This window comes from Papaver somniferum, chromosome 9, assembly GCF_003573695.1.
Source record: "Papaver somniferum cultivar HN1 chromosome 9, ASM357369v1, whole genome shotgun sequence".
Lineage (NCBI taxonomy): Eukaryota > Viridiplantae > Streptophyta > Magnoliopsida > Ranunculales > Papaveraceae > Papaver > Papaver somniferum.
In genome coordinates, this window is record NC_039366.1 from 72,472,201 (window position 1) to 72,544,289 (window position 72,089).

At 37.7% G+C, this 72,089-nt stretch overlaps 3 protein-coding genes across 3 annotated transcripts; 2 read left to right on the top strand and 1 right to left on the bottom strand.

Annotated features, from left to right (window-relative positions):
- Positions 1 to 29,404: 29,404 nt before the first annotated feature.
- On the top strand, positions 29,405 to 30,098 carry LOC113307639 (protein ORAOV1 homolog). Its single transcript, XM_026556088.1, has one exon. The coding sequence runs from the start codon at positions 29,436 to 29,438 to the stop codon at positions 29,859 to 29,861; it is 426 nt and encodes a 141-aa protein (XP_026411873.1). The 5' UTR covers positions 29,405 to 29,435; the 3' UTR covers positions 29,862 to 30,098.
- On the top strand, positions 29,751 to 31,894 carry LOC113307638. The gene is made up of 3 exons (XM_026556087.1): positions 29,751 to 29,889; positions 30,222 to 30,699; positions 31,451 to 31,894. Exons 1-3 carry the CDS (start codon positions 29,887 to 29,889, stop codon positions 31,630 to 31,632), a joined length of 663 nt encoding a protein of 220 aa, XP_026411872.1. The 5' UTR covers positions 29,751 to 29,886; the 3' UTR covers positions 31,633 to 31,894.
- Positions 31,895 to 32,313: 419 nt separating this feature from the next.
- On the bottom strand, positions 32,314 to 38,540 carry LOC113309545 (alpha-L-arabinofuranosidase 1-like). The gene is made up of 18 exons (XM_026557983.1): positions 38,329 to 38,540; positions 37,443 to 37,649; positions 36,995 to 37,049; positions 36,396 to 36,598; positions 36,115 to 36,236; positions 35,831 to 35,984; positions 35,611 to 35,680; positions 35,302 to 35,447; positions 35,149 to 35,194; positions 34,997 to 35,049; positions 34,596 to 34,740; positions 34,337 to 34,455; positions 34,176 to 34,247; positions 33,994 to 34,097; positions 33,710 to 33,766; positions 33,398 to 33,596; positions 33,152 to 33,295; positions 32,314 to 32,808 (listed from the first exon to the last, which is right to left on the bottom strand). Exons 2-18 carry the CDS (start codon positions 37,602 to 37,604, stop codon positions 32,650 to 32,652), a joined length of 2,010 nt encoding a protein of 669 aa, XP_026413768.1. The 5' UTR covers positions 37,605 to 37,649; positions 38,329 to 38,540; the 3' UTR covers positions 32,314 to 32,649.
- Positions 38,541 to 72,089: the final 33,549 nt, after the last annotated feature.

Below are 72,089 nucleotides of genomic sequence, written 5' to 3' on the forward strand. Positions count from 1 at the left end.
CTCCCTTGAGAAGGAGAATCTAACCACTTCACAGAGTTCTTGCTCCAACATTTCCAAACTAAGAGATCATTGCACTGCTGAATTTTAGTCTCCTGCAACAACACAGTGGCTGGCTTCCAATCACTAATCTTATTCTTTACAATATCCCTTCGGTTTAAATCATTAAGACCCCTAATATTCCAACATATGATTTTGAAATCCATAAAAACTGTGTCCTGAATACCAAAACCAAGAAATTTTATGAGACATTTCTATGCTCCAGATTGAAATTATGAAGATGCACTCTCAAAGTATCCATCATAGCATCATCGATTTCTTCCTGTAACCCCTTGAAATGAATCCCAATCATTGGGAAATTAGTATCATCTGCATTAGAAATTTTTCAAAATCTCTTCTAAGAATTGGATCAACCTTCAATTTTAATTTACTCCATTTTTCCAATGTGTTTAGAAAGAAATCAAACCTCTTTACATTTCGCTTAGAAGTGATTTTCTTTGAAGACAAAATAAGTTCCTTAGAAGGTTTCGATACCTCAGATGAATCTGTGACGACCTAAATCATAAACCTGCTTAACCTAATATTGGATTACAACCTAATTGAAGAATCCAATCCAAACTGACGATTTCAAGAATCATAAATACATATTGTGAACTAAAAGAAAACCTAACCCAACACTCTGATATTTTTAAGTTAAGAACTCTCAAATGATATTAATATATTAGTGTGTTGTTATACAATGAATAAAGAATACACATATACAAAAGATACATAAATGTAACACAGTTCGTTATTGCTTTAAACTACGAAAACGGATATCTTCGCGTGCACCATTTCTTCAAGTAACTGAAACTGAAGCGGGAACGAGTGAGCACATCATCCCAAAAGGGTGCTCAATGAAAACATGTAACTCACAAGTAATCACTAACATGCTTCACAGTTCTAAAGAATATAAATCGAAAGAAACAAGAAGAAACTAAACATTCATCTATTTATGCATCATGAAGCAAGTGTCACTCTAACCTCACCAAACTCATTGGAGAAGACGACGCGAGAGCAACCCTAATCAATAATATTAACATCGTCCACACAGAGTGCCCATACAAACCATGATTCAGAATATTACTATCAGATCAGAAAGTTGGACAAACAAGTATAATATGCACACGAGTGATTTCCCCAAAATAAAATAGTATATATAATAACGAAACGGGGAAGAAGCCGCCCTACTAGGTAATATTACAACGGGGAAGAAGCCGCCCTACTATATATTATTTATATACTATCGAAACGGGGAAGAAGCCGCCCTACTAATATATTGAAATGGGGAAGAAGCCGCCCTACTAAGTAATATTAAGACGGGGAAGAAGCTTCCATACTTAACTTAGCAAAGAGCCGTGGGGAATCACAGACACTCCTTGCAGGGAAATCATACAACGCATATTACAAGCACATCAAGACACATACAAGCATTTACACAAATAGTAAAACACACAAACATGCCAAAAGTAATAAAGACTCATCATGCTCGCAATAGAAAGAATTTTCAATGATTACAAGAAGGTTACAGAGTTCCCACCTGATTTGATGACAAGTCACGCCTACCTCAAGATCCTCAATTCGTTGGTTCATCCTTTGAATCGATCGTTGTTAATAAAGACTAACTGTTAATCACACAATCAGTCTACGAGTTTAGCCAATAGGCTTATACAAGGTTCATAATATAATATCATACAAGTCTCTAGTTATAGGCTAAGTGAAATAACTAATGGCTCCAATTTCTATTAATAGTTCTATAACCTGGTAATAAGTAATTTTGGGATAGAACAATATCTACATATCCAAATAGGGTCAAATTGGGTATCATCGGAAAGCTCTTGAAAAACCCTACAACTTTGCAGAGAAACCGAAAGCTAATTCAGACCATAAGTGGTCCAAAAATACAAAATAAGGTTTCTGGCCCTAAGCTCAAGCCCATTGGGCCTGACCCGGACCGGCCCACTAAACCGGTCATCTACCCATTTACTGACCCATCGGGTCAAACCACAACCCGACCCGTTAACCCGTTTTACTAACCCATGACCCGACTGACTCGGATAACTCACTGACTTGACTGAGTCAGATTACTAACTGGGTCATCTTCTCCCCATCTGTTGATATTTTTCCAAGTGTTGGTCCTCACAAACAGTTCAAGATAACAAATTCTAAGGTCTCTAAATTATTCATAATAAATCGAAAAGATTCATTTAAGGTCTCTATGGAATCTCGGGATGACTCTCTACAAATTATGCGTACTGAACATCTTCCAAATCACACTAGAACCTATCTAATAAGTCTCCTACTTATGACTACTCGTGACTGCTAATACAGAAATACAGTTGCGACGACTACTTTACTATCAATGATATCTCACTCGCTACTAAACGGATTGGGACAAACTTTATACCCACTGAAAGAACACAAAACGAACTATAACTTACGTTCATAGAGCCAAATCTAGTTCTCAATTTAAGGTACCTAAAGACGTATCCAAAGACAGGCCAGAGAGACACAATAACCTACATAAAATCATGATTTCATAGATATTGCTATAATGTTCAAAACTATATTTTCATGGTTTCTTCTAACCTATATCAGTACTAAAAAAATACCCAATTCATAAACCAAGCTAGGATTAATTAGAGATGTTACCTTTGTGTTTTCTAAGATTGTTCTAATATCACCAACACCATGATTATCCATTAAAATGATCAACTCCACCAAGAACATGGTTCACCTTCTCCTAATTCTTTCATTCTTTGAATTCTTGTAGCTTCCAAAACTCTAGTTAAACTTTTCCTGCCATAAGAATACTCCTCTTCTATTCTAATCTCTATGTATGTATTATCATCATCATCACTAACCTTTCTCTCATCTCCTATTAACTTTCACTCATAATTTTCATTTGAATTCTTTCTCTTTCTCACCTAAGCTATTTCTCTCTCGACTCATCTCTCTTTTAAATCTAATGGAATGGCACACCTATCAACTTCTCCTCCTACTCTCTGTTTTCTCAAACAAACAACAACACCACCTTAACTAAACAACCCACGTGAAGAGAAGATATGCTTAAAACTTAACTTTTGAATTTTGAATTATATAAAATCTTACTCTTTTTACACTCGTTGCTATCACCACTTTGACCTAATTACTAAGGGGTGGCCAAATACTAATTAGAGGTCCAGTTTAATATAGGTACGGTCAACGGGGTCAACAGTCAACGGGTCAATGTGACTAACTTCTATTTCGATTTTCCGAGTGTGATAACCTTCTCGTCCGATGTCCGATTTACGCGTTCCAATAGTCCATTTCGCATAGCTTTTCGAGATTTATCTAGTGGTACTAATTTCATTTCCAAATTATTATTAGATTGTTTTTAGTAATGATAGTTCATATTTAATTAATAGAATCATTAACGGCTACATCGTCTCTTGACTAGTCTAATAACGTTGACGAATTTGCGAATCCTTACAGAATCAATCATCTGTAAATAAGGAATAGAAACAGCAATTTTCAGATATTCATTTACTTCATCCTCATTTTGAAAATTGGGCAAAAGATCCGTTGAAGAATGCGAATTTGAATTGGTTTGAGTAGCACGTGTAAAAAACATCCCATTATCCGAGTCAGCTGAAGAATTATCAGAAGTTGAGGCACCTGAATCCAAATCCATATCTGTACCCGATACCCTTGTTCTTTTACCATTTTGAATTGGAGTTAAATTCAAAATTTGAATTAACTGTAACAGACTTTCCTTTTTCAGCGAAATAAAATTTCCTGAACATATTCTTCCTGCGTGAATCATGGGGTCTCAGAATATTACGCGGGATATTCGGCCATTCCACATTTAATTTCAGATTTGTTAGCGTATCTACAGCTGGAGTTGCAGAAACTATCTCCAAGTTCTGAACTGTAATTTTATGGTGAGATTTATCAAAAAATCCATCAATAATATTGAATTGAGAGATCTGCACTGGAAAAGAATAAGCCTCAAATCGAAGTATGAAAGAAGTATTAAGACCATTATAATTCTTGACTTTTAATCTAATAGCAGATGCATCATTCCAGGTTAAAGTGGTTGCATGTACCACCAAAGAGTAACCCCAGATCCTTAAAAATATCATTGCCCCAAAGATCAAAAGAAAATCCCTTCACTTCCATCCATGTACCTTCTGACGAAAGAACTGGAAATACAACTGAATTTGTTGTATTCCACCAAGGCATTTATCTTATGAACAAACCATCAAAATCCCAATGTCCATTACTCAATAATCGATTCTTTTCTTCTTGAGAAGTAAAAAAGAAAGCTTTCTTATTCGCAAATGGAAAAATATCAAAACCAATCTCTAACGAGAAGCGTTTGGCAATTTTAATACCAGTAGAATTCCAAGAAGAAACTTCAATGGAAGTCTCTATAATGATGGCATGATTCCAATTTTTAGTTGAAGAATCCTGAGCCACAGATTGCGACTCAACCTGAAAATCTAAAGATGTCTCTTTCCGAGTGATAGAATGTGATTCAATTTGTAAGACTGGTGAGACTGTCTCAACCTGAGTAGATGATGCCTTCTTCTGCAAGATAATATCTGAGAAACCTTGAACAAAGGGTAACCATCTTGTAGATACATCTTCCACTGGAAAACACATAAAGTGTTTAACCTTTTCACATGAATAAGAAACACGAAAAAACTCACCATACTTATTCTGATCACGACAAAAGAGAATATGTTCATTGCCTTTATGAAACACCCAATACCACTTGCCGTAAAAATTCTTTTTTGATTCTCTTTTCATTATGTTCTTCATCCAAATGACACTTTCAAAGCTGATTTGTACTTGTAAAACCTTTTTTGTGTTTATGGTTTGTTCAACAAATAAAATACCATTAGATCTGGAAGTAAGAAAAAATGATCTGTAATTACAATCTATGATAACCTCTTTGCCTGAAAGGTTTTGAGATCTTTTATATTTATTTTTCCTTGATATTGTTTCCCAATTATCGTCAATATCTTCTGAAACTTCTGAAACCCCTGTCCTGCTACCTTGATGATCACGATGAACCTTATCTTCCCATGTTGTAGATTTGTTGAAACCCTTCTTCTTACCCTGCTTGCCCTGCTAATATGTATCCAAAACCCTAGAACTGTGTAGATGAGAAGATGAGCTTCTCGCCATTTTTGCCCCGAGAAATCCGTACATTCTCTTTCGGTAGAGTACTTTGCTTGAAGAGAGATTCATGTAAGATGTTGATAGGCACATTTTTGTGTCTTATATAATCTCAATTGTATGTATTATTAGTGCTCGATTTTATATTTATTATGGCTTTTTATGTCCCTGTAGGTATTTTGGAGAAATAAGCTTTTGCGGCGAAATTGGCTCGAAAAGCGGTTTTTGTGCTCGTGGGAGAAAATTACTATACGGACTCTCATTTTGGATAAGGGGTAACCTAATTACTAAGGGGTGGCCTATTTCCAGGCAGCTGCTAAAGGGAGAACAGCACAGGATAGGGGGACACCCACCTTCACGTTTCAAATTAGAAATATTGGCGGGAAAAGAGACTTCACGTCTGCAGATTTTGGACGTGAAGCTTTGGGAAGTTTTAAAGAGATTCAACACCGGAAATTGATTGGGCTGGACTTCTCATGGCTATACAAGTTTACTAGAAGCAATTGGATCGATCGAATTGGGCTGAAATGGCCGGAAAAGGGAAACAGAGGTGAATACGGAAATACGGCTATGTCGATTTGTTTTAGGAAATTCAAAGAGAATAAAGACCTAAAATTCGTTACAAAGGTACATATTCTATCTAAGGAAGAGTTTGATATAAGTGGGAGAGCTCAGAAACGCGTAAAACAATTTCTGGAAGGAATTATTGCCGTGACTGCCAAGGAAGGAAAGAAGAGATTTTGATGCGATTTGGGAAAGATTCAGTGACCCTTTTATGTATAAATAGGATGCTTAGGTCCCCTAGAAGAAGGAAGGGAGAGGTTTGGGGTCGAGAGGAGAGCTCAGAAGTCGAGAATCAGAGTTGCAGGAAGTTACGTCTCTGCTGCTGCTGCTGCCATTGAAGAGCACGAAGAACACGAAGAACAGACTTCCAAAGACAGTAGTTCTTCTACCGTGAAAAGACAGACGCTTGGCATTCTTAAACAACAGAAACAACACTTCAGTTTTATCGTTCTTTTCTGGACGCCTTCTGTGGGTCGCAGATTCACTGATTTTATTCTTTTCACTCTTTTAATCAACTTTTGGGCTATAAACATGTATTTTGAGCAAGTGATTAATATGAGGAGCTAAACCCCAACACTGGGATGACGGAGGAATCCCTATTTCACGCATGTGATAATTCTAATAATTCTTTTATGACTATTTGCATTGATTTTTAATCGATTTATGATTTTTATTGAATGGGTGTGATTCCGTTTGATGGTGTATGCTTGGTATATGTATTTTTGATACATCATGCTTTTGATCTACAATCATTACTTTTCAAAAATCTACTTTTTGGCAAAGAATAAGAGTCCATATTTTTAATATTTGATCTATAATTGATTGGAATTATTATTTGAATTACATGAATGGAATTTGGTGGAATCCTGAGTCTCAGTCTCTCTCGATATTCGTGACAACCTTGTGAATATATTTTTAGTATTTTTATTCTTAGTTCTTAAAACAAACCTTTACACAATCCGAGTTGAACGAACTTTACTACCACTTTCAAAACTACATCAATTTTTGGCGCCGCCGACGCGGATTTGTATTAGGTTTTAGGTTTTAGATTTATTTTATTTCTTTTAGAATTTTTGTTCTCTTTTACGCCTTTGGTATTTTTCGATTCTTTTCAGATTTGGAGCGAAGCTACAAGGGAAGAAAAAGTGTTATAAAAGGAAAGCATCGCCAAAGAAGGAAAGAAAAGAGGAATCCGAAAGGAATGAAGAAGAAGATTTTGTATATAGTTTTTTTGTTTTATTTTTAGAAACTGTAAATAGGGTATTATTTTTGAAATTTTTCTTTTCCTTTTTGGACATTTTTATTTTTGGACTTTTTGGACATTCTTGGACATTATTTTTAAACCCTACGGAAGGGTTAAGATTAAATATAAATTGTTTGCAGGGAAGGAGACAGTTACGATACTGTCTCGGCCCCTCGGGTTCGTACACTGACATCGGAGTCGGTGGCCTGAGTCGACTTCAACGGTTCATCGCCCGTCTGGTACGGGAGGTAAGACTCTATCCACCCACGAATCCCCTGTCAGTGGGTTTTATTTTGTGTGACAACTCACACCCCTGCAATAGAATGTCGAACTGGTATCACAATAGCCAATACAACGAATATCTGATTGAGTTTCAAAATGGACGTTACAATTTTAACCATAGTGTGAATAGTGATTGGGAACATCAACCTTTTCAAGGTTACGGCTCATACCATGGTGAGCCCAATTACTATACACACACACACCGGTCATACGAGCAAGAAAATAAGGATTATTATAGTACTAGTTCCTCGTCTTTGGACAATATAATGAAAATGTTGAAAACTAGTCCCTATTATGATCCTTCTGAACCTGTTCTTCCTCTAGAAGAGTCTCTTAAACAATTAACTGAGAATACAAATAGGTTTGTGTTAGAAATGAATAAAAAAAATGCACCTTCTATACACGATACCATAAGGAAGTTATGTGAGTCGACTCAGAAAATGTTGTTAGACGCCCAGAACAGAACTGCTCAAGATAGTCTTAATTTCCAATATAGTGTTTCCAATAGTACCCTTGAAAATGAGGATAGTTATTTGCATAATCAAGATGCCGAGGTTAGAATTGGTAACACTACTTTTTTAGATGAGGTTCAACCATTTTCATGCTATTATGATGATTATGACGAGGAAAGTGTTGAGGAAGAATTTGAAATATGTAGGCATAGTGATCAGGAATTTGTTACTCCAAATGAACTTTATGATGATAGTGTTATTTCTGGTTCAGACCCCGATAATTTTAATGATTATTCACCTATTCAAAAGGACGCGTATTTGACTAGAGATACCCCCGTTTTAGACGATGTAGTATTTCCTTTTGATTACGAAGCCGATAATGGTATGGAGGAACGAGTTTTTCTGAGAATATTGTTTTAGAGTCTAGCGATTAAGAAACATTAGTCTTAGACAAAGAAAGTGAACTCGTAGAGATGAGTGAGGATGAACCATACTTAGAAGAATCAATTGACCATTTTCAGGAATCTAATGACCTTGAAATTAGGGACGTTGTGACTAGTCTTTCTAGAGACACTGAAAACTCTAAGTTTGGGGATGATTATCATTATCCATGTGCTTTAACTATTAGAAAGGTCTCTCACTTGGGACTTGACATATGTGCCTCAACCATTTTACAAGATTATCTTCATACACGTTTCCTGAACCTAGTGATGTCCATAAGGAAGTTCAGTTGTTAGAAACCCATCCTATGGTTGATGTGGTTTACCCAGGCTATGATATCCAGATTGACTTTGTTTTCCCACCAAATATTTTTCAACCAATTGTGGGAACGTATAAATTTCAGATGTGTCAATTATTTAGTTTTGAGACTAAACATAATTACTTTAAGAGATTAGGGTCGATACATTTGCTTAAGATTGACCACCAGTTTCATCATGGTCGATTGTGTGAGTCAAAACTGATTGACTTTAAGGATCCTCAATTATTCAGGTTATTATTATGTGTTTTTAAATTTTTACTTGATTTTCTTCAGACTCTAATACCTGAACCGGATCTTAGCTTTGAGGAATTCCAACCCATGAAAATATTTTATTTGGACCCAGTTATAGAACCTGAACCTGAACCACAGCTAGATGTAGTTGTCTTAAACAGGAAACTAGACAAGGGTGCACTTTATTTGTTAATTTTCTTGGCAGGTTGCATATTCCTTTTATTTGTGATAGCTCTATTTGGTTTTGATGACCCACAGAAATTTCGGCTATTACTTTATGATTTTATGAGGTGACTAATCCTTTCTTAGTCTGGCTGAAGACTTTAAACTTAGCACTTCTTGGGAGGTAACCCAACATTCATGCGACACGGTAATATCTTTCCTTATCTCTTTTGCTTCAAATGGTAACAGTTTCTCCTTGTTCATGCTTTTAATTTCATCTTTAGAACATTGAGGACAATGTTAGATTTAAGTTTGGGGGTATGGGAGAAACTTTTTAGTTGCAGTATGAATAAATAAACTCCAGAACCTAGAAATTTATGCCTATTGAGGATTGCACTAACTAATCTAAGTGGATGGAAGCATTTTGGTTGTAGGAGTTGAGGAACCAATCTGATTAGATGGAAACATCTAAACAGTCTATTCATAAAAGCACAGAGCTCAGGTGTTAGAAATAACATGATAGTTTCACCATATCTCGTTGAGTCCTTTTCACTTCTATTTTTATTTTATTTTGTTTTTAAACTATGTTTCTCTAAGTGATAGGTGGGGCCCGCGATTCAAGTTGTTACCAATGCTAGGGTGAATTAGAGTGATTGAGATACCATGAAAGAGAAAAAAAAAATGGTAGTTACCAAAAAGTTGAAAAAAATAAAAATAAATAAATTTAGACCAGACCATTTGACCAAAAGGAATAAATTCAATAAAGTCAACCACTGGTACCCTTGTATATGCCAGTTGTGTTGACCTAGAGTTAGGTTATCGACCACTGGTTCCCTTGTATATGCCAGTGTGTTGATATTAGTCAGACTAATATCTCAATCCATTAGGATAGGTTCATTTTGGCGGAGGCCTTCAGACAGATATGGGAAACGCCGTTCACTTAGTAAACATCAAAACCATCTATGTTTTTCTATATCCATCTTCTTGATCTATCCATGTGATTAGTTTTGACTCCGGATATTGATGTCCATAGTGCAACTATTTGAGTAGAGCTCTGTCACTTTATATGAATTTTAGTATGCTTGAGTGCAAACTCGTGTACAACAATTGGAATTTCGCATCAGGGTACTTCTTCCTGTAGTCAATAAGTATGCCAACCAAGGGGATTCTTTAGTGCCTTCCAAGGTTCTGCGTAGATAGCTAAGGTCTGGAGTAAAGGTTTTGTGGGTATATCTTTAGTAATCCCTCCCAAGATTATAACTCGGCCACTAGGGACACCTAGGGATTTAAAGGCTTATTGCATACGCTAAATGCAATCGACGATGCCTGCGACAGTGAGTTAGGATTTTATTTTCTATTTAATTTGCTCGAGGACTAGCAAATAATAAGTTTGGGGGTATTTGATAGGCACATTTTTGTGTCTTATATAATCTCAATTGTATATATTATTAGCGCTCGATTTTTATATTTATTATGGCTTTTTATGTCCCTGTAGGTATTTTGGAGAAATAAGCTTTTGCGGCGAAATTGGCTCGAAAAGCGGTTTTTGTGCTCGTGGGAGAAAATTACTATACGGACTCTCATTTTGGATAAGAGGTAACCTAACTACTAAGGGGTGACCTATTTCCAGGCAGCTGCTAAAGGGAGAACAGCACAGGATAGGGGGACACCCACCTTCACGTTTCAAATTAGAAATATTGGCGGGAAAAGAGACTTCACGTCTGCAGATTTTGGACGTGAAGCTTTGGGCAGTTTTAAAGAGATTCAACACCGAGAATTGATTGGGCTGGACTTCTCATGGCTATACAAGTTTACTAGAAGCAATTGGATCGATCGAATTGGGCTGGAATGGCCGGAAAATGGAAAAAGAGGTGAATAAGGAAATACGGCTATGTCGATTTGTTTTAGGAAATTCAGAGAGAATAAAGACCTAAAATTCGTTACAAAGGTACATATTCTATCTAAGGAAGAGTTTGATATAAGTGGGAGAGCTCAGAAACGCGTAAAACAATTTCTGGAAGGAATTATTGTCGTGACTGCCAAGGAAGGAAAGAAGAGATTTTGATGAGATTTGGGAAAGATTCAATGACCCTTTTATGTATAAATAGGATGCTTAGGTCCCCTAGAAGAAGGAAGGGAGAGGTTTGGGGTCGAGAGGAGATCTCAGGAGGCGAGAATCAGAGTTGCAGGAAGTTACGTCTCTGCTGCTGCTGCCATTGAAGAGCACGAAGAACAGACTTCCAAAGACAGTCGTTCTTCTACAGTGAAAAGACAGACGCTTGGCAGTCTTAAAACAACATAAACAGCACTTCAGTTTTATCGTTCTTTTCTGGACGCCTTCTGTGGGTCGCAGATTCACTGATTTTATTCTTTTCACTCTTTTAATCAACTTTTGGGCTATAAACATGTATTTTGAGCAAGTGATTAATATGAGGAGCTAAACCCCAACACTGGGATGACGGAGGAAGCCATATTTCACGCATGTGGTAATTCTAATAATTCTTTTATGACTATTTGCATTGATTTTTAATCGATTTATGATTTTTATTGAATGGGTGTGATTTCGTTTGATGGTGTATGCTTGGTCTATGTATTTTTGATACATCATTCTTTTGATTTACAATCATTACTTTTCAAAACTCTACTTTTTGGCAAAGAATAAGAGTCCATATTTTTAATATTTAATCTATAATTGATTGGATTTATTATTTGAATCACATGAATGGAATTTGGTGGAATCCTGAGTCTCAGTCTCTCTCGATATTCGTGACAACCATGTGAATATATTTTTATTATTTTCATTCTTAGTTCTTAAAACAAACCTTTACACAATCCGAGTTGAACGAACTTTACTACCACTTTCAAAACTACATCAGATGTTACCAGGCGATTTTCACATGATCATCTTTTGACTTTCGTCAAGAATATAAGATGAACTTGGTCGAAGCGAAAGCTTACCAACACATATTTCGAGAAATATGTAAGTGATAGGTGTCTAAAACACCTTAACATTTATCTATTATTTATGCTTTCTTTGCTAAGTTTTCTTGTAAATTATGTATCTTATGTTTGTTTTTAAGTATTTAGGTACTTTGGAGTCATTTGGAACAAAAGAAGAAGAAACAGCGCAAAAGTGTCATCTCATGTGCAACTGTTGTTGGTGGCGGATTATTTCTCATTATTTGCTTCTATTTCTTAATTTTTGTCTGAAAAGCATGTCGGCTTTAGTGACGCAAATTTATGTCTGAAAAATACGACTGCTTTAGTGATGAAGAGAAATTGTAGAGAAGAAGTGGATATGAGAAGTAAGAGGCGACTGTTGTTGGTGGAGGAACTCGAAAGAAGGAAAGGAGCGTTCATTTGGAGCAACCGGGCGGACTTCGCCGGTCACCTGAACTACTATTCCGACCACTTTGCCGACGGCGGTGAACCCAATTTTCCGGCGACATGTTTTTGGTATAAATTCTACATGGGTTTTTCTCACTTTTGGGCCACATGGATTTTTATCTAATGGACTTTGAAGACTTGGACCTAATTTTGGAACAAGAGGAGCTATAAAAGAGAAGACTTATACAACTTTTAAGAGGACGTATTCTACTTGGAACTAAGGAGAGACCCGCTTTTGTTTACGCTACTAGGGTTTGCTTTGCTTTCATCTTCTTTATTTGACTATTGATTATGATGAACTCCATAGCTATGAGTAGCTAATTTATTCATTATTGGTTAAGTATGTAGTCCTATATCTACAACTTGTGCTTGATTAATGCATTAGTTTTCTCTCTTGATTATCGTTCAAATCTTTATTGTTTTAATAATCACATGATTGATGTATTGTGATAGGACTTAGATGTTTGGTTAGTTAAGTGGCCAATTCATTGAACTTGCATCCTTGTCCATAGCTATTTTATGGTTTTTCATCAAGCGATAACCCCGAATACAAGAGCATGATATGATTACGGTTTGTAGTGATACACTCTTGTAATCATATGTAGAGTTTGACCTTTGTCCGAAATGTCATGCGCAATGTATGACAATTGCATTGATTAGCCTATTTCCAAAACTTAATGCTCCTGGGAATTGAACTTAATTAGCGCAGGGCGTTAGGTTATTTTTTAGGTAGAATTCACACACACAGCTCTAATGTGTATGTTGATGAACTTAGGAAATTAATAGATTATCTTGCTCTCTTGATTCTCTAGGCTTTTGATAATAAAAGAGATTAAATTGTAATTCTAATCATGAATGCAAACACTTGTTTAAGATAGAAGATGAATTCCTTGACCAATATCTTTCTCTTATTGATTACATTCTACTATTTACTTTGCTTTTAATTTAATTCATATTTCTTTATAAAATCAGAAATCCCCCTAATTGGTTACTTAGGAAATTGAATACGTAATAACTACAATTGCCTCTCTGTGGATCCGAACTCTTTCTTATCATATACTTTAGGAAAGTGAAATTATTTTTGACGCATACGACATCGATCAAATTTTGGCGCCGCTGCCGGGAGGCATACAACTAGTTATTAAGTTTTTAGTTTCTTATCATCATTTCTGCTTCCACATTTGCTTTTCGTTTCCTGTTTCGATTTTCTTACTTGTTTGTGAGAATTGTTTTTTTCAGGTACCTAATCCCTGGCTTCTAAAGATTTGATGAGTGCCAAATATTGTATATATTTGCACCTTTTTATTGGCATTTAACCCATCATTTGTGCACTAACGCTCCATTTTATCCCATATTCTGTGTTTTCGTTGTTTTCAAGAATAAATACTTTTCTCAATTAATTTTGTATTTTTAGGTACTAAATAAATCATGGTTAACTCACGGAGCGTAAAGAGCAAAGAACCTTCAAATACTCCCGCTAGGAAGAAGCGAAGATTGATGTTTGCAAGAGCCGGATCAATTAGAAATGGGCTTGAAGAGGAAGAATTGTTCTTAAAGAAGATATGGGCTTGGCATACCCAAGGCCCAAAACCCTTACCCAAATCCATTTCCAATATCCATACCCATTTCCATGAGAGCCGTCAGATTGGATCCATCACATCATCCAACGTTAGCCTCATCACCGAGCATCAAATCTTGAAGCTCCTGTCAAACATCATAGTACCTAACTCCAATCTTAAGCCGTCAGTTTTGATGTATCACACATCCAACGGTCGCTCCACGCATGTTCCCTTCGTGTCGTTCGATTTAATCCAGATGTGATCATCCAACGCTTTCTCTTCGATGTGCATCAACATTCGATGTCCCCGCCTCACACCCTAGCAACAAATATCTTCTTCCCAACCAAACATTCCCTTCTTCCTCCCATCGAGAACTTCTTCTCTCTTTCTCTGCAGTTTTCTTCCCCCGACAGAAACCCATCACCTGCAGTTTCTTCTTCTCGAGCTTCACCACCACCACCTTCACCCGACCACGACAGCAGACCAAACCATCAGTTCAACCCCCTAGTCTCTCTTTCTCCATCATAGTTTCTTCATACCTAGATGCTACAATTGAGAGAGGCAGACTTAGGGTTTCCCCTCACAGTCGATTAAGGACAATTGGAGCAGGAGATGGAGTGGCAGAAGCAAGACAAGGCATGGGTTGTCGTCAATTAGCAGAGGGGAAAACAAAATCAGAAGATTGGTGAGTTTATTTTACATAAACCCTAATTTTGGGAATTTGGGGGAAATTGTATTAACCCTAATTTTAGGGTATAAATAGAATGTGTGTGTGGGTGTTGGGAGGGTATGCCCGGGCTAGCCGGAGCACCAAGCTCTTAGTGTTCTGTAATTTTACTATTTCATATGTTTCATCCAGTAGTATAATTTGATCATGTTTTAGTTCACTAAGCTAAGGTTGAGATGAAACCATAGCTTTGTACTATGTTATTTATGCTGCTTGTGTGATTCTTGAATGCTTAAAATGTTGTATGATAGATTTAATCTCAGTGCATCAATACTCTGCTCTCACAATGTATGTCAAGCATCCATTATAGTTAGGATAACATTGTGTTGATTGAACTGTAACTCATGCCTTAGAGACTGTTATGAATCCTTTGACTAGTTGTGCTTTAGTTAGACAGTTAATGCTTAGGATTGATATTTTAGTTGTGATTGAATCATCCATTGGTGAAACACCTTAGGTAAGTAATAGACTTGACACCTCTACCTTATCTGTTAAAAGGACAAGAGTATCATAATCAGTTGAATACATAGTATGAGTTAATGGTGGATTCGACAACCTTAGTTCCCTCATTCTCATTGTTTACACCCTTAGTTCATTCATGCTCTTGTTTATTAAACATTGCACATTGCTTCCACTGTCTTATCTTTGCTCCTTTACACACTGATTTGCTGCTGTGCTTTTTGCTTTCAATCACTGCCCAAAATTCTTTGAAATCAGTTAAGCAAAAGCCTAGATTCAACTACACACACCAAGTCCCTGAGGACAAACCCCTTCTTACCTCACTCACTACAACTTACCATGTATACTTGCAGGTCTAAGTTGTAGGTTCTTTTAAAACCACACCAAGTTTTTGGCGCCGCTGCCGGGGACTTGGCGTTGTGTGTTGAAGTTTCTTGGCTTGTATCTTAGCTATTCTTGCACTTTCTTAGCTGTACTTGCATTTATCTTTTAGCATTTTCTCTTGCTGTTCATTTGCATCATCACTACATCTGCATCTTCTCTGCTCTAGTATCATTTGCATTTTGCATTTATCTTTGCATACTGTTCTTGCATTTATCTTTGCATACTGTTCTACATCATAACTTGCATCTTTCAATTAATCTTACTGCCTCCTGCATTCACATAATCTTTTCCTTCTTGCTGTGCATCTCATTGCATTTCACTGAACTTGCAAATTTTGCTGCTGCTGTGGTGTTGTGGAGCTGGTGTTGTTGTTGCTGCTCTTGGTTGTGCTGTTGCTGTTGCTGCTGCTGCTGCTGGTGCTGGTGCTGTTGCTGCTGTGAACCAAAGCCCAACTGGGTTGTGCAACTAGAACAACATAGCAGCTGGGATGTGCTAAAAAGAGTAAGCCTAAACCCAATAACTGTGTGGGCTTGCTTTAAAAACTGAAATTCTGGGCCTTGTAAATTGATTCTGAAACTCTTGAACCCAAGTGCACTTTGTTTCTGAACTCTGGGCTTGAACCCAACTCAGAATTTGTAAAACGTTTTTAAGCCCAAGTGGGCCTCGTATTTTGGCTAACTGAGAGCCCAAAAATCAAATACCCGGCTGGGCCTCGTGCATTTCTGGGCTTGGTTCACTGAACTCGTTAGTTGGGCCGTGTACTCAAATCTCTAGGCCGTTCGCTAGGCTTGTCCCACAGAAAATTTGAACCAGTTAGTTGGGCCTCATCCCATTAAAACCAAAAGGAGTTTTCAAAACCCATAAAAACCAAATGTTTCCCATCAAAAACCAAATGTTTTTCATTCCCATCAAAACCAAAAGTTTCCCATAAAAAACCAAATTTTTGAAAACCCATTAAAACCAAATAGTGGGCTTTGTGTCTTTTCAATATGGGCCAACCTCGTGCTCTCCATGAATACATGTATCCCACAATAAAAATTCCATTATCATGTATTGTCTTACCTAGGGCTGTCAACGGGTCCGGGTCCTCCCGGGTATCAATGGATCCGGACCCGAATCCTATTTATAAAAGTCGGGTCCGGTTACTAGCGGTTCCGGGTCCGGTTCCTAAATTAGTGGACCCAGAACCGGACCCTTTTAAAACCCCGGGTACCCATCGGTTCCGGGTACCCGTTGGGTATTAAGAAAACACACATAAAAGTTCAAAATTTTGATGTCTTTCCCTTTTTTTGCTTGAATCAAACTTATTTCTATAAAAATTTGGTATTATTTCTTTATTAATGTACTAAATAAAGATTAAATGTAAGAAGAAATGAAAAATGAGAAAAAAATTCAAAACCAAACTAGCAAAATACTTGTAATTTTGCTAAAAAGAGGGATAAAAGAATGAATAACCGGGTACCCGTTACCCGCGGGTACCCATCGGGTATTACCCGTTCGGACCCGTTTAGATTCGGGTCCAATCGGGTAATTACCCGTCGGGTCCTAACTTGTTAATGGATCCAATTTTGGGACCCGGAACCGGACCCTATTCGCTCGGGTCCGGTTCCGGTTCCGGGTAACGGGTACCCATTGACAGCCCTAGTTTTACCTCAAACCAATAACCCTTTTAAAATAAATGCAAGCATGATACAAATACTTCCTATATTTCGAGGGTTCGATTCTGAGAACCCCTATACTCATGTAAGAGAGTTTGAACAAATTTGTCGGACTATGCAACCTGATCATATGTCCGAAGACTCTCTGAAATTGCGTTTGTTTACATTTTCTCTAAAGGAAAGGGCCAAAACATGATTTTACGGTTTGAGACCACAATCAATCAACACTTGGGACCAACTCACGGATCTATTTTTCAGAAAATTCTTTCCACATCATAGGACCGTCGCTATTCGTCAAAGTATCAATTGTTTTGTCCAATTGGATGAGGAAACTGTTTTTCACTATTTTGAACGTTTTAATGATTTGTTGAGCGAATGTCTGCACCATGGATTTAAGAAGTGGAGACTTGTCGTCATCCTCTATGAGGGACTAGACTTTAAATCTCGAACCATGGTTGAGTCTATGTGTAATGGTAAATTTCTTGATAAATCTGTGGATGATGCATGGAAATTTTTAGCTGAGATTGCAGAGAAAACCCATCAATGGGAATCTGTTAGGGAAACAGGGACAACGCCACATGGTATGAGTCACCCCCATGAGTTAGAGTCTTATTCTTGTGATAGCTCCGACCTTAGGATTGAAACTTATCCTAGATTGCAAAATACCTATCATGATGATGATGATGAATCAAATTTTGAAAATGGTATTTTCAGTCCAACTCGTACAAACGATGTTGAATATGAGCCTCATCTAGAGGAAAATGAGTTGACTGAGAACACCAGAGCTGTTAATAGGGACGAGTATGCATATTACTCGGATGATGATATGATGTTAGAAGAGCTAGTTCTTCTTGAAGAGTCAATTTCGGAGTCTTGTGACTCCGAAATTCCAGACCATAGTGAAGAAACTTCCATGAATGATGTTTCTTCTAATATTCATATTCATTGCAATTCAGATAATTTGGACACTGATATGAGGCTTGTACAATTGTGCTGTGAAGATAAGCATGACATAGGAAAGGTTGAATCTTTTGTAGACATTAATGTTATTATACATGAAAACGAATTTGATGTGTCTGATTCCCTGCCTAAGTCCCAATATGTTGTTTCTTCCGATGTTGATTTGAATACTACGGACAATCATGATACCGAGCTAGGTCTTGATGTTTTGTTCGATGAATATGAGCATGATTTACCTGTTTCTGATTTAGGGAAAGTATGTACTAGTACTATTGATCATGAAAATAAATTAGAAGTGCCTGCTTTCTTGCCTAAATCACAGATTGAGATTTTTCCACCCAACCTAGATTTGGTTTGTCACAAAAATTTTAAACCAACTAATCTGAGAGTACCTAATCTAGGCCTGGAACTGTGTGCCTCCCAAGTCCTCTTGGACTATTTTGCATCTAAATACAATACCTTTAAGGAGCCACAGTTGGAATATGCATGTTTGCCCGTCCCTAGCAAAGTCCATTTCGAGTTAGACCTTGTGCATGATGAACCCCCAAAACTGCGAGATTTTGTATCCAATAGTATATCTAGTGTAAAATCCAGGTTTAGGGGTAGCTCATTTGGTTTTTCACTCTCACTCGCATTTCAGTCCAACTATAGTTGTTTGAAACTGTCTATGTTTCAACACTTTTTCTTTTGGGTTGATCCTCAACTCTTTAGACTGTATGTATATAGTGAATTGTTTGTATATAATATGATAGGTAATGTTTAGTGGAATCATATGTTTCTTGTATATATTGTGCTAACCTAATGTGAAGTCAGTTGAGTTACTGTTGGGTTTTGCCTTGAATAATGGAGTTCAAAACTTGCTTTCGCCAATATCCGGTAATCTCTTTCCTTTTTCTACACTTAGCATCGTTCTCATGGTATGTGTTATAATCATGTTTATCTTTTGAAACATTGAGGACAATGTTTAGTTTAGGTTTGGGGGTGAAAAGTAGATACTTTGATAACATGTTATAATTGAAAACAGAACTCTTTCTTTTTGAAAAAAAAAAAAAAAATTAAAAAATTCGAAAAAAACATAAAAATGGAGCTCATTTACCTTGAAATGTTGACTCTTGTGCATGTATGTAAACATAAGGATTCTTAGTGTAGATATTTAGGCACCCTGATTCTAGCACAATTCACATAGTGATAAGAAACTTGCACGCGCACGATATACCAATACATGTATAGCCTCATCCTTGAGGTGTTCTATCGGAAGTCATGATTGCCAATCACTTTAGAATACTGAACGAAACTTGACTAGCTTGTTCTTTGGTTGGTTGGGATAGAAGGTGGAGGTTACATTAAGAAAGACAACCATCGAATTTAGCTGGGTGCATCAAAAAGGGCTACCTCTTGCAAAGTGTCATGTAATTTTTTGTTTCTTTTTGCTTATGTATCAAAAGAGTTACCATGTTGTAAATATTTTATTCAGAAAAAAAAAAATCAAGTATTTATCAATTCCATCCTCTCTTGTTCCAAAAATAAAAGAGAGCAGTCAATGTAAATAAGAGTCATGTAAAGAGTCATCTTTTGTGTTTTTGTTTATAAGCAAGGAAGGGTGTATGCCATTGATGTACAACGCGAGTAATTGTGAAATACCTCCAACTCATTCACAATTCTCGTAAAGTCCGGACAGCTAGCTAGATTTCGACCTCGGTTCTTAGCCTGAGAAACTATCTCTTGGTGATTAGTAGTCATAATATCCGATCTTTCTTTACACATGTGTAGATACACTTTATATTATTATCACATGTCTTTATTTGTTATCAGTGCTAGGATTGTGCCTTTGATATCTAGATTGACATCTCCATTTTGCTGTGAGCTTCTAATGTCTTGCACATGTCACATTTCATGGAATCTGAGCTTATATTTTGTCCTAGAACTTTGTAGGTACGTTCTAAGCAAACCTTCACGAGACTTCAACTCGTCCACTAGGGACACTTAGTGGTTTAAAAGGCTTATTGCATTCGCTAAATACAATCGAGAGACCAGAGCTATTGGTATAGGTAGGATTTCCTTAGTTTTGTTTTACTTGAGGACAAGTAAAATTCAGGTTTGGGGGTATTTGATGAGTGCCAAATATTGTATATATTTGCACCTTTTTATTGGCAATTAACTCATCATTTGTGCACTAACGCTCCATTTTATCCCATATTCTGTGTTTTCGTTGTTTTCAAGAATAAATACTTTTCTCAACTAATTTTGTATTTTTAGGTACTAAATAAAGCCTGGTTAACTCACGGAGCGTAAAGAGCAAAGAACCGGCAAAGACTCCCGCTAGGAGGAAGCGAAGATTGATGTTTGCAAGAGCCGGATCAATTAGAAATGGGCTTGAAGAGGAAGAATTTTTCTTAAAGAAGATATGGGCTTGGCATACCCAAGGCCCAAAACCCTTACCCAAATCCATTTCCAATATCCATACCCATTTCCATGAGAGCCGTCAGATTGATTCCATCACATCATCCAACATTCGCCTCATCACCGAGCATCAAATCTTGAAGCTCCTGTCAAACATCATAGTACCTAAATCCAATCTTAAGCCGTCAGTTTTGATGTATCACACATCCAACGGTCGCTCCACGCATGTTCCCTTCGTTCCGTTCGATTTAATCCAGATGTGATCATCCAACGCTTTCTCTTCGCTGTGCATCAACATTCGATGTCCCCGCCTCACACCCTAGCAACAAATATCTTCTTCCCAACCAAACATTCCCTTCTTCCTCCCATCGAGAACTTCTTCTCTATTTCTCTGCAGTTTTCTTCCCCCGACAGAAACCCATCACCTGCAGTTTCTTCTTCTCGAGCTTCACCACCACCACCTTCACCCGACCACCACAGCAGACCAAACCATCAGTTGAACCCCCTAGTCTCTCTTTCTCCATCATAGATTCTTCATACCTAGATGCTAAAATTGAGAGAGGCAGACTTAGGGTTTCCCCTCACAGTCGATTAAGGACAATTGGAGCAGGAGATGGAGTGGCAGAAGCAAGACAAGGCATGGGTTGTCGTCAATTAGCAGAGGAGAAAACAAAATCATAAGATTTGTGAGTTTATTTTACATAAACCCTAATTTTGGGAATTTGGGAATTTGGGGGAAATTGTATGAACCCTAATTTTGGGGTATAAATAGAATGTGTGGGTGGGTGTTGGGAGGGTATGCCCGGGCTAGACGGAGCACCAAGCTCTTAGTGTTCTGTAATTTTACTATTTCATCTTTTTCATCCAGTAGTATAATTTGATCATGTTTTAGTTCACTAAGCTAAGGTTGAGATGAAACCATAGCTTTGTACTATGTTATTTATGTTGTTTGTGTGATTCTTGAATGCTTAAAATGTTGTATGATAGATTTAATCTCAGTGCATCAATACTCTGCTCTCACAATGTATGTCAAGCATCCATTATAGTTAGGATAACATTGTGTTGATTGAACTGCAACTCATGCCTTAGAGACTGTTATGAATCCTCTGACTAGTTGTGCTTTAGTTAGACAGTTAATGCTTAGGATTGATATTTTAGTTGTGATTGAATCATCCATTGGTGAAACACCTTAGGTAAGTAATAGACTTGACACCTCTACCTTATCTGTTAAAAGGACAAGAGTATCATAATCAGTTGAATACATAGTATGAGTTAATGGTGGATTCGACAACCTTAGTTCCTTCATTCTCACTGTTTACACCCTTAGTTCATTCATGCTCTTGTTTATTAAACATTGCACATTGCTTCCACTGTCTTATCTTTGCTCCTTTACACACTGCTTTGCACTGCTGTGCTTTTTGCTTTCAATCACTGCCCAAAATTCTCTGAAATCAGTTAAGCAAAAGCCTAGATTCAACTACACACACCAAGTCCCTGAGGACAAACCCCTTCTTACCTCACTCACTACAACTGACCATGTATACTTGCAGGTCTAAGTTGTAGGTTCTTTTAAAACCACACCAATATTGGAATTATCCAACGTGCGGGATAGCTACTCGAAGAGGCACAATACTCCAACCAAGTCAGGACACAACGGAAGAACAAGAGTTAGAAGTGGAAGAAGAGTTACAACTAGAAGAAGAACAAGAGGTTCCGGTTGAACAAGAACCACCTTTTGAAGAAGAAGAAGAAGCAATGGGTGATGCAAATCGTACACTCAAGGACTTGGCTTCTCACAAGTTGGATACACAATAATGGTGTATTCAAACAAACTCTACTTTCGAGATCAAGACGGGGTTGTTTAGAGAATTACCAAAGTTCCATGGTATGGTGAATGAAGACCCAAACAAGCATCTTATGTACTTCCACACCATTGTGATGGCCATGCTTCCAGCGGATACTGATGCTTATGGTGCAATGTTGAAAGTTTTCCGATTCTCTTTGGCGGATAGTGCTAAGGATTGGTTGTATTACTTGCCCTCCGGAAGTGTCACAACATGGAATGGGTTGAAGAAACTCTTTTTAGAGAGATATTTTCCAGCATCAAAGGCTACTCAAATTCGCAAGGAGATTTGCGGGATGAAGAAAAATGTGGGAGAATCTTTATATGAATGTTGGGAACGATACAAGAGATTGATGGCAAGCTGTTCTCACCACCAATTCAGTGACGTTATGATAATCCAATACTTCTATGAAGGACTCCAAACAAGTGATAGGAATCTTCTTGACGCTGCGGGTGGTGGTTCACTAGTGAACAAAACGGTGGCACAAGCTAGAGAGTTGATTGAGAACATGGCAGCGAACTCGCAACAATTCTTGAGTCGTGGTTCGGATGTGCTTCTTATGAGAGTAAATGAAGTGAGCGAGGTCGAAGAACTTCGTCAACAAATGGTTAGCATGACAGCAATGATGCAACAAGTTGCAGCCGCGGTGATACCAAAGTCTCTTCAAGGGTATGAAGACCCCAATGAACAAGCTAATGTTGTCTTTCCAAATCAACAAAGACGGTATGATCCCTACTCCAACACTTACAATCCGGGATGGAGAGATCACCCAAATTTTAGTTATGCCAACAAGCAAGGAGCGGTTCAGCAACCTACTTTCAACCGTCCGAGTGGATTTCAACCACAACAACAATTTCAGCAACAACAATTTCCACAACAACAACAACAATCTCAAAATCAGGGGTCAAATATGGAAGAGTTGCTGAAATCTTTTATGCAAAGAACGGAGAGCACGGTTAAGGAGCTTCAAACTCAAGTTGGTCCTATGGCTATTGAGTTGAACCAGTTGAAGGCACAAAATGGTGGGAAACTCCCTTCTCAACAACCCAAAGCAGAGTGTCAATGCAATTACGTTGAGAAGCGGTACACAACTTGTGCAACCCGAAGTTACTGATTCAGGCAAGGTGGAAACACCAAAGGAACCTGTTTTGGAGGAGAAAACGAGGATTCTCCCCAAACTTTTGAGGTACCTATTTCTAACTCTAAAACTCCGGTTTCTACTTATGTTCCTCCTATACCTTTTCCTCGTAGATTTGCAAATTCCAAGAAAGCGGAACTAGAAAAGGATACTTTAGACGTTCTCAAGAAGATCCATGTGAACATACCACTCATAGATGCACTCAAGTAAGTTCCAAAGTATGCAAAGGTGTTGAAGGACTTGTGTACCAATAAGCAAAGGCTCAAAGGTAATGAAGTGCTAAGTTTGGGGGAGAATGCTTCGGCAATCTTACAACAAAAATTCCCACTTAAGTGCAAGGATCCCGGTAGCTTTGACATTCCTGTCACAATTGGTAACACCACATTTAACAAAGCTATGTTGGACTTAGGTGCATCCGTTAATGTTATGCCTGCATCTATGTATAACTCACTCGATCTTGGTCCTCTTAATAAGGCTGGAATTGTATTGCAATTAACCGATCGCTCTAATGTTTACCCAATGGGTATTGTTGAGGATATTCTTGTGCAGTTTAATCAACTAGTATTTCCAGCTGACTTTTGCGTGTTAGATATGGATGAAGGTTCACCGGACTCATCTCTTCCATTGCTACTTGGGCGTCCCTTCATGAAAACGGCGAAAACCATTATTGATGTGGACAAGGGAACGCTAACTATGGAGTTTGATGGAGAAACAATACGTTTCAATATTTTCGAGACGATGAGATATCCTAGTGATGTCCACTCTTGTTTCTCCATTGATGTGATGGATACATTGGCGCAACAAATGTTTGAGTTGAATGGTGTTGATACTTTGGAAATCGTGCTCACTACACCCATTGATGATGGTTTGGAGTATGGTGACGAGATTAAAGAAACCATTGGTTCTCTTGACTCATTACCGGAAAAATCATCAATTAAGAATATTTCATTTGCTTCTTTACCTTGCAATGATGAAAATCTTGTGCCTTCTATTGTTAAATCTCCAAAGTTAGAATTGAAACCTCTTCCAAGTCACTTAAAGTACTTGTACTTGGGTGATAACGAAGAATTACCTGTGATTATTTCTAATGAGCTTAATGAATTACAGGAGCAAAAATGTCTAAGGGTGCTAAGGATGTACAAGACGGCCATAGGATGGACAATTGCCGATATCAAGGGTATAAGCCCTGCCGTTTGTACGCATAAGATCCGATTGGAAGACGATGCAAAGCCTACAATGGAAGCGCAACGTCGTTTGAACCCTCCCATGATCGAAGTTGTGAAAAAGGAGATACTCAAGCTTTTGGATGTGGGTGTTATATACCCCCATATCCGATAGCAAGTGGGTAAGCTCGGTACAAGTAGTACCAAAGAAATCAGGTGTGACGGTGGTGGAGAATGATAAGAATGAACTTGTCCCAACTCGTGTGCAAACCGGTTGGAGGGTTTGTATTGATTATAGAAAATTGAATGCCACCACTAGGAAGGATCACTTTCCATTACCTTTTATTGATCAAATGCTTGAATGTTTAGCTGGACACTCTTACTATTGCTTCCTTGATGGCTATTCAGGTTACAATCAGATTGTGATAGTACCGGGGGATCAAGAGAAAACCACTTTCACTTGTCCTTTCGGTACTTTTGCTTATAGAAGGATGCCTTTTGGCTTGTGCAATGCTCCAGCTACCTTTCAAAGGTGTATGGTAAGTATTTTCTCAGAATATGTTGAAAACATAATCGAAGTCTTCATGGATGACTTTAGTGTCTTTGGTGATTCATTTGACCTTTGCTTGCACAATTTATCATTAATCCTTGAACGATGTGTTGAATAAAATCGATCGTTGGTTCCCTTGTATATGCCAGTGAATTGATCAAGAATTAAGTTTGTCGACCGCTGGTTCCCTTGTATATGCCAGCTGTGTTGATATTAGAATTCAGACCAGTAGCTCAATCCAATAGGATTTTTAGGTTTGTTTTGGCAGTGACCTTCAGACAGATATGGGAAACACCGTTCACCTTCGTCAACAGTTCGCCATCATCTACTTTCTATATCCATCTTCTTAATCTTTTCATGTGATTGTGGGTGATTAGATTCCGAGTATTGTGGTTGTGTTCAACTTTCCGAATGAAGCTTTATTACTAATTTATGAATGAATTGGATTTGAAAGTGGGTACTTCCTCCTGTAATCATTGATAGTATGCCAATTACAAAAAATTTAGTGTCATTTTTAGACTTTTCACAAGTAGTTGGATTTTGGAAGTAAAGGTTTCGTAGGTACACCTCTTGTTAACCTTCACGAGACTATAACTCGTCCACTAGGGACACCTAGGGGTTCAAAGGTCTGTTATTCATGCTAAGAGTAATTGTATCCTCAGCAACACGGAGTTGTATTTATGTTTTAGAATTTGTCTTGTTTGCTCGAGGACTAGCAAAGTCTAAGTGTGGGGAAATTTGATAGGTGTCTAAAACACCTTAATATTTATATATTATTTATGCTTTCTTTGCTAAGTTTTCTTGTAAATTATGTATCTTATGTTTGTTTTTGAGTATTTAGGTACTTTGGAGTCATTTGGAACAAAAGAAGAAGAAACAGCGCAAAAGTGTCATCTCATGTGCAACTGTTGTTGGTGGCGGATTATTTCTCATTATTTGCTTCTATTTCTTAATTTGTGTCTGAAAAGCATGTCGGCTTTAGTGATGCAAATTTATGTCTGAAAAGTACGACTGTTTTAGTGATGAAGAGAAATTGTAGAGAAGAAGTGGATATGAGAAGTAAGAGACGACTGCTGTTGGTGGAGGAACTCGAAAGAAGGAAAGGAGAGTTCATTTGGAGCAACCGGGCGGACTTCGTCGGTCACCTGAACTACTATTCCGACCACTTTGCCGGCGGCGGTGAACCTAGTTTTCCGGCGACATGTTTTTGGTATAATTTCTACATGGTTTTTTCTCACTTTTGGGCCACGTGGATTTTTATCTAATGGACTTTGAAGACTTGGACCTAATTTTGTAACAAGAGGATTTATAAAAAAGAAGACTTCTACAACTTTTAAGAGGACGTATTCTACTTGGAGCTAAGGAGAGAGCCGCTTTTGTTTACGCTACTAGGGTTTGCTTTGCTTTCATCTTCTTTATTTGACTATTGATTATGATGAACTCCATAGCTATGAGTAGCTAATTTATTCATTATTGGTTAAGGATGTAGTCCTATATCTACAACTTGTGCTTGATTAATGCATTAGTTTTCTCTCTTGATTATCGTTCAAATCTCTGTTGTTTTAATAATCACATGATTGATGTATTGTGATAGGACGTAGATGTTTGGTTAGTTAAGTGGCCAATTAATTGAACTTGCATCCTTTTCCATAGCTATTTTAGGGTTTTCCATCAAGAGATAACCCCGAATACAAGAGCATGATATGATTACGGTTTGTAGTGATACACTCTTGTAATCATATGTAGAGTTTGACCTTTGTCCGAATTGTCATGCGCAATGTATGACAATTGCATTGATTAGCCTATTTCCAAAACTTAATGCTCCTGGGAACTGAACTTAATTAGCGCAAGGTGTTAGGTTATTCTTTAGGTAGAATTCACATACGCAGCTCTAATGTGTATGTTGATGAACTTAGGAAATTAATAGATTATCTTGCTCTCTTGATTCTCTAGGCTTTTGATAATAAAAGAGATTAAATTGTAATTTTAATCATGAATGCAAACACTTGTTTAAGATAGAAGATGAATTCCTTGACCAATATCTTTCTCTTATTGATTACATTCTACTATTTACTTTTCTTTTAATTTAATTCATATTGCTTTATAAAATCAGAAATCCCCCTAATTGGTTACTTAGGAAATTGAATACGTAATAACTACAATTGCCTCTCTATGGAAACGAACTCTTTCTTATCATATACTTTAGGAAAGTGAAATTATTTTTGACGCATACGACAACGATTAGTAAGCGAGTTAAACTCAGCTCGAAATATCAAATGTGTATAATCAAATACTATATAGCAATACGACTTTTGTCTCAATATAGGAGATAGTGTAGAAATAGACTTTCCGAGTAATAGATGAGTTTCAGTCTCCACATACCTTTTGTCGATGAAGTTCCACAAGCTCTTCTTAGTAGTTCTTCGTCTTCAATTGATGAACGCCATGAAGTCTAAAGCTCAATTACACAATCTATCCTAGTCCGAGACATAGCTATAAGTAGACTAGAAATCAAGATTTATAGTTTTGATCACTAACATTGACAAACAAGCTTGAGATAGCAACGCTTGCACGAGCAGTGCTCTAACAGGTCATATTCAATATCCCAACTGAACTCAACAAAACCTCCATTACAAGGGGAGTTCGCTTACCTACGTCTGTGGAAAAAGTAATCTAAACTAGACTTCCATCAGTGTTCGGCTACCTGTTCTTCATGTAAAGTAACCGAACAGTGTTGACCTAGCCGAAATATACTTCAAAAATTTACATTTTTATGAAAGTTTGGACCAATTCAACCAACATTATCTAAGTTTGAAGCATAGCTGGGTACCCAAATACTCTTTCTCCGGTTGTGGTTGGTAAAATCCATCATTTTCATCTTGAGATTGAGTTCGGGGAAGAATACATTCACCATCTAACAAATAACTCATATCCGGATCGTTATGAAGATTAATGAATACTCTAGGAGAGGAAGGAGATGAAGATGAAGACTCAGATGAGCTATCATCACTTGAATCATTGAATTTAAAATGAGTGAACTCAAAAAAAAATTTATTTTCCATGTTCTTCTTCTTCTTCATCTTCTTCTTCATCTTCTTCCACTACTTTACTTTACTCTGTTTTTGCTTCTTAAAAACAAAACCCATATATTAATCCATCTGATTTAGTTAACTTAACTAATCATAACACTAACTAATTATTAGACAAAACTAATCAGAAGGGTGATTTTGGTATTTATATAAATATTTGCACAAAGGGTTACTCAATTTTAATTCAAATATCTTTCCGAAAAATAAAAATGGTCCCCAAAAAAGCAGTGGTGCCCAGAAAATCGTTCATGTTTTAAAGGAACTGATACGCCTCATTCCTTTAGAAACCTATTATAGGGGCACCAAACTTTGATTTCTAGGGGCTCACAAGATGACAAAATAGAGAGTCATGAAATAGTAATCAACAAAACCTCTTAACCTATTAATTTTGTTAATGGTAATATCTTACATTAGTTAATGCTAATAATTAGATTAACTAAATTAAGTATGATTAGTAATTAAGTTAGACTAATTTATAGTTAGGGTTTGAAAATCAAAATCAAAATCTAACTTCTTTATTAAATTTAACATACGGTTGAGAGTCTTTAATTTTCCCAACCGTAACTACCATATACGGTTGGGACTCCCAACCGTAAAAAAAAAACGCAAACCCAGCTTAAAATACGGTTGGGAATTCATAATTTCCCAACCGTATAATTGTTTTACGGTTTGGAAAACCAATATTTCCCAACCGTAAGTTATCCTGAAACTATTTAAAATCCCTAATTTGATCAAATCTAACCTATTTATGCGATCAAAAGCAACAAAATTGGGTGGGTTTTCGATTCGTACCTAATTGAAGTAATTACTTACGGAGAATCGATGAAGTAATTGCCTAACTGAAATAATCACTTGCGGAGAATCGTGGAAAAAAAAAAGACAATAAAAAAATAGAAGAGGATTAGGTTTAGGTTTAGTGTTTGGCTTTAGGTTAATTATTTAAAAAAAAAAAATTTCTATTGTGGTAAAAATATCCCCTTATCCACATTTGGAGTACTTGAATTTATAGCCCTCAAAACCAAAAGCTTGGAGCTCCTAGGTTTCGTACTTTAGTACCTCCCAGGAAAGCAAAACCTGCTCAAAGTTGAACCCGGCGGCTAGAAGAGTTACTCTTCTCCTCCCTTTCTGCGAGTTGCAACACTTTGATACTATTTAGATTTTAGTCGACGTAGGTTAAATCATTCCTCTTCCCTTCACTCTTTCCATCTCCACCACAAAATCATGGAATCTCTATCTATTAACTCTCCAAAAAACGATGATTTGGATCCATGGGATGCAATAAACTCTTTAGATGATACGCATCGCCAGGAAGGAATTGATGCAGGATATAAAGATGGTCTGATTTCAGGAAAAGAAGATGGGAAACAAGTAGGCTTAAAATTAGGGTTCGAAGTTGGAGCAGAATTAGGGTATTATCAAGGTTGTTTAGATGTTTGGAACTCAGCTATTAAAATTGAACCCAATTGTTTTTCATCTAGGATTCAAAACAATATCAAACAGATGACTGAATTAATCAAAACATATCCAGTTTTTGATCCTGAGAATGAGAAGGTTCAAGAGATTATGAATGCTTTGAGATTGAAAATTAAAGTTATTTCAGCTACATTGTCAATGAAATTGGAGCACGGAAAGAGCCTTGATTTTTGACGAGGAGATTATCGCTTTCTCATATATGGTATAATTTGGCTTCCTAGCTTTATTTGATAATTTGGTATTACTTTATGAATTTGTGTGTTCACGGATTAGTCCTTATGTGATCAAGAGTTATGAATTTAATATACCAGTTTATGTTGTTTGTAGTAATTGATGTCAATACAATACTATGAAGTGATAATATTGTTGTTTTTAACTTACACAATATATTTTTCGTTATTTATTGTGGTCTGTATTGTAACTTTTACTTTGACTGAAAGGATTGGTATGTGATGTAATCTATTTTTAAAGAATTATTATCCTCGATTTTTCTTGTTAATACGGTTGTGTTACTGCGTAATCTATTTTCTATAGTTCGTGGAGTTCGAAACAAGAGAAATGTTCAAGTTGATGAGCCGGAGGACCTTGCCTCGATGCTTTCGAAATAGGGATTCGAAGAATGGCATGAAAAAGACCAACAACAAGCGAAGGAGGCAAAAGGCTGAAAGTCGTAATAGGACAGCACTAGAGTCAACTGCGAAAGCTACCAAGCTATACCAAGGGGTGGCTGTTGTTAACAAGTTTGAAGATGAAGCTTATAATCGGGTTGGGTACACCATTGTTTCTAAGTTTACTCCAAATGCGGTCGATGGATCTGGTGCCTTTAGAAAAGCTGTGGTGGCAGTGGTTAAAGCTGCTTTTGATTCTATAGACCTTGAGTTACATTGTGGGACTCATCCTCGGCTCAGAGTTGTGGACCATATTTCCTTCCACCCTCTAGCTCAAACTTCTCTGAACGGAACAGCTAGGCTTGCAAAGTTGGTGGCAACTGACATCGGCTCCAGTCATCAAGGTTTGTCATTTAATACTTGAGTAGTTATAATCAGATTATACAGTCGCTCTTTTTGTTGCAAAATAGTTCTGGATCCCATATAGTTTATTAGTTCAAGTTATCATTTTGGCAAAACTACTATACATATTATTTTCTTACTAAGGTTCAAGGAGCTTTTTAAAAATTACGTACTGAACAGAAAATCTTTATTATTACTTGTTCCTCCAAGAATCTGTTCCATTTGAAGGTCTCATCTTCTGATCCACCTTCATATGCGTAGCAGCGTAGGTACTCTTAGCTTTTATGTATCCTTCCTGTATATCCCCATCTCTAATTAAGTAATGAGAACACACACCCTTATGTTCTTGCTATGTTCTGTAATAAACTCCTGTTTATTCAATCAGTGAATAGCCGCTTTTTGCATATAGAATCATTTAATTATGGATTGAATAAAAGGCTATGACTATCCTAAGTTGAAGTCTTCTTAACATCTAGTGTATTTGGATCATGATCATTGGCCTATACTTAACATCTCAATGTTACAAACACTTCTACATTCTTTTGCTCCCAAGTTTGGAGTCTTTTCTTCATCTCGTAGATGGAAGTTGTTCTCCTTAAATTAATCCCCATGTAATTCATTCTTTAGTTTCCAGGAGGATGGATCAGAAACATATTAGTATTATTTGTTTTGTGTTTAAAAAACTTGTACTTCTCTGTTCTTAATACCTTGTTATCGTTGAAGTACTAATGATTTTTCACATAAAATCTGCAGTTCAAGCAACGCCAACTGAAGGGGTTGTGGTAGTCGGAGCAACTCAGTGGGTTGATAACTATAACGTGCCCATCTTTAGTAATAAAATAATTGCTGTTCGTAGGATTTCAAGAAGGGTAAGTGGGCGAGGAGGAGGGATTTCGTCTGTTCAAGCAATGGCACTTGCACATGGTGAGGACTGAGGACATCATTGAGGTGGCGTGCAATCTGTTGGAGCCAAGTAAATTCATTGCTGATCAGGTTTAACATGAAGTCGAACGACTCGCAGTTGAAGAGGGATAAATGTAGGGAAGGGTATTAGACAGATTTTTCTCAGGAGAAGGTCGTTGAAAGTTGCTTGAAACTAAATTCGATCATGTGATAAAATTTTGAAAACAGCAAGTTTTTCCATCTGAATTGATTGTTCAAATGCCATTACTATCAAAGTAGCTTCTGTTTTGTTTTTGATTGTTCAAATGCCATTATAATCGAAGTAGCTTCTGTATTGTTTTTAATAGTTGGAACCCTGCTGTTTTGCTTTTGCTTCTATTATCTGTAGAGTCAAAATAGCCTACTTTGGGGATTTGGGTAATCTCTGTGTTTTGCTTTTCTTGTCTCTCTTTTGGAAATATACATTTGGTTGAGAAAAACGGCACACCTTAAATCATTCAGCGGCGTACCTGCAGCTGCAGTGCGCATAATCTGTTGCCAACAGCATGTACTTTACTCGCCAGATGTAAGCAAGCGTTTGGACCAGGTTGCGTTCAAGTATGGGAAAGGTTATTTCACTGTTTATTGCGTTCAAGTTCAAGGAACTTCAGTTACCTCAATGCAAATAAGGATGCATAATTGTAACTAAATAATATTTGATAGAATTCCAACAATTTGCAATGATACTCCAAAGCAGAGCCCTCAGCAAAAGAGAAGGCTACTGGGTTTATTTCCAACAGAATGGACATAATCCTTTTTCTTCTAAACAACACACTAGGAAGTAGGAACTGTAACAGTTTCAAAATAACCTTTCTTCCTCTAAACAACACGCTATGAACTGTAATAGTTTCAGCTAGCGTCTGTTGATAGTAATGCAACTAAGAAACCCAGATCCTTAACGATTTTGATATTATTTAATCGACCCTAAACGAGTGGCCTCTTTTCATTATGTGGTAAAAGATAATATACATAATATTTCTCCATTTTTTCTTATAACTTGATTATTTATTTCAAGCAGTAGCAGCAGAATTATAAACAGGATCAACGACACTCGAAATGAGGAGATCGTTCGATTTTGTTAACAAATCAAAAGAAGAGAAGGAATGTGGGGGAAGCATTACATCCATCTCTTCTCCTGCATTTTCAAATAGACTCTGAACTGGTACCACCTGTATAAGAACAAACGCCGAACAAATTCAATCAGTAATTAATCATTAAATCTATTACTAATCAACTTTAGTGGTTGACGGAAAAGTCCCATCGTCCGTAATGTCTTGCTCCATAATAACATGTTAGATGGACTTCTTGCCCACTTTTTTTTATTGCTGTTACTGTTGATAAATGAAAACCCCGGTATCTACATTTTGGTCTTAACTATGGGGCATGTAAAGGTAGCCATTGCTAAAGAAATTCCTGGCGATCTTGAGGGGATTTAAATGAATGGCCTATGGAAAGCAAACCCATGGTTGAACCACCATACCATGAATAATAGGAAAAAACATGAAAGCAGACCTTGTTTGGTTCAGTAAATGAATTCTCATCCATTAGATTCTTGGATGTCAGTATAGTTTTTGTTGATCCAGTAAAATCTTTTGAGTTTGTTAATCCATCTAGCGAGATCTTAAGATTCACTGCGTCGCCTCCAAAGTTGACAATCTGTTTTGGTTTTTAAGAATCAAGGATAGACTCGTGTCAGAACAGAAAATGATAGTAAGAACCGCATGGTAATTTTAGCCTCGAAGGAGTAATGTTGAAGACCTTTATTCTAATGTAGTCGGTGTTATCCTCTGAACTTCTCCACTTAATAGTAGAAGCAACCAAAGATGATGATAAATTCGACTGAAGTACATGATTGAGAAGAGTTGCACCACTGGACTCTGCAAAGAATTGTTGCATCCAATAGCTAGGTGTTCCATATTGCTTCCACGAATTGAAGACAATCGCATCTGGTCTCCACCTATATCATTCAAAAATTACCCAATTCTTAAGAGGGTAAACAGTGAAAGCTACTTAAACTACATTGATATAAGGAAATCAAAGGTAAGGTCAACATATAGAGAGATAGAATACCTTCTGTCATTGTCATTGACAAAAAGTGGTGCATAACTTGCCATCTCAATAACATCACTGTATAGGAAAAGAAGAAATATTTTTCAGCGAAAACCGTGATGGTTAAGGAGAAGATAAACAAGAGGAAATTTAAAGGTGGAGTTCATGATATTGAAAAATTGTAAACTCAGATATCTCAAGTTTTTCGAACTGCTGATGGAAATCATTAAACGGTAGTTATTCATCATTCGCTATTAAATGATTCTGAAGAATATATGCTGTAACGTAAAGCATGTGAACGAGACCTGTTTTTTTCAAGCCCAATGAGGAAACCAGCTTCGCCCAATGCTGCTAAGAAACTACCCATTCCAGCATCGGTTCCAGTCACAGCATATTCGCTCACAAAAGCCTAAATTTGTGTTGAAGTGAGACGAGTAACAGTATACTTCAATCAACTAGATGTTATAAAGTCGAGGATAGATTATACCTTTGGACCAGTACGCGATGTATGATCGAACTGGTGGTTCATAGAAAAAATTCTGCTAGCAGATGTGTAAATCTACACGAAGACAATGAGAAGTCAAGAAAAAATATAAAGAAAAAGGAAACAGTACTAATAAACCGAATAATGCTTACACTTTTCCTTACATGAAAATCATACATATCGGCCGGGTGATCCAGCTTTTGAGAAGATCCATCACAATTTGAGATTATTCTGATGTCCGGGTAAGATCTTTTTAGAGCATCATAGAACTTGAGATAATTTCCTAAACAAGAAACAAGGTCAGAGTCAGTCGATCTAAGATCACTCAGTTGCTCTCAATCTGTCCTTCTAAGCTCTCATATACTGGAAATTTTCTGTCAAAGGAAAAGAATAGGAGTGTATGCCGGGATAAAATATGCATACCGCGATAGTTTTTTTTTCCACAATCCTCATTTCCAATTGCAACATATTTTAAGTTGAAAGGTTCTGGGTGCCCCATTGCTGCACGAACAGAACCCCATTTTGTATTTGCATCACCTCTGGCAAACTCTATGCTTTCAAGCATTTCCTGCATTGCGAAATACACATGATATACTTATCTTTATAAAAAAGATCAAAGAATGCTATATAAAAGTTCCATGAAGTGACTTTAGACAGTGAAATAGTGAATTAAGAACTTGACACTAATTTTAAACTGGAAGTCTTGAACTCCCATCAAACAAACAAAAAAAAAAAAACAAATCAGAAATTGTGCTATTTTACGACAATCATTTACAGTTTTCGGCAAGAGATCTAAGTGAAGATCCCTGCAGCTGAAGACTTACCTGGACAAAAGGTAAGATGGAGGAAGTAGATACTTGGTCCTGATGACTAATTCCTGTAAAGAGACGCAAGATAAGCACACATCAAAATTCCTAAGAGTTCTCAGCAAAAGAGCAATTAGTCTAAAAAAGATGTTGGAGCAAACGAGAGGTACCATTGTTGATTACCCAAACCGGCAAGGATCCAAGGTCCTCCGCCAACTAAAGTGAGAAACAGTAATTTACACTGTGTTAAAGGTCATCCGAAATTGAGAAAGATCCCACAATGATAAACTGACTCTTCTCAAGGAATATTATATGATGCTTACTTGAAGAAACTCGAAATATCCTAACCCATCGTCAGTCCAATACATCCAAACATCGCCAAAATGTCCGGGTCGCTCCTCCCATGGACCAACGCTTTCTTTCCAGCGAAATGCATTTCTTAACCATTCACCTTCAACGAAGCAGCCACCTAATGGAAAATTAACACCAAATTTAGGTTGTGCTTAAGCTTACATGAGGAACCACTCGTTTCACCACCATTGAGTAACCAGACTATTTACACGAGGAACCACTCGTAATACACATCAATATTAACTCAACTACGGCTTTAAAGGGCCGAATCCACCGTTTACCTGGAAATCTGATAAAACGAGGTTTCAGAATTGCAAGCATCTGAACAAGTTCTTTACGAAAACCAAGTCCCTGTATTTAAGAAATTTTGGAAAAAAGTTATAGAGTTCATACTATTGAAAAATCCATGTGCATACATTGTGAACATTCTGGCAAAATGCAATACTGTAAGTGTGAAACAGAAAAAAGAAAACTTTAGTACAAAACTGCCGCCAAGTGCACCTTATAAGTGTCCACGGGGATGGCCGACACCTGGTCAAACCAAATTACTCCTTTCTTGGTTGTTGTCAACTGAAGTCTTGCATAATGATCTGTTCCCTTGGCTTCCAACTGAAGCTCTACTTTTTTCCAGTTTGAAACTTCAGAAGAGGAAGCCCTAAAAGAATAAATAGGCAGTTCAGAATTCAACAGTAAAGTATACCAAGAGATCTTGTGTTTCAAGGGAAGTCAATATTAACACTCATGAAAGTGTTTATATTTTGAAGCAAGAAAAAGAAAATGCTCACACGATGTTGGAGGTACCCAGGATTTGTGATCCATTTGTGCTGGCCAACGAAACTGAGATGTCAACTGAATCAAGTGACTTAACATAAAAATTCACTTTATAGGACTTTCCGTTTTCAATATTCTGCCATGAAAAGGGATGAACAAAAATCAAACATCGATAAACAACAAATGGCATAGCCATTTCTCTGAGATCAGGAAATGTTGACTGCGATGCTGGTGGTGCATAACGATGTGGAAAAGCTAAAATACTTCCTGAAATATGTTTAACTTTTTTCCTTACCATGCCCCAGTACCCAGGATTATAGATTCCAACTCCTCCAGTAGGGCAGCCTTTGTTATCACAGAGTACATCCATTCGAAGAGCAATCTTATTGCGTTCGAAAAGTGAAGAACGGTCAGTTGATATGATAACTGATGACTCATCCCCGATAATAGACCATGGATCAATATTGGAAGGAATATTTTGGCCACCAGCTTCAAATCCTGAAAGCAAACTTAGTTAGCACCTCTATAGCTAAACCTAAATGAAATCATGCAAGGAAGCTAACACCTCTATAGCTACACCAAAATGAAATCATGCAATGAAGCTAACACCATTGGATATGTTTATGGTTCCGGGGGATTTGCAGATGAAAGAGAGATCACAAAAACATGGCAGAGTCGTTAATCTGTTTAAACTAATTTCATTGCGATGCAAGACAGGTATGATGCCCGTTCCAAAGTTTCCACATATGTAGTACATTAAGTCAACAGAATATCTGTTTATTGACAATATGTTTTGAATTTCAACATACTCCCCTTAGTTATATAGTTCATCAATCTAATCAAATATTTTCTTCTTTAGAACTGGCAGAAAAATGAAGAGAGTTGAGAGTTAACCTCTGTTGCTGACAAGCTCAGCCCATAACCCGCCAGCTCCAGCATGGTTGATTTCCTACAAAAGCAATTACAGTTCATCTTCGATAACCAAAAAGAAAAGAAAAAAAACACAACTCGACCACCAAACCCCAATAAGGTCAGCGCCTTTGGCAGCTAATACCTTGGGACCCTATATATTCATTCTTCTGGGGTATGGTTTCTGGGCTGCCATTGTTGACCATCCGCAAAGGCAGTAGGCATAATATCTTTGTATCCAAAATGAAGATGCGAAAAACCAAATGGCAAAGTGTCTTTAAGAGATATATGGAGTCGACTTGTATTTGCCAATACAAGAAATGCAGAATGCAGGACTTTGAAATTAAGAACATAGAGGAAACAAACACTACTCAAATTGTAGTCGATGCAAACGAAACAACTGAGCTTTAATAATCAGAAGTCAGTAAATTACCTCAAAGAAAATACCAAAAAGAGTCTCAGGAATCTTCGAACCACCTTGTGATGCATTTACAATCAGGTGAGCAGGTTGAGCATTTGTTTCTCCTATGACAAAACTCGGGTACAACGAACATAGCCCAATGAAGGCATAAAAGAGTAAATTACAAGAATCCATTGTGTCTTCAAGACTTCACTGCATTTAATAAAAATCCTTTCGACGCTGAAGCAATATAAATACACAGAAAAAATAGTCAGTTAGACTGATAATTGAGAGTAGGACAGGGTATGATAAAAATCCTAAGCTAAGAGATAAGAACTTTAAATCAAATAATTCATATTTTGTGACACTGTCCAAACCAAATTTGTATATGTTGTATAACAACCATAATGTCATAGTGCAGATTCATAACAACTTACTGACAAACTGACATTTCACTGATTAGCTATCAGATTCAATGAGAATTGAAATGTTTACTTCATTAATCACATTTGAACACTATAACTTATTGTGTTCATAATTTAGTGCAAGAGAAACAGATTTCTTTGGATTTTCCATTTTTTTTAGTAAAAGAAACAAAAGCAAGTAGTCCAATGAAGTGATTAACCATTAATGAATAACGTTAGCATAATCTTGTAGGCTACTGTGAAATTGTACACGTTTATCAGAACCTGATGGAAATGACACGTGCCTCAACAATGACTAGGAAATCTACAACACTTGAGTTGAGTGAAGTGATTTCAATTGCGAAACCAGAAAACAGCAACACTTCAGAACATGCGATCAGAATCACAAGGAAGTAAACCAGAGTATGATACTGAGAAAAAGTCAAAAGACGAGTGATTGTTGCATGGAACACTGAAGAAATTAAATGATCAATCTTAAAAACAAAAATTGTTACCTCAAAATGATCTGCAGATTCTCGATCAAAAGAAAATGGACCGGAGATTAACAAATTTTAGGGTTCGGGTAGGTTTGGATTAAAAGACCAATGGAGGGATACTGAGAAGCTGATGGAATTTATAGGAAGAAGAAGAAGACTTAATCGAGCTGGCCTTAGATTTCCTTGTTGGTTTATCCAAATATCGCTTTCCCGCAACTACCAAGTTTAAGTTAAGAGACGAAGCTAATTGTTTAATTAAAAGTTTCAATTTTCTATGTTTGGGGGACAGTGACGTGGAACTGTGGAAGTGTGGATTAAGTCTTATCTTTGCCATGCGTGTTGGAAAGTGTAGATTTCCTTGCTGGTTTATGGAATACCGTACGAGGAGTGTATGAAGAGGATGGTATCATTTTTCTGTACCGGCAATGCAGAAATCCTCGCCGCACTTGTATAACTGGAGATTCAAACGTGGAAACTAGAGACTGAATAAAAATAGTTATATGGGTCCCACAAATAGTTATACGGAGCAATGTAGTTGATTTCAGACGAGATGGCCGAGATACCGCGGATAATACCGGTTTCGGTGCTTCATCGAGATGACGATATTGCCGGTGTTGACCGATATTTCGCCGGTATTGGACGATATTTCACCGAGATTCACCAAAATATCGTGTTTCGGTACTTGACCGATATTCACCAAAATCCGATATTGACTACATTGATATGGAGTATATTGGATAATTTCGTATATTTGTACGTGATTATGGAGTAGTTTTGTAAGATGGTATGTCTTGTTTGCGTACTTTACAACAAGGTTGGCAGATGATGGGCAAATGCCCAATGAGTCAAGAGTAATGCTACGAATACCGCCACTATCACGGTGAAAAATTCCGTGGATCAGATCCAGTGACTGAGAGGGAGCCTTGGAAAGATTTGCAGGGGTGGGTATAAGGTGGGAGCCACTTTTTTTTTTCTCTCACACGATGGTGGATGCGGGATTCACTCGCGGTACACCAAGCATTATTGATGAGTCAATGACAAAGAGTTCTTTTACTTCTATCGTACTGTTGTTTGGTATTTCGGTAACTTGTGACCAACAGTCCAATACAGGTTCATTCAAGTTGCCTAGTAAAGCCGGTAAGATACATATTTATTCCAAATGCCTCGTAAAAAAATCCTGACATTTTCGGGGTGACTAATAAAACAAAATACGGTCATCCAAACCTAAACGAAACCACCCTTTATCATAAATTTTTCGAAATGGCAAATATGTCTTCCATAATTTATAGTTCAGTTTACAATCAGGAGAAATTTATTATATAGAAAAAATTTCATTTTCACATGATTGAGAAAAACCCAGAATCGGTTGATAATGGAGTATCATATCTACAGATTGTAAACTATTGAGCCAAAATATATCTATATTCAGTACAAAATGATATTTAATTGGCTCCCGATTACAATGTAGTCACAAAATTGGATTATGCCAAAATCCTTAAATTTTCGAATTCTCTACACAAACGTAATCTGTAGTAAATTTTCGAATTTTCGTGATGTTCATTATCTAACGATTGTGGTAATATCCCCAAATTCAAAATTTTCAAAAACCGATGGGAACTTTGGATTTCTCTATTTTCACAATCGGTAGTTTCGTGATGTTTATTGCCTACCGATTGTACAATTGGTAGTTTTATGATGTTCGTTATCTACCGAATATGGTAGTCGCCTCATATTCAAATTTTCAAAAACCAATGGAATTTTGAATATCTCTATTTTCACAATCGGTAGTTTCGTGATGTTTATTATCTACCGTTTGTGATAGAAGCCCCAAATTTATTTATTTTCAAAACAAAGCGAAAAAAAGAAGAATACAGTCATATTCGGTTAATAAAATCAATACTAAATTACCGATTGTAATTATAGGTATTTTCGAATCATTAGGGCATCCCATAACCATACCTATGGGGTGGGAATAAAAAAAAACTCTTCCCTAATTTTTTTCGGGATCGCCCCTAAAATTGTCGGGAAAAAAATAATCTTTTTGCCTTGGCGACTTGCGAGCCTTGATATGGTAACTGCGGAACAAGAGATCAGATAAGGATATTTCCTTGATAATTTTACCTGATCTAACACTCATTGTAGAACCAGAAGTATGATTGAAGCGTGAAGATTTCATTTCAATCACATCATTAAAGACATTGCCTTGCGTTTACTCCAAGGATGAGTGCCATTTTTATATATGATTTTTGTTCCTTTCTTCTTTTTATCCGAAACAAAGTTGTGTGTTGGCATAATGTAACTAACTCAAAACCGAATGTCCTTTCAGTTTGCCGCTGCCCCACTATACTTGCGCTTATAATCTAAAGCAAGCTAGCTGCATTGTCACAAACTCGACGTTTACAGCGTAACTCCTGATATCTAAAAGAAGTAGGATGAAATAGCCTACCAACACATGACCACTACAGCTATCAGGATATTTTTGGACTTTAATTTACTTGCTGAAGACAAAAATGAAAGTTTAGAACGTAAACCCGAACTACATCAGATACACCGCTTCCCTTGGTGTTTTCTTTTATTTTGAAGACTATTATTGGGGCGTAACCTTCCAATACAGGGATTTCATTTGAATATTTAGTGACCAAAAATCTGGTTATGGGATACTTTTGATTCATTAACAATTGTCCGAATTACTCTTCAATTAAAATTAAAACAAAAACAGAATAAAAACCTAATCTTCACACTTTCAACCATTTTGACTCCTGCTCTTCTTCTTCTCCTCTTTCTCTTCTTCTTCACAGTAAATTTTGATTCTCATTTCAACTCATTTCATCGTTTTCGATTAATCGGCGATCCGAAAAATTGAACCTCGTAGGATTGAAATCTCTATGAAAGATGAGGAAGAAGCAAACTGATTGCAGTGATGGTAATCAACATCTCAATCAACCCCCTGACCAACAACTTCATCCTCAATAGCCACCGATTAAAGCAACTGATTCTTCGGAATTTCGAACTCCTCAACAACAACCCATGGTGTATGTAAGGTATTAATCGACAAACCCATCTTTTCTTACTCGTTTTGTGCTTAAAATAGGTTAGATTGAGTGAAATCGAAGTAAAATTAGGGTTTCAAATACGTTTCTGCTAGTGTTACGTCTAGGTTCGCGAACCGTAAATTTAGTTTCTGAAGAACTTATGTCCAGGTTTGGATGAATTCAAACCGTAGAACTGATTTGCATGTTGGTTTACATCCAGTTTGATTGACTGATTTTCCAACCGTAGCTACTTACGTCTTGTTTATCTGTGGAATAACCCAGACGCAAATGTTCCTGGATGTTTTGAAGAAATTTCAAATTTTTTATTACGTCTAGGTTTTTGCACTACAGTTTCCAACCGTATTTTTTTTATGTCTAGGTTAGATGACCTAATTTTCCAACCGTATTATTTTACGTCTAGGTTCGATTCTGTTTTTAGCCTGAGCATTTTTTTTAATAGATTGGCTTGTGTTACTAATCCATCAATACTGATTGTATAAGTGGAATTTCTTGTAACTTGCAAGAATCCTGATAGAGTAAAGGCTAAAAAGAAGAGAGGAAATGGTTTGACGCCAAAAAAAAACTCCTACACCTCGCCATGAAATTAATTGTGGGTTTGATTATAGAGGTCTCCACAAGGATGCTAAGAAGAAGAATGATATGATTCAAGGAAGTATCTCAACATGTCCTGAAGCACCTCAAGAGGAAGATAATATTTTCCAAGATCTAGAAATTGAAGGGGATCAATTTGAACTACCGGTGATATCGGAAGGTACACTTGTGATTAGGGATACACCAAATCAACAAGAATCTGATGATGAAGAAGAAGATGAATTTGTTGTTGAAGGGAAAGGGAAACAAGTTGTTGTTGCTTCACCTGAAGCTACACCTAAACCTCAAGTGAAGGAAAATAAGCCGAGGAAGAAACCTTCACCAAAAGGCAAGCATATTCCTAAAGGAAGTAATTTGTTGCCTAAGAAGAAGAATGGTGCACTTTGGGGTGAGGCGCCCGATAAATCTGAGGTCTTATTTGGTTATCCACATTCATGGGCTGCTAAGGTTTGCGAAAGCAGTGTAATAATCTCAAACTTTCTCTTATTTTGCATGATTTTGTTCAACTTGATATATTGTTTATTTGGTATAATTTAGAAATTTAACAAATTTGTTGTTTATACATTCTTTGTAGGATCATGAAATTGCGGTAAAGAAAATGAAACATCAAAAGGCTGCTCATTGGTCGTTAGGTGAAGAATGTGAAACGGTTCGTGATATTGTATTAGATTCAGGTTTAGGTCGTGGAATTTTATACCATCAACATGAGTTTGATTCTATTATTGCAAGTGCCTTAAGAGAGCGATATTGGCTAGAAACCGATACTTTTCATCTCCCATTCGGCGAGATGACAATAACGTCAGATGATGTGAAGCAAATCTTGGACTTAAACATTGAAGTAAAAGCTGTTTCTGAAGGTTTTGACAACAACATGAGTTGGACAAATCTTTATGCTCTTGTCAAAGACACACTTGGATGGGAGCCAGCTGAGACGGAGAAACAGTTTAAGTGGGCTGGTGGAGATAAACCAAATGAACCAAGAGAAGGTCCAGCTATACCTGTCAAAAAGATATTGTTGAAGAATCTGAAAGATATGTTTGGAGGAACACATGACGCTGTAGTAAAACGTAAGGAAGTGATAGATGAAACAAGAGCTCTTCATACAGCCAACGCGTACCTATTGCATGCCCTTGGTACCATATTCTTTCCTGATAACTCGGGGAATCGAGTTAATGCTCACTATCTACAATGGTTAAAAGATATCCATGAGACCAAAAAGTATGCTTGGGGTACCGCCACCCTTGCTTATTTACTTGATAGTTTTCGAAGAGCTTCGAGGGTTGGAGCCACTGAACTTGCTGGGAATGTTGGTCTTTTTCAGATAATTTGTCTTTTCTTTTTTTGTTATACATATCTTTTCTTTTTTTTTGTTTTATGTATATATTTATTATATTTATATATAATTTGTTAGGCATGGGTATATGACCACTTTCCGAGCATGAGACCTTTTACGACTTGGTCAGATGATGAAACTGGCCCTACAGGAAAAAAGTTTATATCACTGGCACCCAAGTAAAGCACAAAGAAGAGAAGATAGTTGCTTTAAGGTTGACAATGGATGCTCTCACCGTTGAAGATGTGATATTTGATCCTTACATAAATCTAAAGAAAGATAAGTTTGGAGAAGAGATTGATCATCGTGTTTTTTCAAGTTTGGAATCCTACAACGGGCCTTTGTTTCATCCTCATGGGTACGTAATGGCCAATCCACGTCGAGTTCTCTGCCAATATGGTTATGTGCAAGAAAAAGTCACTCAAGAATCGTTCAAATTGTTGGCTAATGCTTCTTCCGTAAAAAGTGCCAATGTCGTGCTCAATTACAGCTCAGCGCCAAGTATTGATGTTTGGAACGACCGCAATATTGCACAATACTAAATCCATATGAAGGAGCTCATTCCTGCTCTAGGCACAAAGGAAGCCGAAGAAGGTTATTTGGAATGGTATTACCATTTTGGTCATCCTCATGTGATCAATAATGATCCGGAAGAGGCGGTATATATCCAAAAGGCTCAAGAAAAGAAGATGCGTGAAGCCGAGAAGAAAAGTGTATTTGATATGGATTGGAAGGCGTTGTATTTCAAGACGGTAAGTAAAGTTGTTATTTTTTATGATCCTTTTTTACATTTCGACTAATATGTTTCATGACGCATATTTGATTGTACTAATATGTTTGTTTCATTTTGATATGTAAAATAGAAAAAGAAATGCCTTCAATTGGCACAAACATTGACTCCATGCGTCAAAAAAGGTGAGGCCCTCACAAGTGCACAAGTAAAGGTTTTACAACAACAAATCAAAGAATTTCCTGATCCAAACAAAGATTACGAGAACTTAGAGAGGGGCACGAAGAGGAGTAGAGATGTGGGTACTAGTCAACGTCAGCCATCACCTAGTAGTTCTGAATCCAATGAAGAGGATATGCATGCTCATGGTTGGGGTCGAGGTCGGGGTCGGGGTCATGGTGGTCGTGACGGTCCTCGTACTCGAGGTGGTAACAAAAGCAACAAAAGAGGTCGTGGTCGTACTCGTAATGAGTAGACGTTGTCCTTAAACTCTATCAATATCATAATTGTAGAAGACTATTAGTTTACTTTGGTTGTTTGTGTGGTTTTTTATGAACAAGTTTCCTTTGGTGTTGAAGACTTATTAGTTTCCTTTGGTTGTTTCTTTGGTTCGTTATGAACAAGTTTCCTTTGGTGTAGAAGACTATCAATATTAGAATGAATTTTCCTTTGGTTTGTATGGTTTGTTATGAACAAGTTTTAAGTTTGGGTTCTATTTCATTATATTAGAAGAAAAATGCATGTGAATGTTCACTTACGGTTGGGTTCGCCTGATCAAAAAACAAACCGTAACAAACCAATACTTTTTACGTCCGGGTTTTTAGAAGTCTTGACCCAATCGTATATCTAATGCATATGTATCTTTATGTTTGAGTGAATGCACAAATTTGGCTTAGTATTGGCTAGAATGAATGAATAAGTCTAAAAATTGGATTTGTGTTGCTAGTGTTAAAGTGAAACACAAAATCATGGTTTGGTACTCAGGAAGAATTACGGCTAGGTTTGGGGTAGGAAAAAACTAGTCGTAACTCTGACAAACAAGTGGTTGTGGGATTCTAGCAAAGTTACGGCTAGGTTGGTGCCAACCGTAAGACTGACTCCATCAATTTCCCAGAGTTACGGCCAGGTATCTTTTCTCTCCAACCTAGTTGTAACTCTGACAATCACCTGTCTTTTCTTAGTTTCTAGGATTACGGTTGGGTTCGTGTTCTCTCCAACCCAGCCGTAACTCATATTTAGGGTGAGTTTTGTTGTTTTTTTGTCCCTATTTGGTTTGAAAATAGAGCCGTTGGGAACTTGTACGACCTGAGTTTTGAGAATAGAATCGTTACACATCTTGTTTTTATATATAAGTTGAACATACATGCCCAACCATCTTATTTTTTTCTCATCTAGACATTACATCTTCAACATCAACCATCTCCACCTAAACTCTTACTCTAATATAGAAAGAAATATACTAGATTATGGTTGAACCTGGTTTTACTTTGGATGAAGATTTATGTATTTGCCGCAACTATGTACTATGTTGTCCAAAAATAGGAGAAGAACGACGTCAAGGTGGTTTTGTGAGTACAAGTTATTGGAGAATTATTTATGAAAAATTTTTCTCTGAAATCGGTAACCCTTATAACCGTGATGGAATTAAGTTGTATTGTCGGTACGGAGATATAAGGGATCAAGTTAAAGAATTTATGGAATTAGTTCGTATTATTGGTCAAAAACTGACTTAGAGGTGAAACTAATTATGAAGTTTTAGAGTGTGCTATTCAGGAATGGAGAAGGTGGAAAAGGTCAAATTTCCAATACTTACCTCATTTCAACATCTTGAAGGACTTCTATCGCACTCGTAGACCTGATTATTAGTCCTTTTGTAATGAAATTTCTATGTAATGTCATGTGGTCTAATGGATTGTAATTTCTATATAATGTCATGTTGTTTAATGGGTTGTAATTTCTATGCAATGTCATGTGGTTAATGTGCTTTCATGATCAACATTTAGATCACAGCTAGAATTACGTCTGGGTTCGTACAGGAAAATACCCAACCGTAACATAGCTTATTCCCAAAATATTGCAAAATATGTGGTCACGGCTAGATTATTTGGGACACGAACCTAGCAGTATGTATTCTTGTGTTCCAAAATTTTATTAAGAAAAATAGAAAACCAATTCAACAAAATACTTCATTCATATTCCTAGTAAGTCATTCAAAATACATATAATATTGTCAAATCTAGACAAAATACTTCATTCAAAAATACCAAAATACATATGACCCTATTATCACTTCTAGACAAAATCTTTTATTCCTAGTGGGTCATTCAAAATATTTTCACCACCCTTCACGAACGTTTAGTCATCCTCATCATCGCTCATCAATGCAAATGAGACATTACTCCTCGACATTTGTAGTGCCTTCCAAAATTTAAAACTTTCCTCGAATCTATTACACCAAGACTTGGACATTTCGTTACAATCGAATAATGGAGGTAATGGGCATCATTCACTCATTTGGAGGCCGACTAAACGGTTTCCGTGCACGTAACCATCGGCGCTCTTTTTGTTTTATTCGATTCTTCGTCAAATGGTACTCTTGTTGGTGCAAATGTGAAACTCAATGAATTCGAGATATAATGAACAACGCAATTGAATGCATTGGCGAGTAGCTGGCCGTTTATTGGCATAGACATCCAATACTCACTTGTCAAACATTTATTGTCGTGTAACCGCTTTTACCACGCCACAAACCTTTCATTTAACACCGTCTCGGACTTGTCTTTTTCAAATCTCATCATTGGTATGTAATAATCTCGGTGCCCACGTAGTTCAATTAAACATTTTTGCCTTACATAGTCAACTTCTTCACAACCCCAATCTTTCGTGTCTTCAAAGGGTCCAAGTTGATCCACGAAGACGTAGTAACCACAATTCCCATCTCCATCTACTCATTCGTGGCCTTAATATAGTCACGAACAAAGTCGGGGGAAAAAGAAGGTAATTTTCATAGATGATATAATAATTCCGGGAATATCGACCCTCCTCATCTCTAGGGGTGGTTTGTAAGTTGTGTTTGGAATACGAATCGTTCCCTTCCTTTCACTTGACGGAAATATTCCAACCATCGGACTTTTTCCTATATTTCTTGCTAATTGTTTAACACCGCCAAGTCTTTTTCTTGTGCTTCCTTGGGAGGGAACTTCGCAACCTTTTCCTTTGACTTCCCCATCTTTTGTTCTGCATGCTTTGCAACCTTTTCCTTTAACTTCCCCATTTTTCGTTCCGCATGCTTTGGAACCTTTTCCTTTAATAACTTCGCTTTTTGCTAGTTGTTTGGAACGAAAGACCAGATCTTTTCCTTTAAAATCAACTTTGCTTGTTGAACTTTCTTGAGAGGGAGGCTCAAGATATTTTTCTTGTACATTTAGATGACTTGGTTCTCCTTTTTCTTGTACATTTCAATGACTCGGTTCTCCTTTTTCCATTTTACCTCTTCTTCGTTTGTTTCTACCTTGAACATCCTCCTCCATCTCATCCTCCGCCTCATAGGTTTTTCGCAACAACTCATAACCCGAAGGATCTCTTTTCTTTGATTCTTCCAACAATTCCCTTGTCATTTTCCTTACTACACTTCTCTTTTGTTTCATAGAAGGCCTCCCATTTCTCTTCCTCTTAGGTGGTTCCTTCATATTGTTCCTAGTTTGTGGGTATACGAAGATACTCAAGTTACTCAACCATATTTGCCTTTCCCCCCGTGTTAATATATCATATTTTGCGTCTAGCGCTTTTCCAATGTCGGTATCGCCAAATGTTCCTCCAAAATCTTGATCAACTATTGTTTAATGGAATGATAATTGTTGCCAAAAGGGATCAACATCTTGTATCGGAATAACTTTTTCATTGTAATTGGCTATGACATGCCGACATGGGAGGCCCAAACTTGTCATGTTAGGACAAACACACTCTCTTCCGTCAAAGTTACCCAACTTAAAGTGTATCACTTCTTTCATGATCAAATCAATTACACGATGCGACACTTTATGAGTAATTCCATGAAGCCAAGGATTGTCTTTCCATTTAGTGTGTCTACTAGATCGGTTTTTTTCAAAAGCCTCCCTAACTCTATCGAGATCACGGAGGAAATAGGTGTGCATGGCTTGGAATACCGTAACAAATCCACCATCACCACTATGAAGCTTCTTCTTCAACCGGTTGTGAGACGATTCCACCGTACTTATAGCTTGATTGCCGAAGTATCTATATTGGTTCGTGAATGCGGCTACAAACTTCTCTTTGTGCGGATCCAACCAATTGTCCATCAAATATTTCACCATAATTGGATAACTTATCAAACTAGCCAATAACATACGAGATCGTTCTTCATAATCTTGCACAACGAGAGAATATGCCATGGATTCCCAATCCTTTTGGAAACTAGCCCATCTTAGTTCCGCCAACTCGTCATCCTTCTTAAATTTATCTTTGGCTTCCTTTTGTTGATCAACCGGTAGTTTATTTATTCTCTCCATTTGACTTTTCTTTGTTGGACGAATGATGGTCTTACATTTAGTCTCAATGTTATTCCATAGGTGGAACGTGCAAAGAAGGTGATGAGCATCCGGGAAAAGCCTCACTATTGCATTCAACAATGCTTGTTCCTTGTCGGTGACAATCACCTTTGGAGTATATCCTTCCAAGTAGAATAACTTCACTTGTTGTAGTTCCCACACATAACTCTCTTCAATCTCATTTTCCAAGAAGCAAAACGCGACACTAAACTGAGAGTTGGTGGAAGTTTGTCCAACAATGTTCAACACCGGCATCTCATACTTGTTGGTCTTATACGTGCAATCCATTAAAAGTACTTGATTGGAGCACCGCGCCAATTGTATAAACTCGGGATGAGCCAAAATGAGATTCTTTATTTGTTCATCCTCATCTTCATTATGGAAAACCGAGTAATTATACTTCTCCCCCAAATGCCTTAATTGTTGCATTTGATTTCTATTTTCCCGTTGTTGATTTTTCAATTTTGTTTTGGCGTTGTAGATGGTTGGAAAAATAGAAACATTCGATGGGTTGAGGAGCTTTATATGACCAAGAATATCAATGGGTTTCATATGGTTTTCGGTCATGGAACTTACAATGAGTTTTTCATCATCATTAAGCCGCACCGCATAAGGATGGGATAGCAAAGTATTCGGTATATGATGGTTATGACGACCGCATACAACTTTCTCCAAATACCACACCTTACTTTTCTTGTTGTGCTTGAATTGAAGCTTGAACGGGCATTTAGTCTTCTTAGTGAAAGTAGTATTCTTCCTCTTCGTCTTTGGTTTATATTCGGTACCCTTTTTCACATGACTTTTACTTTCTCCACTACACTCGCGCAAACCATATGAAAGTGGCGGTCATTTGTTGATCCATTACAAACTATAACACACATAATTAACTTGCCACGTTCTCTTATCCATTCTTGTGCTTCTTTCTTCGTTTTCCATGTCTACATGGTCCAAAAACTCAAAGTTAGTCAAAAAAACATAGTGATATGGTCAAAATGAATGAGCAACATATCTTTCCATTAGTTTCAAAAAAAAAAAAAAAAACACCTACCAAGTCATTAAAATAGTGATGGGAAGAATCTTCAATTACAATTTCGTTTGCATCAGGTTGGGAAGACATTGGGCTAGGTGGAAGCACGATCTATCAACCAAAATATCACAACATTAGTCCAAAAGAAGAAGGAAAATTACACTTACGGTTAGGTTCTAAGAGCCACGAACCCAACCGTATGTAGCATCCCCAGCCGTAAGATCTTTATTTCCAATCGTAGGAATAAAACTTAAAACACAGGAACAATTACGGTTGGGAATAAAAAAAATCGAACCCAAACGTAATTATAGTTACGGTTTGGAATTTTGCAAAACCCAACCATAAAAATAGCAATAAATACCCATGCAAAAATTATTTACGGTTGGGTTTGGCATGACATCTTCCCAACCGTAAAACCTCTTTTGTCCCATTGAAAACCAATTACGGTTTGGATTTCATCCAAACCTAACCGTAAGTACAGGTTACGGTTGGGAACGAAGCTTCAACCCAACCACAACATGAGCAGTAAGTGGAAAAATCTAAAAAAATTTACGTACTTTAGCTAATTTTGAGCGAAATTGAGCTCATGGGAGATAGTTTAGAGGCATACCTGTTGATTTTCAACCATTGGTTCTTCACTTTGTCGATTTATTTCTTCAATTGGTTGAGATTCATCATCACTTTGTGTTAAACCCTCTCTACCATCTAACAAATCAACCATCTCTTGGTCTCCAACATGAGGGATGTAAAACTTGTTTTCTCTATCATACAAAGATTCACCCACCTTGAATTGGTAACTTGTTTCATTCATTTTGGTTGAGTGAATCAAAATCTTGGTTTTGAAAAAAATCTCCAAAATTTTTCTTTTTTCTCTTCTCTCTAGTTTTTCTTCCCACAAAAACTTTGTCCCAGAATTCACCAAGTATATAACAAAAGAATTTATTAATTTAATTATTATATAATTAAATTAAATTAAAATTAACTAAATAAGGGTTGTTTGATCATTACAAAATTATTTGAGATAAGGGGTTTTTGAAATTACTTATGGGTAACCCGTTTTTATCCTATTAGGTGACGCCCCTCTAATGGAATGTGACGCCCCAATAATAGCCTTCTTTAATTTAGGGACCAAGTACCAAGTAACTAATTGACCCAACAGTTTTGCTAGACACACCGAAGAATTTGCACCGTGAATACACCGAGGGAGATCGCATGGATCCAGGTTAGTGTTCGGTACATTGGGATAGGGGTGGAGCAGAAGTGGGCCCCACCCATCCTCTCACACGATGAGAATGCGGTGCAAATTCTTCGGTGAGTAAATCATTTTCGTTGACCCAATCACTCGACTTAGGTCGGGGCAGCCTTTTTCCGTTTGGGGAATGCATCCCCTACCAGGCAAGCAACAAAAGCTAAGAAATTGCTAAGCAAAAATGCAAAGAAAGTAGGTGGCCTACTTGTGGTGTGCCAGGCTAACATGTGAAATAATTTAGAACGTTCGTGCCTTTCGCGTAAGGTTTTGTTTTATTTCTATGCAAATAAAACTCCCATGTGTGGCTAATATTAACCACATTATCTTTAAAAAAATCTGGATTTTGTCGTATAGAATATTTATATCGTAAAAATTAAAGATAACTAGTTGGAGCAAACTCTTTGATGTTCCAAGCTGATTGTCGAATCTAAAGTGATTGTTTTCTATCTCTAAAAACTCGTAATGGGTAGGGACTGGAGATTGCTATTTAAGAAGTGAGTCCCTCTTCTCATCTAACTTTCCACGAGTATCCCATATGCGACAGATTTGAGAGAGAAGAGAAGGATTAATTCTCAAACCTAATAATTGATTCTTATACAATTGCAGCTTGGATAATCAGTTGTTTCAGGTGTGTGTTGTAACTCAACTATTATGTTTAATCAAGACCTTAATCTCGGCAAGATCTGTATGAATCGTTTTTTTTTTTGATTTGATATCTGTGTATACTGAATTTTCCTACATTGGTATCTAAAGCTAGGTTGTGCCTCGGTTAAGAATTAGATTTTATTATTGGAAATACTATTGATTGTGTATAAAAAGATTCTGTAGATATGTTTCAGGATGAATTTTCTAACAAGCTTTATATAGTTGACTGATTGCAACTGTTTATATGCATGAAAAGTGTTTGATAAATTGTCTAAAACAGTTTTGAAAAGAAATATACATATTCACATGTGTTGGGATTTGGTATAAAAATTTAATTGTTACTAATTGACTATTCATAATTATTTAGACATCAATGGATATTGATTTATATGTTGTGTCTATCGTTCCATGTTGGAAGACTTCGTGAAGCTGTTGAACGCTCATCTACAACAACATCTGCCCTGATAGAAAGAACCAGGCCTGCCGGTAATGAAGAGCCTCATAATGTTCGTGGGAGCATATATCTCACCAACAGGCGATACAACATTCAGCCTTATGTAAGAAGTTTCCCTGAAGCAGCAAGAGGAAAACCACCGAGATACAACATCCTGCGCGTCTGCCAACTCCAACTCCAACTCCAGTACCACATGCACGACTCCCACAATGATGAAACAACGTCCAAGATATTCCATATCTGGCTCGACAGCAACCACATCGATGAGATACGCGTTCAGAATTTCGTCTCCCAAGGAGTGTGACTGGGGACTGCTTAGCACTACCCATCTGAAAGATGCTGAGAGACGCAAGCATGCTATATTCCAATATGTCCAAAGACGAGGATATACTCAAGAGAACAGATGTATTTTCAAAGACCAGTGATATTCCTGGATGTCTATGAAACGCAACGCAGACGAAAAGATGGCCTCATGAACCCAGCGTGACAACGTATATCAAGTCGAAGGCTCAGTGGATGCTCGTGGGCAGGGGACTGTCTCCCTATTTTTCATTCCGTGAGGCAACATCAAGGAAGCTATCACGCCTCTTCCTGGCAGTCTCCTCTGATCACAGTTGCTGCTAAGAACCGTTGTTCGTTTGTCGATACCAGTGCCCGAGCTTCATCATAGCAACAACCACTACGTACATAGTAAGGGATTTCTTCAATACAGGAGAGATGGTCAATCAAGAAGCATGCAATTCGCGAGGGAGAATCAAACTAAATAAGAAGCCTCTTCAATGCTCTCTTCAGAGGAAGACGCTCCAACGCCTGTCCAGGAGAAGCCGCTTCAACACTCTCTCCAGGATCCGGTTCGATGTTCGCTCCAGAAGAATCCGCTTCAGCGCTCTCAACGCTCTCTCCAGGATCCACCTCAACGTTCGCACCATAAGCCACTTTAACATCCTCTTGAACCGTTTCAACACGCAAGCTACATCAATAATCCGCATTTTGGTCAAGTTATCTTTGATGTACTCATTTCTCAACATGCGTCTCATCCATCCTTCATAAGGGCCCAGCGGAGCATGAAAAACCTTGAAGTAGATAGGAGAAGGGTTATCTTGTGGTACGGATGTTTTCAGATAGTTGAAAGGGCGTGGTGAACAACTCATCATTTATGTTTGGCATGTCTTTGAAGCTGTCAACACCTCCTGACTTGGCATCAACATTATTATCAGTGAAGCATGCTCCCTTGGACGTAGGAGGACATGAACACAGCGGGACCAACACCACGTTCGAACATACAAGGTTCACGTTTGGGCAAAGCAAGCACGCCTGGGTCCCACGTTCAAGCAAAGGGAAGACCGATGTTGGTTAGCAAGACCGGTGTTAGTCAGCAAGACTGGTGTTGGTCACAACATCAAGGCCGGTGTTTGTAGAAGTAACAAAGTTGGTGTACGGGACAAGGCCGGTGTTCGAACGAAACAAGATATCAAGGCCGGTGTCGGTCGAGGCAGCGATGTCCGTCAGCAAGGTCGGGGTTCGTCAAATCAGCAAGGCCGGTGTTCGTCAAGGCAAGGCCGGTGTTGGTCAAGGGGCAAGTATGGTGTTGGGTGAGGCAACAGGTTTGGTGTCTGGTCGAAGCAGGCACAGCCGGACCCAAACAAAAAAGGCACGCGACGGGTCCCACTTGATCAGGCACAGCCAGCCCCAGATTGGTCGAAGCAGGCACAGCCGTCCCCAGGAAAAACAGGCACAGTCCGCCCCAAGCAAAGCAGGCACGCAGAGGGTTCCACTTGATGAGGCACATTCGTCCCAGGAAAAGCAGGCACGCGGCGGGTCCTACGTTGATCAGGCACAGCTAGCCCCAAATTGGTCGAAGCAGGCACAGCCGGCCCCAATCAAAGCAGGCACGTTGCGGGTCCCACGTTCGAGCAAGGCAGGCACAACAAATCCCACATTTGGTCGGAGCATGCACAGGTGGGGCCCACATTGGCTCATGCATGCTCGTGATACAGTTTTCTACGGACGAACAATAGCAACGGCAGCAAGCTCCGACAGCGTCCGCAGCGGTGGTAGCGGCATCAATGCTCGGCGAGCCAAAGTCACGAACAAAAGAAGCTGTTCGAACAAAAAAAAAGAGAGAAAAAAGGTCGGTCATCTTTTATACACAAGTAATTGGAGAACTCTGGTAAAAGAAGGATTCCCTTCTTGGCTAAAATACCCGAAGGAGGAAGCTGGTCCCACCAAGGTCCGTGGTCACGCCTGGCGTACTCTCGCGGATGATTGCTAACATGGCCGGCCAGAGTCCCTCCAGGTAAACTTCCTTTATCTTGTCTTTATACGATTATATTCGTCACCATCTCATGCCTACCCCACAATGATGCAACCATTATATGCTAGGCAGGGGACTAAATGTTGATGGTATTTTAGTTCAGGGCTAAAATTGTAAAACCAAATTTATACGCTGACATCCTGCAAAGGATAAAGCCACTGATAAGTGATGAATACTTCTTCACTTTAATAATTCACCTAGAATGAAGCATGTGGCAACAATCCCAGTATTCTGTGAATTAAATACACAAAATTCATCCAGGTTGGAGCATATATCAACAATCCCATATACCCTGTGAATTTACAGCATTATTAATTAATGCATAACTAGCCTTGAATTTCCTGTGATGTTACCGCAAAACTCTCATTATTAGTGCGGCATGACGACTGAGTGTTGCTCTCAGTAGAGTAACACGAATCTCTAAGTGTTAATAGTGAGGCATGCACGAAATACCCGTACAGGCCACATCTCTCGGTGTGTTATACTAGCCCGATTGAGCCCACCTCTCTCGGTGTGTTATACTAGCCCGATTGAGCATACATCTCTCGGTGTGTTATACTAGCCCGATTGAGCATATTTGAATCTGGACTGACAGTCTCAGAAACAATCACGACCACGCAAGTTGGCCGCATGATTTAACCAGCCTAGACGATCCTCGGCAGGAGCAGGATACCATCTTAATGACCACCAGCGGGCCCGTTTATGCCCTGGTCGGTCGAATACATACCACACCTCCCAAACAACCACCGAACACCAACCTAGAGTAGGATGGTTGGGATGGTATGGAGTAGCTTGGAAAACATGTACGCACAAGACTGCCAATGTCAGTCTCAAACAGATCGCGACCGTCCAACTTCACTGGCATGGTTGGACGGCATAGATCGTCCCATGGCCGATTGGACAAGCGTTGTCCTGCACATCGGCGGGCCCCCTTCACGCCTGCATAATCGACCACCTTACGACCTAGCCAGAGAGAATCAAACGCTCGCCCAAAGTTCGGCCGGCATGATGCTTTAAAGGTCGCAGGAAATTCCACTAAAGGTCTTAAATTGATCACGACCATCCAACCTCACCAACATGTTTGTATGGCTTAGATCAGACCCATAGCCGTCAGGCAGGTATTGGCATGTTCACCACCGGCCCAATGTGGGCCCCACATGGTCGGCCTCCCCAAAAGAGGAGCGTAGCTTGCCAATTCGTACAGCCAAAGTAGCGTGGACATGAAACCCTAATTAGGGTTTGCGGCATATCACATGTGTCGCAAATCAGTCGCGACCATCCATCTTCGCAGGCATAGATGGAGGGTGTAGATGTAGACTCAAAGGGTCCCAAGCATGTCAACACAATCGTCGTGGGCCCGTCTACATGCGTGACCAATCGGCCAAGGACGACCATGCCTAGATTCCACGATTCATGCGCCCAAACTATTAATGGTTGCGCGGTTCCATTTGCAAACCGATCTCGACCACTCAACTTTTCCGGACAAATCGAGTGGCTTAGATCACATCTCCATGGGACAGTGAGGTACGGACGTGTACACCGGCAAGCCGTATGGACGCATTCCCGGTCGGTCTAGCCAAAAAAATCTCCCATGCATGGATTCGTCCAAGCTGAAAGAAGGTACTTGCGCACCTCCTAAACCCTAATCTGACGGTCGCAGATATGGGTCGCAAGTCATCTCGTCCGTCCAACTTCGCCAGTTTGGACGGACATCCTAAGACAGGAGTTAGGCAACCAGTGAGGCATCACCACGATCATCGTCCATCATTCTTCCACATGGGGTGATCGGCCAAATCAGGTCTTCCTGTATAGCCTCCAAACGATCACTCGAAGATGGTTGGACATGATGCTATTTTAAGACGCTTAAATTCGTGACTTACTCCGTTAAGCCTTAAAACAGCGATGTTTCATACATGCTGAATATATTTGATGCATTATCTGCATAGAATACACAAGATATTTCATAAATATCGACTTCCTAAATAACTTAGTTATTTAATCTAGCATCACATGCTACTTTCTGTGGGTTCCACATCCACACATTCGAGACATAAAGCATGTCACAAACTGGGGGATACATACTGGGGTATTGGTCTGGCGGTTTACAGCATGCAGCGTGCAACGCGCCATCACAAGAACGTGTCAGGAAGACATGGACGGTTAGTGATGATGGGAGAAGTGGGCAAGACTGGTCGTGTGACACTAACACACAACTCCACTACTTCATCACTCCACTTCCCATGAGAGACGTGGGTTAGGATCAATGACTTGTATAAATAAGTTCTCCTCCCCATTTCCAAAGGACAGACGAAACAGAAATCAAGTGTGGATACAACGTATTCCAACACCAGAACTGATAGCTTACATTCTGCAAGCCAGTTCAGCTTTCTGATACAAGTCATACATATACAACACCTTCATAATCTCAACACCTTCTTCGCTTCCCTCCCTAAGATCAACCCCATCTCCTTCACTTTGTGACCGAAGCAAGTCTGGAACGGCCATTTCTTGGTTTAGGCCAGAATTGTACAGATTGATTTCTCGAATCAAAAGCACTCCCGTGCAATGCATTTGTTTAGGGTTTAGATTCATTTCTCATCCACACACCCCAAATTACCAAAACCGGCAGAAATAATTTTCACCCGTAAACACTTATCTACTTGGATTGATTTACATACAACCTGTGATATTTCAGTTATAAAGATAAACAATATAATGCGGAAAAAGAAATAACATAGACACCAGAAATTTTGTTTACGAGAAAACCGTAAATACAGAAAAACCCCGGGACCTAGTCCATATTTGAACATCAAACTGTATTAAGCCGCTATAAACACTAGCCTACTATCAAAACTTCGAACTGGAATGTAGTTGAGACCAAATCTACCGTCACAGCGATTCAGTTACAGTAACATTCGTGCTCTTTACGCCTCTTGAATCTCGCAAGACTCCGAGCAATTGATTCCCTTAGCTGACGTTCTTTACAGCCTAAGGGTTGCTTCAACTCAATTGAAGAGTTTAACCAATCTGCATCCCATAGATAAGCCTATATGTGATTTCTCGTTCTGATCAAAGATCAAGGTGACATAGAAATCGATTGCAATAGACAAACTCTAGCAAACCTTAAAATCCGGTCTTATGACTTTCGGAGAACATCCTAGATTATTATTCACCTCACAAGTAGATACTTGTGGAATCACAAAGTCTGGGACGAAAAAACTTTGTGATTTGTATCTATCTTGCCTGTTGGAGCTAAAGTCCAACAATCAAAGCAAGATCAGGATATACGAACTATCAAAATAAAGATAGTTGGACATGGCTTCACGAATACCTAGGTGAAGTCTTTTTAGTCGTTAAACCTAAAAAGGTTTAAATGAGAGGACGAATCTAGTTTACAACTGGGATACACAAGAATAGCGTCAGGGATTCAAAGATCCAAGTTGTTTGAGGTTCTCTTTATATAGACTTTCAAGGTCAAGGTTGCTTTGGATTTAAGCTAAGGTATATTTGGAATCAAGCAATGAATAATCACTGTTAGATAAAAAACTTGACTTGAAATTAACATAACAAAATATACACTCTGGTTAGGGTGAACCGTAACCGAACCGTGTACAATGACTTGTTCATGAAAGGTTAGCCGAAAATAGCCAGTCGAACAATAAGTGTAACCATTTTCATATAACACTTTAAGACTTTAATCTTGAGTCACACATGTTTAGATGCCGATTAACTCATAAAAATAATTCTGACGACAGGGTAAGTATGTGTATTGTATTCCTGTTCGTGACTATTTTTTTCATGGTATGTGTACCGGGTTTGTATACCCTTAAGACAAAGATTGGTTCAGGAATCCACATATCCTTTCCGGTTTGCATATTGTATATGCATACCTTTTCGGTTTAGAAACCAACATATCTTTTCCGGTTTGCATACTAGGTATGCGTACCTTTTTGGTTCACGAGTCAACAAACTTTTTATGGTATGAATACCGGGTATGCGTACCAAAAAGTCGCTGACAAACTATAGCTAAGCGGGCTCGTTACTAGGTACATTAACTGCGGTTCCGGACTTATAACAGCTGTCCCAGTATGTGAACTAGTATGCATACTGTCCTGTATCCAAATTTATAGTAGTTCTCTATCTCTCTAATAATAAATTCGAAACATTCCCAAATAACATCAATGACACATATCACTCTTCCATGCTATTTTCAAATGATTAAATCTTGAATCATAATTTAGGTCATAAACAATAAATTGTTTTTAACCAAATTCATCAAGTATGAACGAATGTTCTTAAAATTAGTCAGCATATTTCGAGAACGATTAACAAGATAAACTTGACTCGAAATTTCTATTATGCATGTAATGTCTAATTTAGTCATGTGACATTGTCTCATAGTTAAACAAGTGAAAACATGAGTAATAAGTGATTCAGTATTCACCTACCTTTTGTTGAAGAAGTTCTCCAAAAGCTTAGGTTGATCTTCGCCTTCAAATGGTAGAACGCAATGATGTCTGGTATTCAACTACACACTTTTATCCTATTCCGAGACTTGACTAAAGTAGACTAGAAATAAAGATATAGTTTTGATCAACTAAATTTGACAACAAGCTTGAGATAGAAACACTTGTGAGTTCGACCGAGCAATGCTCTAACAGTTCCACAGTACACAACTTCGGGTACTCCTTAGCAAAACTGTGTAGCCGAAAGAAGCAACCGGATCTACCAAAATAAGGTTAAGAATATTATATGTCATTCTGATTTATCAAAAAATTTATGGGGAAAGGCCTAGAAAACCGCAGTCTACTTGCTCAATCGAGCTCCCAGTAAAGTGATACAAAAAACCCCATTTGAGCTTTGGACAGGAAAAAAAACCAAGTTCGAATCATTTTCATGTGTGAGGTTGTCCAGTATAAGCAAGAATATATAATCCCGACAATAAGAATCCAAATGCTACAGTATTAACTTGTCATTTTATACCCGGAAATATCTAAAGGCTTCCGCTTTTACTTCCCGACCAGATCTATCTAAATTGTAGATACAAATAATGCTAGGTTTATGGAATTTGATAACGAGGGTTTATATTATCGAAAAGTGGTGTTTAAAGAAATAATAAATGATCTACCACCATTTTTGATTCCAAATATCTTAACCAGGTTTCTAACTTCAGAAGTTTTGTTACCCATAATCACTACAGTAGTTGAACCAAACATTGAAATTATCGCGCCTACAGGTCTTTAAGTAGTTGAGCCCCTTGTAGCCATTCGAGAAGACATTCATCCTGTTGAACCTTCAGAGTTTCTAAGATCAAGTAGGACATGGAAACCAACAATTCCTAACATCAATCAAACTTATTTCATTGAAGGTGATGTCCAAAACTAATGACCCGTCGAGCTATGCAGAAGCAGTAAGTAGTGAATTGTCAAAAGAATGGACAGAGTCTACGAAAGATAGCATGTTCCACTGCCAGCAGGCGCGAACATCATTGGATGCATATGGGTATTCAAGGCAAAAAGAGATTTTGAAGGGAAAGTGGAAAGATATAAGGCACGACTAGTCATGAAAGGGTATAATCAGAAATCTGGAATTGATTCTATTGACACTTTCTCTCTCATGTCAAAGAAAGATTCTCATATAATTGTGCTTGCCCTGGTAGAACATTTTGACATGGAACTTCATCAAATGGATGTTAAAACGACATTCTTAAATGAGGAACTGTAAGAAGATATTTACATGGAGCAACCTGATGGTTTTAAGTTAAATGAAAAAGAACAACTAGTTTGTAAGTTGAAGAAATCTATTTATGGGTTGAAACAAGCCTTATGAAAATGGTACTTGAAGTTTGACCAGGCCATTGTTGGTTTTGGTTTTAAAGAAACTCACATGGACATATGTATATATTATAAGATCCGTGGGAGTCGTTTCATCTTTTTATTATTATACATGGATGATATACTATTAGCTAGCAATGATATTCATCATTTACTCGATATTAAGCGTTTTCTATCAGATACTCTTGATATGAAAGATGTGGAAGACACATCGTATGTGAAAAAGCGGGGGTCTAACAACATCACCCAATATTTTTCTTAGCAATCTGTATGGACTAACTCCAATATACTTTCAAGAGAATCAACTAGACAGTTAGACTCAATCTTAAGAAAAGTATATCAAAGAGTTATATCTCAATTTCTCAATTCAGTCCGCAATCAAACAAATAAGAACTTACGAGCTTGATTGAATATAAGAGAAATAACTTGAACGGTGTTAGAGCATAGCTCGGTCGACCTCGCATGTGTTGCTATCTCAAGCATGTTTGTCAATGTTAGTGATCAAAACTATGAGTCTTGATTTCTAGTCTACATATCTAAGTCTCGGACTAGGATAGAAAAGTGTAGTTGAGCTCAAGGACTTCATGGCGATTCATCATACAACGACGAAGATCTACTCAAGGAACCGTGGAACTTCATCAACAAAAATGTATGTGGAGACTTGAACTTATCTATCACTCAAAAGTATATCTCTTCTATATCCTACTTCTTATGATACAAAAGTCGTATGCTATATAGACTGGATCATACACATTTGATATTTCGAGCCGAGTATATCTCGCCTATCTATATCTCGAAATCATGTGTTGGTAAAGCGTTTCGCTTTAATCGGGTTTATCTTCACCTAATGACGAAAGTCATATTGTTTCAATCACTTTGAAAATCGCTTTGACGAGAAATAGTGTAACAACTATATGACGTCCTCTAAAAATGTTTCAATGGTTGGAATGAGAGTTTAGGTCTATATAACCAATAATGGATATAAGCATTGTGTGGAAACACATATGTGCATAAGTCATATTCCTTAATCCGAAGTTTGCGAACTTTGTTGATTGAGAGAAACCGGAGGAATTGGCTTTGCCAAGTCCGCGAACTGACGGAAGTTCTCTTGCCGAGAATTTCTGCTGGGATTTTCCAAAAACTCGTTTGCGTGTTTAGTCCGCGAACTGGCGGAAGTCTCCTTGTCGAGATTTTCTGCTTAGATTGGAAAACTATGCCAGTTGTCTTAAGTCCGCGAACTTGTTTGCGTACTTGAGTGGGTTATGATCTAAAGATGTGCTCTGAACATGAAACTTAAATTACTAAGGAATGCAGTATGCAAACCGTGGCTATAAAGTTCATGAGCCGATTCAATCGAATCGAATCATCTTTGTTTCAAATGTGTCTTGTGTAGTTACATAAGATCTGATAGCAATTGAACGACTCTCTAACTAGGTCATTTGAGTCAATTGAACTAGTTATGGTGAAGAAGAACAAGGTTAATATGAAGTGCTCATATGGTTGACCTTTTGGGTTACTATGTTGAACCAACATACACGTACACGTTTGGGCACGGTTTTCACAAACCCAGTAAACGTATATCTCAAGTGTGTGTGACAAGCTAAGTTTTCGATATAACAGTTGAGAAATATTAGCTTGAATCTAAATCAGGTTTTCATCTAACGGTGAATATTGATTGCTTTGTAACTAAGGCAAAACCCTGATTTGAAGACTATATATAGGAGACATCTAGCATTGGGAAAAACTAATCCCCACACGTCTGTGTGATACTAATGCGCTCGCTAAAGTCGATTCTCCTCTAACCTTTGGTTTTCTTCTCTAAAACCAGGTTAACGACTTAAAGACTTCATTGGGATCGTGACGATTTATCCTTTGATGGACTTTTCTGTGTGAGACAGATTTCGTATCTTAAAACGGAACAAAAACCTAGGATTTTTCTATGGGAGACAGATTTATCCTTTGATAGACTTTTCTGTGTGAGACAGATTTGTTTATTATCAAGTCTGCGATTTTGGGTTGCAGCAACTCTTGGTTGTGGGTGAGATCAGCTAAGGGAATCAAGTGCGCAGTATCCTGCTGGGATCAGAGGCGTAGGAGTACAACTGTACCTTGAATTAGTGGGAGACTTATTGGGGTTCAACTATAGTCCAGTCCGAAGTTAGCTTGGAGTAGGCTAGTATCTGTAGCGGCTTACTACAGTGTCTATTCAATCTAGACTAGGTCCCGGGGGTTTTCTGCATTTGCGGTTTCCTCGTTAACAAAATTTCTGGTGTCTGTGTTATTTCATTTTCCGCATTATATTGTTTATCTTTATAATTGAAATAATACAGGTTGTGCGTTAAAGGTTAATCGATTGGAGACCCGACCTTGTGGTTGTCGATTTCATTGATTAACACTTGGACATTGGTCTTTGGTACCGTCCAAGTTATTCCTTGTATTTGATAAAGACTCGCTATTGTTTTTAGCTTGAGTAAAAAATCAAATCAAGAGAGAGATATTAACTCCTTGAGATACTTTTATCTAGATTGAGTCTGACTGTCTAGTTGATTCTCTAGCAAAGTATTTCGGAGTTAGTCCATATAGATTGCTAAGAGAAATATTGGGTGGTGTTGTTAGACCCCCGCTTTTTCAATTGGTACCAGAGCAGGCAAACACGTTTAAGACCTTACAAGTCTGTGTTTGTAGCGATCTGACTCTATGGACAAGAGTACTATCTCTGATAAACGCGTCACCAGTAATAAAGATTCTCTCTCGTCTAAATCTATTAAAGAGAAAATTTCAATCTCGAATATACATAAACCTTGTGGTTCGACGAGATAGACAAACAATGGCATGAGTGTTCATGATTACCCTTCGAAAGAGACCTTCTCTTCTAATGAATGGGATACACCTGATGAGAGTAGATTGATTCTAAATCTTGTTAGAATTCAAGCTGTTAGAATGAATCGGTTAAAACACCATGTAAATGCTCTTCTTGGTATTGTAAGAGATTGCAAAGTCCATGGCAACGCTGAAGATTAGTCTTCATGCTTGAATCTTGAGGCCAGCCTCGAAAAGGATGCCTTGGATATTGAACGTCGCTTGAATAAACTCTCAAATCAAGGATGTTCAAAGCAATCTAATGTACCAAGAACTTCTGATACTTTACATTCAGAAGTAAATACAGATGTTCCTAGTGTTTCCTCCAATCATGAACTTGGTACATTCTGTAAAAGAGACAACTCTTCTGACGGTAATATTAAGACTACATCCTCCAATCATTCCTATGATCAAAAGGTATGTCTTGTTTGTGAGACCAAGTGTTCTGTTAGAGAGAAGAGAAACTCCAAGTTGAATAAAGACTCCTTAGTTCAACTTCAACACACCCTGTATTTGATTCTCAAAGGTGTGACTGACATCCGTATGATTGAGCCAATTGGTTTTCGTACCTATCCTGTGTATGCAACCAGGAAAGTCAGTACAGTGAGTTCCTCCAATGTTCAAGGGCAAAATAGACGTCTTAATAAACATCATCCTAAGGAAGTTCAACGCTTTGTCTCTAAATGCAACATTGTTCCTGTTGAGAAGATCATTCCAGAAGAAAGGAAAATTGATAAGATAAGAAAGGATATTAAAGAGATAATTGTAAGATACAAAGAGCTTGTCAACAGATTATGTTCTTCCTCATGTCAAGGCACTTCTGGTAAGAACTCTACCTATGTCTCTTACTTTGACGACAGTAAATTTTATGATAATTTTTCATGTCAAACAGGATCCCTCTCTAAGACTAAGAGGAAAAACAAACTTAACCAAAGACATAAACCTCGTAATGAGCTTGTAGGCTCGTACTTTTGCTAATTAATCACAAGGTTCGAGAACTTACTCATATAAAATCATGTTGAGTAAGTTGTGTTAAAAACAGGTATACTTGTTGCTTGCATCTGTTAAGTTAAGCTATTTTCTTATCGTCCATAGCTAAACTTGTGTTGACAGATCCGCTAATATCAAGTATTTGTTAAGTCAAAAGAAAATGTTGCATACTGTCTTAATTTTTTTTTAGGACCTGTTTGAAGGACTTTATATCTTGGGTATTTGTTGTACTCGAATGGATTCTGTGCTGGCCCGAGTCAACAGTTTATTTGAAACCCTAAATTGTTGTCCCCAAGGATAAAATATCCAACCTCTTAGGGTTACAAGTCTCGTACGTGTACCTCTGGTGGTTTTTGGATTTTCAAAGAATGTCTTCCTCCTCTTTTGCTACGGTGGTTTCGGAAAAGTATTTCTTGACAAAAGTGTTGAGGTTGATTCCAGGAGGAAGAGAACACTTGTAAATGAAGATCATCCCAATACTTCATGCTTCTTTGCTTATTCTCATGAAGATGTTGAGAAGGATGATATGATCTCTGCTGAAGTTGTTCATGACTTTCTTAAGTACTTTGGGGAAGCAAAACAACAGCTTGTTGATACTTTAAAAGGTCTTGATAAGGTGAAAACTGAGTTGGAAAAGGTTGTGTCTGATCTTGGTCTCATAAAATCTCAAATCAATGATCTTCGTAAAGAGAATCATCTCTCTGATGAAGCAGAGAAGGCTGGCGTTCACAAGCCCGAAGACTCCATGTCTTGTGAGGATCCTGTACTGCCCATATCCCTATTCACTGTCAGGGAAACGATGGAGTCTGATTCTTTCTAGCTTGTCTTTTTGTTGCCTAGTATGTCTTCTTTTGGATTAGTTGGAAGAATAACTAGCGTTTTGAATAGCAAAGATTGTGACTACACATAGTTATTTTGTTTTCATCTTCTTATGTTTATTTTTTAGGTTTATTGGTTTTAAATTCTAAAAATATTTGGAGGATGATGTTATTGCAGTATTGATCTTTATGATTTTGTGATATTGCAATATTTTTATGGGATATGTATTGTTTGCGTCCGTGAACTTGAAGGTCCCATATGTTGTCAAAAGTAAAGTCGTTCATGAATTGGTTTTCGTATTGATGAAAGGACGAATGGACTTTTGACAAATACAAAAGTTATGCCTATGCAGTCATTTATTTGATGGAAAATAGGATAAAATCTTTTGTGTGACAAGGATAAAGTTTATTATGTCATTATGCATATAGTGATGGAAAGATAGAATAGATCCTTGTATGTATTCCACTGTATTGATTTTCATTGATCCATTCTTTTTGTATTACCGTGAAGGCTCCATTGTGTCTTATGTTGAGCACGATACAACTAAGTCGATTATTCTTATTGGCTTTGTTGGTTGTTCCATAAGATGCTATATGTTGAGTATTATGAACTAAATTAATCATCTTGGTTGGTTATTTAGTTATTTGCTCCGAAAGTCTTCTTTTGTCGAGCAAAACTTTTGACAATTAAATTGATTACCTTCGTGATTAGTTTGGTTGTTTGTATTCCAATTAGATTAATTATGGGTTCTCTTGTAATTAGTCTAGTTGAGTTTTCATATATTCCACGAGTTCTTGTGTTGAGTATATGAACGGCTATACTAACTATGTTCTATTGGTTGATGTAGTCGTATATTCCGTAAGGTTTTCCTTATGTTGAGTATATGAACGATTAAGTTAGTCATCTCCGTATGATTACCTTAGTCGTAGCTCCGTAAGTTTACTTATGTTGAGCCCAATCAATTAAATTGATCACTTTTGTGGTTTGATTTAGTTGCGTATTCCAATTAAATTAATCATGGGCTTACTTGTGATTAATTTGATTGAGTTTTGTATATAGAAAATCATTTTCCTATGGTTTTTGGTGTCCAATTAAAAATCCTTTTTTCTTTAGAAATTAAGGTCGCTCTTGTTGTTCACTCGGGAATGACATCAAATGGGGGAGAGTTCTTTTGAACTTATGCTTAATGGTAATATCTTACGGGGTGTGCGGTTGTGGAATTTTATAGGGGTTATCTTGTATCTTAAAACTCCTTGATGAATGCATTTAGCTTCGGCTTTATGATTGCATCTAAATTAAGTTGGTATGTATTTCTTCTTTTAGTCTATGAAACGTGTCTTCTCGGAAATTTCATTAGGAACCCGTTCTTGTACCTTTGCCAATTTTATTGACAAAAAGGGGGAGAATTAATGTGTAGTTCTACTACATATACATATGGTTTTCGGATCATTGTGTAAGGGGGAGTGGTTTCCATGTGAGATGAAGTATTGACTAAGGGGGAGTGATACATATCACCGTAGTATTATTGTTAAAGTCGTGATGCAATTGGACTTTGATGTTACATAATAATACTATGTCACTGTATAATGATGATCGAGAATCTCGATTTCTCTCATTGTTATAGCTACGGATCTTCAACAACGGTGATGCCAAACTTACAACCTTTGGGATCATTGGAGTACTTGGAAGGACGAAGATTTCAGGGAATGTTGAAGATTAGACTATGGAATAGGAGCCACTAAATTTTATCTTTTTTGTACTCCATATGTATTAATAGTTTTGTCACTAAAATTGACAAAGGGGGAGATTGTTAGAGCATAGATCGGTCGACCTTGCATGCGTTGCTATCTCAAGCATGTTTGTCAATGTTAGTGACCAAAAATATGAGTCTTGATTTCTAGTCTACATAGCTAAGTCTCGGACTAGGATAGAAAAGTGTAGTTGAGCTCAAGGACTTCATGGTGATTCATCATACAACGACGAAGATCTACTCAAGGAACCGCGGAACTTCATCAACAAAAAGGTATGTGGAGACTTGAACTTATCTATCACTCAAAAGTCTATCTCTTCTATCTCCTACTTCTTATGAGACAAAAGTCGTATGCTATATAGACTGGATCATACACATTTGATATTTCGAGCCGAGTATATCTCGCCTATCTATATCTCGAAATCATGTGTCGGTAAAGCGTTTCGCTTTGATCGGGTTTATCTTCACCTAATGACGAAAGTCATATTGTTTCAATCACTTTGAAAATCGCTTTGACGAGAAATAGTGTAACAACTATATGACGTCTTCTAAGAATGTTTCAATGGTTGATGAGAGTTTAGGTCTATATAACCAATAATGGATATAAGCATTGTGTGGAAACACATATATGTATAAGTCCTATTCCTTAATCCGAATTTTGCGAACTTTGTTGATTGAGAGAAACCGGAGGAATTGGCTTTGCCAAGTCCGCGAACTCTGTTTGCGAACTCAGTCCGCGAACTGACGGAAGTTCTCTTGTCGAGAATTTCTGCTGGGATTTTCCAAAAACTCATTTGCGTGTTTAGTCCGCGAACCTAGTCCGCGAACTGGCGGAAGTCTCCTTGCCGATATTTTCTGCTGAGTTTGGAAAACTCTGCCGGTTGTCTTAAGTACGCGAACTTGTTGGCGTACTTGAGTGGGTTATGATCTAAAGATGTGCTCTGAACATGAAACTTAAATTACTAAGGAATTCAGTATGCAAACTGTGTCTATAAAGTTCATGAGCCGATTCAATCGAATCGAATCATCTTTGTTTCAATTGTGTCTTATGTAGTTACATAAGATCTCATAGCAATTGAACAACTCTCTAACTAGTTCATTTGAGTCAATTGAACTAGTTATGGTGAAGAAGAACAAGGTTAATATGAAATGCTCATATGGTTGACCTTTTGGGCTACTATGTTGAACCAACATACACATACACGTTTGGGCACGGTTTTCACAAACCCAATAAACGTATATCTCAAGTGTGTGTGACAAGCTAAGTTTTCGATCTAACGGTTGAGAAATATTATCTTGAATCTAAATCAGGTTTTCATCTAACGGTGAATATTGATTGCTTTGTAACTAAGGCAAAACCCTGATTTGAAGACTATATATAGGAGACATCTAGCATTGGGCAAAACTAATCCCCACACGTCTGTGTGATAATATTGCGCTCGCTAGAGTCGATTCTCCTCTAACCTTTGGTTTTCTTCTCTAAAACCAGGTTAACGACTTAAAGAATTTATTGGGATTGTGAAGCCAGACCGATACTACTTTTATCGTACGAGTACAATCTTTGATTGGATTGAGATCGTGAGAATTCTCCGATAGGAAAGATAAAGAAGTCACAAACATCTTCGTCTCACTGTTTGTGATTCCTAGACGTCCTCTTGTGTATTCAAGTAAGACTGTTGAGAGGTGATTGATTAATTTAGGCTGTTCTTCGGGAATATAAGATTGGATTATCAATTGGTTCCTGTTCACCTTGATTTCATATCTTAAGACGGAACAAAAACCTAGGGTTTTTATGTGGGAGACAGATTTATCCTTTGATAGACTTTTCTGTGTGAGACAGATTTGTTTATTATCAAGTCTGCGATTTTGGGTTGCAGCAACTCTTGGTTGTGGGTGAGATCAGCTAAGGGAATCAAGTGCGCAGTATCCTGTTGGGATCAGAGGCGTAGTAGTACAACTATACCTTGAATTAGTGGGAGACTGATTGGGTTTCAACTATAGTCCAGTCCGAAGTTAGCTTGGAGTAGGCTAGTGTTTGTAGCGGCTTAATACAGTGTGTATTCAATCTAGACTAGGTCCCGGGGTTTTTCTGCATTTGCGGTTTCCTGGTTAACAAAATTTCTGGTGTCTGTGTTATTTCATTTTCCGCGTTATATTGTTTATCTTTATAATTGAAATAATACAGGTTGTGCGTTAAAGGTTAATCGATTGGAGATCCGACCGTGGTTGTCGATTTCATTGATTAACACTTGGACATTGGTCTTTGGTACCGTCCAAGTTATTCCTTGTATTTGATAAAGACTCGCTATTGTTTTTAGCTTGAGTAAAAATCAAATCAAGAGAGAGATATTAACTCCTTGAGATACTTTTATCTAGATTGAGTCTGACTGTCTAGTTGATTCTCTAGCAAAGTATTTCGGAGTTAGTCCATACAGATTGCTAAGCGAAATATTGGGTGGTGTTGTTAGACCCCCGCTTTTTCAAACGGTACCAAAGACCAATGTTCAAGGATCAATCAATTTCAAATATATAACAAAATATAATGCGAAAAAAAATAACACAGACACCAGAATTTTTTTAACGAGGAAACCGCAAATGCAGAAAAACCCCGGGACCTAGTCCAGATTTGAACACCACACTGTATTAAGCCGCTACAGACACTAGCCTACTACAAAGCTAACTTCGGTCTGGAATGTAGTTGAGCCCTAATCAATCTCACACTGATCAAGGTACAATCGTGTTCCTTACGTCTCTGATCCCAGCAGTATACTACACACTTGATTCCCTTAGCTGATCTCACCCACAACTAAGAGTTGCTACGACCCAAAGTCGAAGACTTGATAAACAAATCTGTATCACACAGAAAAGTCTATTGAATAGATAAATCTGTCTCCCACAGATATACCTACGAGTTTTTGTTCCGTCTTTTGATAATCAAGGTGAACATGAACCAATTGATAACCCAGACTTATATTCCCGAAGAACAACCTAGTATTATCAATCAACTCACAATAATCTTAATCGACTAACGAATCAAGATATTGTGGAATCACAAACGATGAGACGAAGGTGTTTGTGACTACTTTGCTATCTTCCCTATCAGAGCTATAAATATCAAGCCAATCTTACGATTGTACTTAATCACGATAGAAAACAACAAGATGAGATCACGCAACTACAGAGAAAAATAGTTGGGTCTGGCTTCACAATCCCAATGAAGTCTTTAAGTCGTTAACCTACAACGTTTCGTGAAAAATCTAAGGTTAAAGGAGAATCGACTCTATCTATGAGTATCACACAAGAGGTGTGGAGATTAGGTTTCCCAGTTGCTAGAGTTCTCCTTTATATATATTTCAAATCAGGGTTTGCAATCTAATTTACCTTGGTAATAAAACATTCAATATTCACCGTTAGATAAACCTAAATAGATTCAAGCTAATATCTTTCAACCGTTAGATCGAACTTAGATTTTTATACACAAATGAAATGTTCCTTCATTTAGGTTTGAGTAACCATACCTAAACGTGTACACTTAGTCGGTTCAACAATGGTTAACAAATGGTTAGCCATATGAGCACTTTCAGATCAACCTTATTCATCTTTACCATAACTAGTTCAAATGACTCAAATGATCTAGTTTGAGAGTTGTTCAATTGTGTAGATCTCATAGAAGTATACAAGCCACAATCGAAGCAAAATCGATTTTGATTCACTCGAATCAATTCATGAAAATTATAGCCACGGTTTGCAAAGATTGCATTCCTTATTATATAAATATTTTAGTTCATGAACAAACCGATTTTAGAAAGTAACCTACTTAAGTATGCAAACGGGTAAGCATACCTAAGTAGCCAGACCGAGTTTGGTTACGCCAGTACGTGTACGGGTACGCATACCAATTCACACTTCCAAACTCCAGCAGAAATTCACGGACGTGAAACTTCCGAATTTCTAACAACCATCGGTACGCGCACGGGTACGCATACTTTAGGTTTCCGGTTTTGGACTTTTATACAAATGTGAGAACACACTATGTTTATATCCAAACATGGTTACTTGTTTTAAACTCTCATTTCAATCATTGAAACTTTCTTAATTAGAGGATGTTAAAATTGTTGTTATTCACAAACTATTAGCACCAAAGCGATTTTCAAGTTATTGAAATAATATGACTTTTGTCACGAGTAAAGATGAACTTTGCCAAAGCGAAAGCTTACCAACACATATTTCGAGAAACAAATAAGCGAGATAAACTCGGCTCGAAATAGCAAATGTGTATAATTGAAGTCTATATAGCAATACGACTTTTGTCTCAAATAGGAGATAGAGTAGATAGACTTTTGAGTGATAGATAAGTTCAAGTCTCCACATACCTTTTGTTGATGAAGTTCCACAAGTTCCCTTGGGTAGTTCTTCGTCTTTATTCGATGAACGCCGTGGAGTCTAAAGCTCAACTACACTTACTATCCTAATCCGAGACTTAGCTATAAGTAGACTAAAAATCAAAACTTATAGTTTTGGCAACTAAACTTGACAAACAAGCTTGAGATAGCAACGCTTGCGAGTTCGACCGAGCAATGCTCTAACAGTATGTTTTGAGAATAGAAATTTTGAGAGACCGGAAGGCCGGTGTACTTGGTTTATCACAAAGTTCTTACATTGATAAGGTTTTCAAGAGGTTTAATATACATAGTTGTGCGCTTAGAGATGCACCAACTGTGAAAGGATATGTTTTCAGCAAGAATCAATGTCCAAAAAATGAAATTGAGAGAAGTATAAAATGGGAATCATTATAGTTTCCCATCTTTCAACTCATTACATGATAGCTGATCATTTAACTAAAATACTTCCACCCCGTATTTTCAAGGATCATATATCACGTATGGGAATTCAAGAATATTTTGATGATATTCATTAGTGGGAATTAGATTCCCAATTCCCGACATTTGATTTCGGTGAATTAGTTGATTATTTTTTGTTCATTTTAATATTGAAGTTCGTATGATAGTGTTTTCCGGTGGGAGTTAGTCATTCATTTGTTTTCAGTAGAAAATTAATAAAGTATTTTCTATTTGGTTCAGTAAACTTCATTGAGTTTTTGGTTATTTTGCAGCTAAGCATTACAGTATAATAACCCTTTGTTTGAATATGTTTGTTTCCCATTAACGCATCGTATACAGTGGCCTAAGAAAGCTCCGCATAAGCTTTAAGTGCTTTATCTTAACATGGGTAGGCATCATTATTAATGATCTTTTATCCTGAATAGTTGGTAGCAGTTTGTTACATGGGGAAACAGTAAAATATTAGAATAACATGAACATTTTGTTGCATCAAGCACGGACTAATGTGAATGACATGTAAAAGATTGCATGAATATTGTGTTAGACATTCACAACACCTCAATTACCGCTTTTGAGTATAAATATGGCCAGAATTTTCAGTAATACTAGACCTGAGACCATGTGCCGACGTTGCATCTCAGATAATGCATTATCTTCGTGATCCAGCTTAGTGGTGCTGCTATATTTAGGTTAAGGTTCCTACAGTGTTTTGTTTGTATATT

Excerpts from the sequence above, each read along its gene's own strand:
- LOC113307639 (XM_026556088.1), top strand. The coding sequence starts at position 29,436 with ATGGAATCTCTATCTATTAACTCTCCAAAAAACGATGATTTGGATCCA.
- LOC113307638 (XM_026556087.1), top strand. Across the intron at positions 30,700-31,450 it reads CATCGGCTCCAGTCATCAAG|TTCAAGCAACGCCAACTGAA; the intron begins GTTTGTCATTTA and ends TAAAATCTGCAG.
- LOC113309545 (XM_026557983.1), bottom strand. The coding sequence starts at position 37,604 with ATGGATTCTTGTAATTTACTCTTTTATGCCTTCATTGGGCTATGTTCG. Across the intron at positions 36,599-36,994 it reads TGAGCTTGTCAGCAACAGAG|GATTTGAAGCTGGTGGCCAA; the intron begins GTTAACTCTCAA and ends GTTTGCTTTCAG. Across the intron at positions 35,985-36,114 it reads CTGGGTACCTCCAACATCGT|GGCTTCCTCTTCTGAAGTTT; the intron begins GTGAGCATTTTC and ends TTATTCTTTTAG.